The sequence below is a fragment of the Somniosus microcephalus genome, chromosome 5 (genome assembly GCF_052327205.1).
Source record: "Somniosus microcephalus isolate GS21.2 chromosome 5, FLI_Smic_1.0, whole genome shotgun sequence".
Classification (NCBI taxonomy): Eukaryota; Metazoa; Chordata; class Chondrichthyes; order Squaliformes; family Somniosidae; genus Somniosus; species Somniosus microcephalus.
Window position 1 is genome coordinate 275171396 of NC_140991.1, and position 72089 is coordinate 275243484.

The following is a 72089-nucleotide window of genomic DNA, read 5'->3' on the forward strand; positions in this document are numbered from 1 at the left end:
GGGTGGACATCCAGCGGGATACTTGCGTCCGTGGGTGTTGGTGGCCCCCCCCCTCAGATGGGTTGTGGGAGCCCGTAACACCCTCCCGCCATAGGACTAGGCACCCTAATGGCTGGTTCAAAGATGGTTACGGTCACGGAATGAGCGTTAATCACGGCCATAAATCCTTCCACCACTTCATACAGTTCCCCAAAGGGAACAGTGTGAGGATACGTACGATGATGACCTCTTGCGCAATGCACCTCCTTGGACCCTCAGTCGCAGATGCGAGGGGGCAAGTCGTGCAATTGTTAAATTTTTTATTTTATTGGCATGTAAAATGTTGGCCCAGTAATTCCCTTCCAAATGCGCTAGTACGGTTGGGGTACTTACGCATCTGGCCGGATGAAATGCCGGTTTTCAGCATGCACAGTGCATGTGGGGAAAACCGGCATTTCCTGTCCTCTGAACGAAGGGGTTCAGAGGCAGAACGCGTGCGACTGCACAGGCAGCGCGTGCGCAGTATAATTCGCCGCTTTCATTAATGCTTTCAGTGAGGTACAGTCATTACAACTTACACATGAAAAAAGCATGGATACAGTTGCTCCAGAGGCTGCGGAGGAAGATATTTCTTATCGTGGAGCTCCTGAAAGTATGTATGTCTGTATATATTCCTTTGCGTGTTATGTATATATTCCTTTACTTATGTGTATGAATGTATTATTTAATTATGACTTTCAGAGAAAGTAACTTATTGGAAAATCATAATTAAAAATATACATTCATACACATTAGTAAAGGAATATAAAACATACATACATATACGTAAAGGAATATATGTGGACATACATACATAACTCATTCTCACATTCCATTCACACAGCCACAATTGCTCCTTCTACCTACCGTTCTGAAAACCCGTTTAAAAAAAAAAAATTAAAGTTTAAAACTTACTTAAAATTTCTTAAAATAACTTCCCTCCCTTTCCCAAACCTAAATATTGCATTTCATAAGCTCCTCCATAAAATATATCTCCTTCCCCAGCCAATGAACAACTTTACACTTGCTTTTTTCAAGTGTAAGTTCTAGGGACTTACCCTCACTGAATCCATCAGTGAAATCTACAAAGTTCACTGCGCAAGCGCTGCCTGTGCAGTCGCACGCGCTGTGAATAGACCTCGGGTCTGGAAATGCCGGCGTTCCCCGCATGCGCTGTTCCTGCTGAACGCCGGCATTTCCAACGGCCAGATGCGTGAGTAACCCGACCGTACTCACGCTTCTGGCCTGGAATTTCTGGCCCAATATCTCATCCGAAGGACAGCACCTCAGGCAGTGCAGCACTCCCTCAGTACTGCACTGAAGTGTTAGCCTACATTTTGTGCTCAAGTCTCTGGATTAGGACCTGACCATACAAACTTCTAACTCAGTGGCAAAAGTCCTACCCACTGAGCCACTGCTGATGCACATACAAGTCTCATCTTAGCACAGTCAGATTCTTTCACTTAATGTTTGCATGCAGCATTTTTATTTTTAGCATGAACACATTGCAAGGCAGTGTTGTGTGCAATCTTGAGACACAGGTCCATAAAAGTGACGGTACAAGTTAATGATCGAAAACAGGCCCTGTGCATATCTATGCTTGAGTTTAAAGTATCGACCTGAAACAAGAGTATTCTGCCGGTTATCTTGATACTTGTGCAGTACAAGACATTAAACTTCTGCTGTATTCTGTAATCTGCAGTTCTTGTTTTTTTACAATGTAAAGTCTGAAAATTCACTCTTTAAAACTCTGCCGAATATGAAAGAATTTCCCTTCTCCAAGTCAGTCTGGGCAAGCAAAGCCCCTGGGTCAGTTTAAGAATTTCCTGTGTTGTATGCATTTTTACTTCGGGTCCGCAGTATGGAAGGGAGTGTGTTTACCCTGTGCAATGTGTGTTTGGATTCATTCCTTCTGAGATTTAAAGGAGAGCAGCCATCCCTGGGGCTGTCGTGTTGCCATGGCAACAGGTTGGGGCAGCGTGATATCGATAGCAGTACTGTTGGCATTTTCCGATAGTGAGGCAGGCTACAATTCTGCCATTTCTAATGCTGCTGTCTTTTGAAGCATTTTAAGTGACTGAATCTTCCAACAGGAAGGCCTGCAAATGCAACTGAAAAGGTAACAATATCCTCATGGATACTCGTCATCTTGGATATGGTTCAATAACGGCTTACATATAGCACAATCTTCTGGCAATAGTGGGGTGATGTGCGAAATGGAAATTGTTACATCGTACTTTAAATGGTACTTCACAGGGGGTGTGGCACCCCCTTGTTTACCTTTGTGCCATGCTTAATGGGCCCATACCAGGAAATGTGTAGGGGGTGGTGGTGTTGTGTCAGCTTCACCTCTGACTTCTGAGCGGTTCGAATCGCTCCCACTCCCTTGGTTCTAGACCTTGGACTTATTTGGGGGTTGTGACAAAAGTGCAGCAGACAACTGGTTTTGGTGCAAGAAAACTTTGATCTTTATTTGAGAAAGAAAATACAACACAATAATCTTAACACTCTAATAAAATGGGGAACACTTCGATACACACGAGGGAATTACAGTAGAAAAATACCTCACCCCTCCCAATCCCACCTTACTAGCTAAGTTGGACTCTAAAGGACCAGGGATAATGCTCACCAAACGAATCCGTGACAGTTGGGCTGGTTCGCGGTTTCGGGGTGCGCTGGATATGTTGGTTGGGGCCTGTCATACCCCAGACGCGGTAGAGGACTTCACCTGCATATCTGGTCAGTCTTCGCGAGTCCGCTGATGCGGTAGGATGCGTATTGGATTTATCAAGTGAGTACCCAATTTTCTTCTGTTAGAAATAGGGTTTAGAGTCTCTTTGAGTAAAATCTTACCCAGGGGTAAGTCAGGAATAGTTTGTAGAGTGGAAAAACTTGGGAATCTTCGGTTTTCTTCTGAGTTGGTTTTCTTTGGTCATGGTGGCCCAATATTACCCGGTTGGCTGATGGTAATGTTCGGTTGGTTGTTTCGTAAGGACCTTGTTGCCATGAGGTGTCCGATGGTCACTGAAACTGTTGCTCTGGTTTCTTCTTGTGTGTTACTTCTTCTTCTTCTTCTAGAGAGAACTGCTTCAAGATGCTTGAACTGCACTGAACTCGAACTTGGAACTCCTCTGTACTTCTTGAACTCCCACCTTGCTGCACTGTAACTGTTCGAACTGTCCTCTTGAGAAAACAGGCCTTCAATTATACTAATTGGGGCCTCCTAATCTGCGCGCCAAATCAGTCTAGGTTTATTGTTAGATTTTGGCGGGCTCGTTAATATTAAGTTGTTTAAAGCGGTTTCGGGATGGTTCCATGGGCTGTTGAAGTTTTAAGAATGTGTGAAGTGGTATTGGGATGGTTTCCTGAGCTGTTGAACCCTTACTTGATTGTAGTGAATTGTCCTCAAGCTTTGAGTTTCCTGTGGGGCCTGAGATTCTTTGTAGGTTGGCGAAGTGATTTGTTTTATGCATGTTTTTGGATGGGTCCTGTATTTTGGGTGTGGCTGTTCTTCCGTGGGTCTATTGTTAGAATGCAAATTGTCTGATAGGGGCTGAGTGACATTTAGATAGTTCCCCAGACAGCTTGATTAACTGATTAACTCCAATATCCAAACTGTCTTTACAGAGTTTGATCCCATTTCCTGTTACAGCCTTTTTCTTTCTTTACAAACCCAAACATGCCTTTAAAAATGTCAAATTTTGGTTTTCGACCTTGAATTTCCCTCTGTAGGCCCAATATTTTATCACCCTGAAGTAGTTAGAAAAGAGTCCAAAGTCCTTTTCTTTAGGGTTTTTCTCTGAGTTTTGGGGGACCCGTGAATTTTGAGAATCTTACAAATGTGCACAAAAGTGAGGAGCACACTTGCCATTGCCTTCCTGCTGATCCCAGCAAACTACATCCTCATTTCCAGCCAGGTACAAGGGATCTGAGTGGCTGCATTGACTCAGTTGGGGACCACCCAACATGCAGCTCATTGGACAGAGATCTTCAGGCCCACATAGGGTCACCTTTCTTTAGTGCACCTCTTGCACCAGTACCTCCACATATTGCACAGCATGGTGTCCACCTTGGCTCAGTGGATAGCACGCTTGCCTCTGCATCAGAAGGTTTGTGGGTTCAAGCCCCGCTTCAGAAACTTAAGCACATAATTTAGGCTGACGCTTCAGTGCAGTACTGAAGAAGTGCTGCACTGTCGGAGCTGCCATTTTATTGATAAGATATTAAATTGAGGCTCCATTTGCCCTCTCAGGTGGACGTAAATGATCCAATGACACTAAAAGAAGAGCAGGAGAGTTATCCATCAAACAGATGATCTGGTCATTATCTCATTGCTTTTTGTGGGAGCTTGCTGTGCACAAATTGGCTGCGGCGCTTCCTAGATTTACAACAGTGACTACACTTCAAAAGTACTTCATTCCACCCATTGATAACAGAGAAGTGCTTTATTTAGATCGGCAACGATGGACGTAAGTAGCTCTCTTTAAAGATCAATTGTTGCTGTGATTTGTATTTAAGATTGTCTGGGAGCGATTTCAGAAACCTGCTAACTCTGGTTTGGAGCCGTTCATCAAAAGCAGAACCTTTATTACTGGGCTGAAATCATCTCTGAAGTCTTGCCATTTGCCTGTGTGTTTTTGCAATCCCTAAAAGATAAGAGAAATCTCCCAGAAGGGTTTGCTGGTATGTACCAGTTGAGGAAGCTGCTACAGTTATCCTCGTGTAAAGGCTACAGAGTATGCTGCGAAGAAAATAGTCATCTGTTTTTCTGATGCTTTGCAGTGGTCCAAAGACATATCGATTGCATTTTATCAGTGCAGTACTATTTAACTAAACGGCATCATACAGGGCTAAAGAGAACCATTGAAGGTAAAAGCACAGAGGGAGACCATTTGGCCCGTCTTGTCTGTGCTGGCTTCTTGCTAGAGCAATCCAAACCTAATCCCACTCTCTCCCCTTAGCTCTGCTCCAAGCCTTTATGCACTATTCCCTGCATAGATTCATAGATTCTGCTCAATCACTCCCTGTGGCAAAGCATTTTGCGCTCCAACAACTCTCTGCATAAAGAAGCTTTTCCTAACTGGTGAAATGTCTGAGAGAAAAGAAAGTACCGGAGTTGCTATGGAGGAAAAATTCAGTCGCGCCCCCTTTAGGGCGCTAACTTCGCACTACTTTTATTGAGTGGTAGCGCCCCAAGCTACTGGAAGCGCTCCCCCTTTTGGGGCACTACCATTCAATATCGCGGCGCTACGTGCAACAGCGCCACATGCGGCGGCACATAGCACCGCGGTACTACAGGCCTCCCTCCCCTGATTAAAGGGGAGGGGCCTAGCCCTGCTGGACCACCAGGGAGCGGGGTACGGGGGAAAGAGCCCGGCACTCAAGAGGAGTGCCAGGCTGACCGATCGCGGTCGGCACCCCGCAGGAGGAGGCGAAAGGGGGTAGGTGCTGGCAGGCGGCCCCAAAAATATGGCCGCCTGGCACCTGCCCTTTAATTAGCGCCGCCGCGGCTGCAAAAACGCCAACCTGACCCTGTCGGACATATCGTCCGGTGGCAGGTCAGGGGGCGCGACTGAAGTTTGCGGCCGGGGCACGAGCAGGGCGCTGCGCATGGTGTTGACGCGGCGCCGCAGGGCGCTACCGGCTATCGCGCCACTAATCTCCCGCTGAATTTTGCGGGAGGCATTAGCGGCGCCGCACCCGAGCGCTAGGTGCTTTGCACCACATTAGCGCCCCCCCTGGGGCGCTGACGGGAAGCGCCAAGCAACCCAATTTTTCCCCCTACATCTTTCCTAGTGTCACCTGTGGCTCAGTGGTAGAACTCTCGTCCTCCTGAGTCAGAAGGTTGCGGGTTCATGTCCTCACTCCAGAGACTTCAGCACGAAATCTAGGCTGACACTCCAGTGTAGTGCTGAGGGAGTGCTGCACTGTCGGAGGTGTCGACTTTCGGATGAGACGTTAAACCAGGCCCTGTCTTCCCTGCCCTGAGGGATGTAAAAGATCCCATGACACTATTTCAAAGAAGAGCAGGAGAGTTCTCCCTGCTGTCCTTGACAATATTTATCCCTCAACAAACATTACTAAAAAACAGATGATCAGTATCACATTGCCGTTTGTGGGACCTTGCTGTGCGCAAATTAGCTGCTACATTACAACAGTGACTACACTTCAAAAGTACTTTATTGGTTGTAAAGCACTTTGGGATGTACAGAGGTTGTGAAAGGTGCTATATAAATACAAGGCTTTTTTTCCTCCAAGGTCACGCAATTGCATTAAATGAATAAGATTTAACGGGATCTGAAATAGTAAGAAAAACAGAATAGACAACTTTAAATAATCTGCCTCACTGATGGGAGAAAAACAGTGGAGCTCCTGCAAAACTTTGTTTTACCTAACCTTCCAACCTGCAAATTTCAGGATCTCCTACACGTCCTTTGATTTATTTGGCCGATTTTCCATGATTCATTTTTGAAATTTTGTTTCAATTATATATTGTTTTTTTCCTCTATTCCTGCTTCCCCTCCCTGTTAATCATCTGGATCTGTTCTATTCTCCATGGTAAACAGGATGGGATGGTCCAGCTAACCGATGTGTCCATGAGCATTGTGAATTTCTGTGACTGTTTTGCCTCACTTCCGCAATGCTTGAAGGGATTTTCCCTCCCTCGCTGACAACTAGGCTGCCAACTCCAGTTGAATGTATTCCTGGAGGTTTCATCACATGACCTCCAGCTGTCCTTCCCCCACCATTGGTCGCCCAACATATCCATCCTCAGGGTGCACCACCTTCCCACACCAATTGGAAAGCGGAAAAACACTTCATTACCCCATTAGATGATTCCTGACTGTCAGTAAAACAGCTTTTTCTTCCATCGCCAATATTTTAAGAATTAATAAACCGAGTGTTCAAAGAAAATGAAAAAATAACACCCCTTGGATTTTTCTCCCGGATTGCTCGCAGCAGTGTCCTGGAGATTAATCTTCAATTCCTGGAGCCTCCAGGACAATCCTGGAGGGCTGGCCACCCGACTGATACCCGGTAACATTTTCAGATGGCTCACCCATTACTGGCAAAATGTGAGAGGAGCCTGGCATTATCATTAGGAACACCCGATTGGAAGTCGAAGCTATGAGCGATAACTCAATCTGCCCCCTCATTATTTTTATATCTTTATCAAAAGGATACAATTATTGTAAAGGGATTGTTTAGGCTTTCTGAAGGCTGTCTAGGGAGAAGAGAAATGGCTGGTTGAAAATCAAGACAGGCTAAACAAACAAGGAATCAAGGGATATGGGGATAGGGCGGGAAAGTGGAGTTGAAGGTAGAAGATGTGCCATGATTTCACTGAATAACGGAGCAGGCTTGAGGGGCCGTATGGCCTACTCCTGCTCCTATTTCTTATGTTCTTATGGAGACAAGAATACCAACCGCTCCCCCACCCTCGTTTGATGACTGGTGAAGTGGAGTCGTTGTGCCAAGTAATGTTGCCCTGTTTAGCATTCCACAGGACAGCAGTGGAACATGCTTGGCAGAGGCTACTGGCAGGTTCAACTCTATACATGCTACCTGTACAACTTGGGAATATAGTTATATGAATATGGCACACTTGGAAGTTTCCAAGAGTAAGATTACCCAACAATAGTCCTCAGGCTATCAAAATTTGAAAAAAGAAAATTAGGAACTTTGACAGCTGTGGCTCAGTTGGTTGAACTCTCGCCTCTGAGTCAGAATGTCGTGAGTTTGAGACCCACCCCAAGGATTGAACACAAAATCCAGGCCGACATTCCCGGTGTAGTACCGAGGGAGCACTGCACTGTGGGAGGTGCCGTCCTTCAGATGAGACGTTAAATTGAGGCCCTGTCTGAAGTGGATGTAAAATATCCCATGGCACTATTTCGAAGAAGAGCAGAGTAGTTCTCCCTGGTGTCCTGGCCAATATTTATCTCTCAACCAATACCACTAAAAAAAAAAATTATTCGGTCATTTATCTCATTGCTGTTTGTGGGGCATTGCTGTGCGCAATTTGACTCCCGCGTTTCTTATATTACAACAGTGACTGCACTTCAAAAGTAGTTAATTGCCTGTAGAGCACTTTGAGACGTCCTGAGGTCATGAAAAGTGCTACATAAATACAAGTTTTTTCTTTTACTTTCATTGGGCCATATTTTGCAACCCCTATAGGTGCGTATGAGGTGTGTACACGCGCCCGTAGGGGCCGCGCAAGTTCTGGGTTTAGGCAGGCGAAGTGCATGCACTGAAACCTGGCACTTGCGATCTTTCTTGACAGATCCTCCACATCCCCGGGAGATGGGCCTCGGCGGGCGGAGAGTTGCGCTATTTGCACAACTTCCGTCCGCTGAAAGGTCGTGGAATTCTTACACCTGGCAAAAGCAGGCGTAAGGCCCGCTTTTATCAGCATAAGAGTTTAAAAAAATAGAAAAATAAAATTTCATCACTCATTTATACATTAAAAACCCTGTCCAATAAGGTAAGTTTATTGTTAGCCCTGTTAAAACGTATAAATGTTTTTTCAAAAAATTAAATTTTTGTTTAAAATATTTAATTAAATGCCATTTTAATTAATTTTATATATGTAATGTTTTTTAAAAATGTATTTCCTGTGTTTGTGTATTTTATAAGTCATCCCCATTCATACTTATGACAGTGACGTACTTACGGAACTCCCATAAGTATGAATGGGGATTCCCTTCTTTCATTGGTTGGACCGGCCCACATGATCCCAGGGGCGCTTGCGAACCACATGCTTGTGAACCACATGTGTCCCTGGGATACGTGGGCCTCTACGCATTTCTACCAGGAGAGGCCCAGGATCGCAAGCCTCCGTATCTCCCGGACCACCAGGTAAATGAGTAGATTTTTTGATGATCGGCAGCATCGGCCCCCGGGAAGCCTCCGATCGCAAATTCAGGCTCCAATGTGTTTTGCTTTTATAACATCAGGCCCAACCCAACCAGCAAATTATCTAAATCATGATACATAGTTTGAAGTGTGTATGAATGGTTAGTTATGTACAGACTGCCAAACCGATAACAATCATTGTCGGCCCATGCAAATAAAAAGTTTGATCGAATGCTCACAGGTGCAATATATCTTTTTACAGTTACATGACTTCACTCAGGCAGCTGTGCTTCTCCAAAAATATCAAGCAGGAAGTGTCTTTAACTTGGAAAAGACACCATAAGGACACCTGTGCAATCGCAATGTGTTTAGGGACATTAGGAATGTAGGAACAGAGGCCATTCAGCCCCTTGAGTCTGTTCCACCATTCAATTAGATCATGGCTGATCTGTATCTTAACTCCATTTCCACGCCTTGATTCCATATTCTTTAATACCATTGCCTAACAAAAAGCCATCTATTTAAATTTTCAATTGACCTAGCCTCAGCTTTTTAGGTGTCGAGAGTTCCAGATGTCCACTACCCTTTGTGTGAGGAAGTGCATCCTGACATCATCCCTGAATGGCCGAGCTCTAGTTTTAAGGATATGACCCTTTGTTCTGGACTCCCCCATCACATTGCTGTGATTAATATTCCCCAAAGCCATATTAATAATCCTGTAAAATAATGTTACCTAGACAGTTGTAACAAGATTAGTGTGGTGTTTAACACACCAGAGAATGCAGTGAGCTGTGAGGCCAGAGATCAGCACTCAAGATTTATTTTTTCTTTATCCGAATGGTGTGAATGTTCAAAATTCAGGTCTCATTGAAACGTAAAATGAAAATAGAGGCTACACTGCGAGGGATCGAACTCATACTGCATACTGCACACCATTCACTACGGACTACCAGTACACCTACATGAATGGGATAGATAATGGACGGGATATATCGTGGTTGTAATGACGGTGGAACTGTCAGCATTCGCCGTCATTACAACTGTGAATCTGACAGCAATTTCTGGCGTCCGCTCATGCGCAGTTAAATCCAGAAGTTGCTGTCAGTCATTCCCTGCTCCTCTACTGCTGTTGAACTCCCCGGAGCTGGCAATCAATTGAAATCACTGAACTGACGAAAACCTCAGCTTTTATGCTCTAATATCGCTGTTAAAAACTCTCGAAAAAGTTAAGCCTTGTTCAATGAAGTTTAACTGAGTTTTTAATCATCTACTGAGTCATAACTATTGCTGAACAACCATTCTGTTTCTGAAAAACTAGTTTTATATTTGTGGAATGTCAAATTTTTCAATTATGATAAAAATTCCATGGTACTTAATATAATAATTGTTTTTTAAAAAGGGTGTTTATGGTATTTCAGCTTTTATCTTAATCCCATGTGTATGTCCCAATCTTTATTTTGCTCCTTGTAAAATGATTAAAAAGTGAATGATAATCAGAGCATTTTACTTCCTGGTTTGCTGTCTGTGAGAATTCTTCAATGTGATTGGTTGCTTAGCCAGCTTGCTTACACCACTGTTGCTGGACACTGGAGATCTGCTAGACTTGGCACCAGAATGAAATTAACAAAGGGTAGATTTAGGACTGATGTCAGGAAATTCTTCAAACAAAAGTGAACAGATTTCCAGGAATAGTACTGGAGGCAATTGATTCTTAAAAGGTTATTGGGATTTTGCCTCCAGTACTCTTCCTGGAAATCTGTTCACTCTTTGTTTGAAGAATTTCCTGACATCAGTCCTAAATCTACCCTTTACTAGTTTAAACCTGTGTCCTCTTTTCCTACTCTCACAATTTAATATGAATCAATGTTCGGATTTCTCGTTTCCACTCCCATTACTGTCTTAAAGCTCTGAGTCAGAAGGTTGTGGGTTCAAGTCCCACTCCAGCGACTTGAGCACAAAATCTAGGCTGTCACTCCAGTGCAACACTGAGGGAGTGCTGCACTCTCGGATGTGCCACTTTTCGGATGAGACGTTAAACCAAAGCCCCATCTGCCCTCTCAGGTAGACATAAAAGATCCCACGGCACTATTTAGAAGAACTACGATGGTCTGAGGAGCGAGTTGGGTAGGATTGATTGGGGAATGGCACTCAAAGGGTTGACGGTGGATAGGCAATGGTAAACATTCAAAGACCGAATGGATGAGCTACAGAATTTGTTAATCCCAGTTTGGCATAAAAATAAAACAAAAAAGGTGACTCAACCGTGGCTAACAAGGGAAATTAGGGATAGCATAAGATCCAAGGAGACGACATATAAATTGGCCAGAAAAAGCAATAATCCTGAGGATTGGGAGCAGTTTAGGATTCAACAAAGGAGGACAAAGGGATTAATTAAGAAAGGGAAAATAGAATATGAGAGTAAGCTAGCAGGGAACATAAAAACTGACTGTAAAAGCTTTTATAGATATGTGAAGAGAAAAAGATTGGTGAAGTTAAGCGTAGGTCCCTTGCAGTCAGAATCAGGGGAATTTATAATGGGAAACAAAGAAATGGCAGACCAACTAAATTCATACTTTGGTTCTGTCTTCACAAAGGAGGACACAAATAACCTCCCAGAGATGCAGGGGAACATAGGGTCTGATGAAAGGGTGGAACTGAAAGGAATCAGTATTTGTAGGGAAATGGTGTTAGGAAAATTGATGGGACTGAAGGCCGATAAATCCCCAGGGCCTGATAATCTACATCCCAGGGTACTTAAGGAAGTGGCCCTAGAAATAGTAGATGTATTGCTGGTCATCTTCCAGAACTCGATAGACTCTGGAACAGTACCCATGGATTGGAGGGTAGCTAATGTTACCCCACTATTCAAAAAAGGTGGTAGAGAAAAAGGGGGGAATTATAGACCGGTAAGCCTGACATCGGTAGTGGGGAAAATGCTAGAATCTATTATAAAAGATGTAATAGCAGAGCACTTGGTAAGCAGTGACAGGATCGGACAAAGTCAACATGGATTTACAAAAGGTAAATCATGCTTGACTAATCTACTGGAATTTTTTGAGGATGTAACTGGTAAAATAGATAAGGGAGAACCAGTGGATGTGGTATATTTGGACTTTCAGAAGGCTTTCGATAAGGTCCCACATAAGAGATTAGCGTGCAAAATTAAGGCACATGGGATTGGGGGCAAGGTATTGACTTGGATAGAGAACTGGTTGGCGGACAGAAAGCAAAGAGTTAGAATAAACGGGTCGTTTTCCAAGTGGCAGGCAGTGACTAGTGGGGTACCGCAAGGATCGGTCCTAGGACCCCAGCTGTTCACAATATATATTAATGATCTGGACGAGGGAATTGGATGTAATATCTCCAAATTTGCAGATGACACAAAGCTGGGTGGGAGGGTAAGCTGTGAGGAGGATGTCATGAAACTCCAGTACGATTTGGACAGGTTGGGTGACTGGGCAGAAACATGGCAAATGCACTATAATGTGGATAAATGTGAGGTTATCCACTTTGGTGGCAAAAACAGGAAGGCAGATTATTATTTGAATGGCAATAGATTGGGAGAAGGGGAAGTGCAAAGAGACCTGGGTGTTCTTGTGCACCAGTTGCTGAAGGTACGCATGCAGGTGCAGCAGGCGGTTAAGAAGGCAAATGGTATGTTGGCCTTCGTAGCAAGAGGGTTTGAGTACAGGAACAAGGATGTCTTGCTACAGTTGTACAGGGCCTTGGTGAGACCGCACCTTGAGTATTGTGTGCAGTTTTGGTCGCCTTACCTGAGGAAGGACTTTCTTGCCATGGAAGGAGTGCAGCGAAGATTCACCAGGCTGATACCTGGGATGGCAGGAATGACGTATGAGGAGAGATTGTGTCGATTGGGCTTATACTCACTGGAGTTTAGAAGATTGAGAGGGGATCTCATCGAAACCTATAAAATTCTGTCAGGCCTGGACAGACTAGATGCAGGAAGGATGTTTCTGATGGCCGGGGAGTCCAGAACCAGGGGTCATAGTCTAAGGATAAGGGGTAAGCCATTTAGGACTGAAATGAGGAGGAATTTCTTCACCCAGAGAGTGGTGAACCTGTGGAATTCTCTGCCGCAGAGGGCGGTGGAGGCCAATTCATTAAATATATTCAAAAAAGAGTTGGATATATTTCTTAAGGCTAAAGGGATCAAGGGATATGGGGAGAAGGCAGGGACAGGGTACTGAATTTGGATGATCAGCCATGATCTCATTGAATGGCGGAGCAGGCTCGAAGGGCCGAATGGCCTATTCCTGCTCCTATCTTCTATGTTTCTATGTTTGTAAGAGCAGTTGTGTTCTCCCCGGTGTCCTGGAAAATATTTATCCTTCAATCAACATCACTATTGTAAAATATGTGGAAAGAACAAACAAAAGACAGAAACACGATGAGTTGCTAGTCCATGTGCTTGCTTTACTAGGCCAAAGCGAACTGAGCACGCTCATACCAAACCATGTGATAATACATTACGCTGCTTTCCCCTTTAAAAAAAAGTATGTATTTGATTTGTTTCCCCACTTGATACAACCTTGCTCACAAGACAATTCAGTACGATGGTTATGGAATGGTTTCAATTCTGTGTCCATACACTGATCAGTCCATCCATTCATGGTGTTTTCAAACACTCTTTTCAGTACTGAGTCCTTTTGAGTCTCATCTGCAATCTCAGTTGCATTCACGGGAAAGTCTTTGTCAACTGCACCTAGTGTGAAAATCTCACCTTCTCTCTCAACACACAAGTCCTCGTGGCAACCTGGACAAGGCATCTGTGATTGTGTTTTGCTTTGAAGTGCAATATTCAATCGTGTAGTCATATTGTGACAATAACACTGCCCAACGTTGAATTCTTGATGCGGCCATTGCAGGGATGGTAGATTTGGGCCCCAATATTGCTAGGGGCAGTTTGTGATCGGTTATCAGCGTAAACTTTCTGCCGATAAGGAACGGTTGGAATTTCTTGATTCCAAACACTATGGCGAATGCTTCCTTTTCAATTTGTGCGTAGTTTCTTTCATTCTTTGTGAGGGTTTGCGATGCGAACGCAATTGGTTTCTCTTGGCCATCATCCATTATGTGGCTTATGACAGCTCCCACACCATAGCTGGAAGATTCACACGCTAACTTAAGCTCACGCTCTGTAGTGCACAAGTAGAGCATCGCTAGAGAGACTTCTCTTACAAGTGTCATAAGCTTCCTGTTGCGCTTTCATCCACTTCCACTGGACATCCTTCTTGAGGAGCTCATGCAATGGAGCTAACATGGTGGCTAACTCAGGTAAGAAATGTACATAGTACTGGACCATTCCAAGGAAAGACCTTAACTCAGGCACGTTCTGTGGCTTTGGAGCATTGATGACACCATCAACCTTTTCCTTCACTGGTTGCAAGCCATTTGCATCCACTTTCAGACCAAGGTACACAACCTCGGGCTGCACAAAAGCACATTTGCTCCTTTTCAATTTGACATTATGGGAATTCAACCTTTGAAGCACTATCTTTAACACTTCTAGATTTTCTTCCTCGCTGCTTGTTGCGATCAGCACATCATCTTGTTTCCATAAGCAATTTGGAAATCCTTGCAAAATTTTATCCATCGTAGCCTGGAAGATTTTGGGGGAGGACTTTACACCATACGGCAGCTTGGTGTACGCGTACAGTCCCTTGTGTGTGTTGATAGTGAGATACTGTTGACTCTCTTTGTCAACATTCAGCTGAGCGTAAGCGTGCGACAGGTCAAGCTTGGAGAAAACCTTTGACCCAGAGAGTGCTGCATACAAATCTTGCGATGTAGGTAATGGGTACTGCTCATTGTCAACTGCTTGGTTGATAGTTACTTTGCAGTCACCGCACAAGTATATAGTTTTGTCTGCTTTGGGCACGACCACAATCGGGGTAGCCCATTTACTTTTGTCAGTTTTTACTAGCATTCCATTTTCGCTGAGCTTCACTAGCTCTTCCTCCACCTGACTTTTCAATGCATAGGGGACCGGCTTTGCCTTGCAATAGACAGGCTTCGCGTTGGACTTGATGCGGATATGCGCGTCATACCCAGTGATGCCCTCATAACTGTCTGTGAACATGCTTTCGTACTTGTTCAGCATTGTGTCGAGTCGCTTCTTTGAAGCATCTACACTGAAGATGTTTTTCCAGTTTAGTTTTAACTTTCTCAACCAGTCTTTGCCCATGAGGGTTGGCCTGTTGTTGTAGCTCGCTTCAATAATAGGCAGCTTTACTGACTGGCCATTGTGTTGAACGGTACATTCCATTTGTCCATATATCATTAGAATTTCTCCGGAGTAGGTTTTTAACTTTACGGTACTCTTTGTAAGTGGTATTTGATTAAACTTACTCTCATATGTGTCTTTAGTCATGATAGAGCAGTCTGCCACCATGTCGATACACATATCAATATATTGCTTGTTGATCAAAAGTTTTGACCTGAAGTCTTTCTCACGACTGCTAGCGTTGCCACTAGTGGCATAGATACTGTAGATGCCTAGTTCTGCAACATCAGGTGTGTTCACTTCAATATTGTGAACACCTCCCTTTTGTTGTCGCTGCTTTGCATTGCCACTGGAATGGTTCTTACTTCCTGCTTTAGATCTAGCTCTGCAAGCTGTTGAAATATGGCCTTGCTTCTGTCAGTGAAAACACTTTGCATTTTTGTAGTGACAGGACTGATGTCCATTGCAGCGATAACAATTCACTGAACTCCTCTCACCAATATGCTTTTGACTTGGTCTCACAGATTTAGGTTTGGCGGTGGCTTTGTGACTGTAGACCTCAGCTGCACTAATCACTTGAGTTGGACGGAGCTCCCTAGCATTCTTAGACGGCATCTCCACAGATAGGGCAATTTTGCATGTTGTGTCAAATGTTAGGTTCGGAGTGTTCAGTAATTTGAGCTGTGTGCACTCATCCACCAGTCCACACACAAACTTATCTCGCAACGCATGATCCAACAATGTGCCGAAGTTACAATGCAAAGACAGGTTACTAAGAGCTACTTTGTTTTTGGTTTCTGGTACCAAACTTATAGCTCTCTACTATATCTAATGTCTTTGGATCAAAATGGTCCTCAAGTTTCTCGACAATGCCTTCAAACGATGCATCCTTCGCTTTCCCTGACGTGAGTAGGTTTATCAGCGTTCTGTAGACATCTGGCCCAATCTTTGTTAGAAAAATTGCTTTTTCCGTTCATTAATCACTTTATTTTGAGCTTGAACATTCTCATCAGCACCTTCGGTCTCAATAATGTTATTTGCCCTAAAAAACATCTCCATCTGCTCAATGTAAGAACTGAATGGTTCGCGAGCTCGGTCATACATGCCGAGGCTTCTGATGAATCCTGTAGGCGTGGCCATGATTGTCCCGATCCCGTCGAACAGTGACTCAGCATGCTACCTGTGTACCTGTGAGAATCAACGCTGCTGTTCCTGTGTATACATTCACACGAAGGCGAAGCACAGATGATTTTGCAAGTGCATTAACAGTAAAACATCGCAAAAATTAAATTTAGTTGTCACAAATTCACCTTAAACTTGTCCAATCAAAGGTTGAACACTGTGTCCTTCCATGATCCTTAAAATGGCTTTGGGATCCTATCCTCATTGCCAAAGTGTAATATATAGAATCAATATGTGGGTAGAACAAATGACGGACAGAGACACGATGAGTTGCTAGTCCATATGCTTGCTTTATTAGGCCAGAGCGAACTGAGCAGGCTCATACCAAACCATGTGATAATACATTACAACTATAAAAACTGATTATCTGGTTATTAACACATTGCCTTTTGTGAGACTTGCTGTGCACAAATTGGCTGCCACATTTCTTACATTGCAACAGTGACTACACTTCAAAAGTAGTTAATTGACTGGAAAGCACTTTGGGACGTTCTAAGGTTGTGAAAGGTGCTATATAAATGCAAGTCTTTCTTTATCACCTTTTAGACACCTCGGGGGCGATTTTGTCAATGGTGGCGCGTTGGAGACAGGACTGCTGCTTGTCGGGTTTTAGTCCCGCCTCTTGTGGCCAACCCACGCTATTTTCCCTTGATTGACCTTGTTAAGCCCGCCCAGCGGGCTTAGCAGGCCAATTAAGGGGAATCTGGTTACAGAGAATGTCAGCGTATGACGTTTCATCTGTCAAAAATTTTGAAATTAGATGGATGTTGCATCGGAGAATGCAGCAACCATCTGTCATCTCTGCCGGTGAGATGAAAGACTCTCCGCATCCCCAGCTGTTGAAGCCTGCAGGAAGAAACAAAGGTAAGTAAACATTTTCTATCACTTTCCACTCACCTCACATACTCACCTCTCCACACTTGCACCCATCACTTACCCCCACAGCGCACTTTTGCACTCCTCCGACCCCCGCAGACCCACTGTTCGCCTCGTGACTCTGGCGGGGTTTCCCGACGTCGGGAAGTCCGCATCTCTGGTGGAAAAATGGGGATAATCCTCTTAACTGCCTGTTAAATACCTGTTAACAGGCAGTTAAGTGGCTGTAATCCCCTTCAGGAGACGAGACCCAGCGTGGGTCGGCTACTCGCCTCCTGGGAAGATGACACGGAGGCGGGTTGGGGGCGGGATGGGTACCCGCCCCCAGATTCTGCTATTTTCCCGGCAGTCCCGCCTCCAAATCCCCCTCCCTAGGTTTGGCAAGATCGCACCCCTCCTTTCCAGGCTGAAAAGCCCAAGTCTCTCCTGTCTTTTCTCCTAGCTCAGTCCTTTGACACAAGGGATCAGCCTCATGGCTCTGCTATGCACTATCTCTAGGGCTCAACGGTAACGATTGTGGCTCAGTGACAAGAACTGGAAGCTGCGCTCAATGCCTGGTTTGACCAGAGCACAGTTTGGTCATGGCTTCCTCTGACTTATTTTTTGACTGTTTTGGCTATGTTGGTAACTATTTTATTGAGTCTGTTGATTGCAGCTTTGCAATGGTTCAGCAATTTGAACATTGAGGGGTCGATTTTCATTGACCCGTGGAGTCGGGATTGGAGGCGAGCGGGGGGGTTAAAGTCCCGCATTTGGTGGTCCCGACACCATACCGCCCCCAACCCGCCTCCATGTAAGTTTCAAAGGAGGCGGGTACCCGCCCCGCACTGGGACCCGCCTCCCCGAGGCGGGAAGGGATTAGTGCCAATTAACTGCCTGTTAACAGGTAGTTAACAGGCAGTTTTTAGCCTAATCCCTATTTTAAAGCTTGAAGTGTGGGATTCCCGATGGCTCCAAACCACGCCAAGTTAGAGGAGTCGGGCCGTCGGTTTGAAGGACTTGGAGGGGTCGAGATGTCAGTGTTCAGGTGAGTGATGGGTGCATAAGTGCAAAGGTAAGTGTGTTTGGTGTGTCTAAAGTGTGTAAAGAAGTTTAAATTACCTGTACTTACCTTTTCAGCCTTCCTTCCTCTAGGTTCGGGGAGTCCATCATCTAACCGACACAGAAAGCAGAATGGCTGCGATCTGTCAAAAGTGACAGCCTGCAGCTTCCTGTGCTGTTGAGATTTCTAACTGAGTCTGTGTAGAAGGACTCAGGTTAGAAGTACTGTCAGTGTTTGACAGCTTCAAACAGCTGTGAAACACTGATATTTCATCTGTCAAAACGTCTTGACAGATGAAATTTCAGTCTGTGACGTCACCTGTTGCTGGGTGGCCCTTAATTGGCCTGGCGGGTTCAACAAGGTCAATCAAGTTAAAATCGCGTGGATTGGCCGCATCTCGGTGGAGGTGGGACTACAACCCCGAAAGTTGTAGTCCCGCCTCCTTCCCGACTTCTGAATGAAAATCACCCCCTGAGTTTATGAAGAGTTCGAGTTCTCTTTTGAAATACATAGAAGTTACCACACAAAGCCAGTCCATGTCAGTATTTACCCCCTCCCCCATGAGCAAATAGTTCTAATCATGTTTACCCACCCTGTTCCCATCTCCCTTCGACCCCTTTTCCTTCACCCACCCATCCAATCTAATCTTGAATATTGACACTGTTTCTGCCTCAAACATTAACCCTAGAAATGAATTCCACAGCCTGGCAACTGTGTGTGAAGAAGTTTCTCTTGTTCGCTGTTCTAAATCTCTTACATTTAATCTTCTATCTATGGCCCCTCATTCTTGACCCCTTAACTACCGGGAACAGTCTGATTCTTTCTACCCTATCCCAACCCATCATAATTTTAGAAACATCACCTGGTAATCAGCATTGTTTTAAGGAAAAAAAGACCCAACTTTTCAATTATTCTTTGTACAGTATTTGGATTTTGGCTTTGCCCTTGGCCATTTCGGCACCATTCCTGGGTCCATGTCTTGCCCATTTTTCCATCCTAAGTGCAATATTTTATACTCGCCTGTATTAAATTGTTCTGCCCACTTATCCATTTCATCCAACTCACTCTATAGTTTGAGCTGGTTCCTCCTAATCCTTTGCCCCTTAAAGCATGGCTATAGAACAAAGGCAGTATAGGTACAAACTGATACAATGATATTAAATATTAAAAAGGCAAGTCCCAAAGATATTGGGAAGTGCTCCTTCACACAAAGAGTGCTTAATAGCTGCAATCGTCTTCTGTGTGTGCTAGTGGAGGCAAAACCTCGGGAATCACAATGGAGGCAGTTGGATGCAGTGAATGCTTCAATGAAAGGATGAGTTAAATGAGCCAAATAGCCTCCCTCATCTGTACTTATTACATAGTAATACATAGTATTTATAGCACCGAACCAGGCCATTTGGCCTGTTGTGTCTGTGTATAATAAGACACAGACTGCAGGAGAAACGGTACAACAGGTGTTTACTCAACGTGGCTCACAGTGGAACTGCCTGTACAGATTACTACTCAGTGCTATATACAGGTGTGGTCACTGCCGGTACTACAGTATACATGAGCTGTAAAAAGTAGTTCCCCCCCCTTAAAGGTATATACATTACAATTCCCCTTTTAGATTAACAGTACCATAGCACTCATTTAACAATTAAATATCAATCTAATTACAATGAACACTTTTAACATGCAACATTAGCTGAAAATAGTCTATTTATATATTCAGTCTTTGGGGAGGCTTCCTGATCCTTTCTGGATAGTGTCTTTCCCGAGTGTCTCGCTCTTGGTGCGGAAGCGATTCTGGCCCCCTGTCGTCGGTTGGTTCATCAGCTTCCGATGCTACTGTTTCTGGGGTAGATGCGACCTGTATCTCGGGTTCATCACCAGGTATGAATGGGCGAGGCATGGGGTTGACTTGTTCCTGTGACTCTAGGATCTGGTCAGCATGGCGTGTCACGATGCTCTCCCCAACGTCCACTGTGTACATTAGTGGGCCCTGCCGTGTGCATATCGTTCCTGGCTGCCATTTTTCTGTTCGGTAGTCGTGGGCCAAGACTGGTTGCCCTACATTGAAGCTCCTTGTTGGCTTCTCATGGATGTGCTGGAATTGCTTACTCTCAACATCTCTTCGTACGTTTGGTCTGAGCAAATCCAGGTGAGATCTTAGCCTTCGGTTAAAGAACATCATGGCTGGGGCCTGGTTGGTGACTCCATGTGTCGCATTCTGGTAGGCAAAAAGGAAATTGTCCACCTTGTGCTTGAGCGGAATGTTGTCATTGTACATAGCCTTTATTGCCTTCTTAAAGGTTTGTACGAACCTCTCAGCCAATCCATTTGTTGCTGGATGATACGGGGCGGATGTGTAATGCCTTACCCCATTCTTTTTCAAGAACCTCCGGAACTCTTCGGACACAAACTGTGGTCCGTTGTCGGAGCAAATCTGTTCTGGCAAGCCATTCCTGGCAAAAATGGTCCGTAGGACTGCAATAGTTTTCTCCGTGGTGGTGGAGGACATTTTGATGACCTCAGGCCATTTCGAGTGCGCATCCACGGCTATTAAAAACATTGAGTCCATGAATGGACCAGCAAAATCAATATGCACCCGTTGCCATGGAGATGAGGGCCACTTCCATGGGTGTAGAGGGGCCTGTGGTGGTGCATTTTGGACTCTCTGGCATCCTGAGCAGTTCTTGGTCAGGTCCTCGATTTGTTTATCGATTCCCGGCCACCACACATAAGCCCTGGCTAGGCTTTTCATTTATACCCCTCCCAGATGACCCTCATGAAGCTCATTGAACACTCTATCCCTTAACTTGGGTGGAATTACCACTCGGGATCCACACATCAAGGTCCCCCGGCACACTGACAGCTGTTCTCTCCTTGTCGAGAATGCTGGCAACAGTGAGTCGCCATGTGCTGACCATCCCTTCACCGTCAAATCATATACCCGAGACAGTGTTGGGTCATTTCGGGTTTCCTTTTCGATACAAGCGTTAGTTACCGGTAGGTATTCAACTATAGTCGAATGGAATATTTCGACAGGATCCACTGCTGGTGCTTCCTCCGCAGTAGGCAGTGGCAGGCGTGATAGCCCATCAGCATTTCCATGCTGTTTCGTGCCCTTATATTCAATCTCATAGTCGTGCGCCCCTAGAAAAAGTGACCATCTTTGTAGTCGTTGCGCAGTCATCACCGGAACGCCCTTCTTCGGATTAAAAATGGAGACAAGAGGCTGGTGATCAGTCAGCAAGGTGAATTTCTGCCCGTGCAGATAGTGATTGAACGTTTTCACTCCCCACACTAGGTTGAGGGCCTCCCTGTCAATCTGGGCGTAGTTATGCTCGGCTGAGGTTAGTGATCGTGACGCAAAGGCTATTGGCCTCTCTGAGCCGTCCGAGAATTTGTGCGACAGCACCGCTCCAATGCCGTAGGGTGACGCATCACATGCCAACCGAATTGGTAATGCCGGGTTGTAATGGGCCAATACCTCTTTCGATGTGATTAGTGTTTTGCTCTTCTGGAAAGCTCGTCTACATTCGTCACTCCACTTCCATGGCACCCCAGTTTGCAGTAGGTTGTTCAGTGGGTGTAGTATTGTAGACAAATTTGGCAAGAACTTATGGTAGTAGTTTACCAGCCCGAGGAACGACCTCAGTTGTGACACATTTTCCGGTGCTGGAGCCTTGACTACTGCCTCAATCTTCTCTGGGGACTTATGTAACCCCTCTTTATCGATAACGTAGCCACAATACGAGATCTGTTTTCTAAAAAACTCGCATTTGGGGCGGTTAGCTCGGAGCCCATATTCCTGCAATCTAGTGAGCACCTGCTCCAGGTTGGCAAGGTGATCACTGTCATTTTCGCCCGTGACCAGGATGTCGTCCAAATAACACTGGGTCCCTGGGATCCCTTGCAGGACTTGTTCCATTGCCCTCTGCCAAATAGCCGGAGCTGATGCTACCCCGAATACCAGCCGGTTGTATTGGTAGAGACCTTTATGGGTGTTGATGGTGAGGTATTTTTTTGATGCTTCTTCTACCTCCATTTGCAGATACGCCTGGGCCAGATCAATCTTAGTGAAGCGCTTCCCTCCAGATAGCGAGGCGAAAATATCTTCAATCCGCAGAAGTGGATATTGTACGGTGTGAAGTCCCCACGGATGCGAACCTTCCTTGGTTCCCCAGGCGTGCTGCTCAACGACTTTTTCATCACAGGGACGATGGGTGTAGCCCACTCGCTCCAGTCTACCTTGGACAGTACACCTGAACATTCCAGACTCTCCAGCTCTGCTTCGACGGCTGGGCGGATCGCATAAGGTACCGGTCTGGCCTTAAAAAATTTGGGGCTTGCGTTTTCTTCAATTTTAATCATCGCTGTCATGCCTTTTAGTGTTCCGAGTCCTTGCTGGAACACTTCTTTCGCGTCAGTTAGGATCTTTGACAGTCGCCCAGGTGTGACGTCATCATCCTTTTTGTCAGCCACAGTCAGTGCCTGTATGGAATGCCAATCCAGTTGTATTTTCCAGATCCATTCACGTCCCAGTAATGGTGGTCCTCCATCTTGCAATACATACAGGTCTAGTTTTGGTGTTTCCTTACCATTATATATAACGGTCACCCTTATTTTTCCTTTGGGGTAGACTTTTTGCCCCGTGTACGTCTTCAAAATAATTTTTGTGTCTCTCAAGTGTCTGTGTGAGAATAGCCGCTCATAGTCCCGTCGGTTTATGACTGTTAGGGCTGATCCTGTGTCCAATTCCATCTTTACCTGGACTCCTGCTAACTTGAGAGTGACCCAAATGGTTCGGTGATCCTCCGTTGTGATCACATTATTTAGTTTCAGACAACTCAGTTCCCTGCTTTCGGAGTCGTTATCACTCTTTTGTTCGTCTGAACTATTCTCCGTCATCTTATGTACCTTCTTGTACTTTCCTTTGGTAGGTTTCTTATTGCTGGTTTTCTTTCCCGACCTGCAGACTCGTGCTATGTGTCCTACTTTTCCACACTGTCTGCACACTTTGTCTTTGAACCAGCAATCATTCTGGTCGTGTGTTGTTCTGCCGCAGCGATAGCACTTCTCTGTTCCATATGACATTTCGTTTGTGCCATATTCTTGTGGTCTCTGTTGTATCTCTGCAGCGCCCCGTGCTGCTGCTTCATATGATACCGCAATGCTGAAAGCCTTTTCCAGTGTAAGGTCCTTTTCAGATAAAAGCCATTTCTGGGTTCCTTCACTTTGAAGCCCACACACAAACTTGTCCCTTAAGGTATCTGCCAGTCCCGCTCCAAACTGGCAGTGTTTCGATAGTTTGCGCAGTTCTGTTAAATAATCAGCATTGCTTTCATCCTTATGCTGGTTCCGTTTGTGAAACTTGAATCTTTCTGCTATCAGCAGCGGTGTGGGGTTTAAATGTTCCTGTAGTATCGTTACTATGTCTTCAAAACTCTTTTCCATTGGCTTCGTTGGGGTTACTAGATTTTGTAATAAACCATATGTCTTTGCACCCATTAAATTTAACAATACCGACGCTTTCTTGTCATCTGACACCTCATTTGCCTTGCAGTACACCTCTATTCGTTCGACATATGTAGTCCAATCTTCGACTTCATTGTCAAATGCGGTGATACTGCCACTCTTCGGTATTTTGGGTGTGGTTTAAAATGGCGTCTCCCAATGGCTTAAAATGGCGCCTCCCGCGCTTTCCTTCCTCCCCCGCTGCTGCCAACGCCGCTCCCGGCGGCTCTCGTGGCAATGGCGGCGCATCACGGGTTTCTGCGCGTCTCTCTCTCCCTCTCTTTGACGCTGCTCAGCCCCTGAACACCGGCTGCACCCTGTGCGCTCTGCCCTCTCTCTCTCTCCCCCGTTGATGCTGCTTGGCCCTTTGCTATGCCGCTCGGTCGGGCTCTAGCCCGCCGCTGTCCGGGAAGGGTCTGCGCACTACCTGTTGCCAGCCCGTTTCGCTGGACCACCTTGACTGGAAAGCCAAGCCTGGCTCTCGACAGCCTCCCCCACAATTCTCGAGTCTCTGCTGGATGACTGGGCGGTTGCCCGTGGTCGACGCCTAAGTCTCTGGCCTTGACCTCCAATCCACTGATCTCCAGGAACGAATCCCCGGGAGGTGATGCAGAGTTGCAGGTAGGTTTGAACTTGCCTTGTCGCCAATGTTGTGTTGGTGTATAATAAGACACAGACTGCAGGAGAAACGGTACAACAGGTGTTTACTCAACGTGGCCCACAGTGGAACTGCCTGTACAGATTACTACTCAGTGCTAGATACAGGTGTGGTCACTGCCGGTACTACAGTATACATGAGCTGTAAAAAGTAGTTCCCCCCTTAAAGGTATATACATTACATGGCCCAACAGGCCTTTGCCAGTGTTTATGATCTACACAAGCCTCCCCCCATGTTACTTCATCTAACCCTATCAGCATATCCTTCTATTCCTTTCTCCCTCGTGTACTTATCTAGCCTCCCCTTAAATGCATCCATGCTATTTGCCTCAACTACTCCACGAGGTAGCGAGTTCCACATTATCTTTGTGATCTCTGTTAAGAAAGTACAATGAGCTGATTCATTCTCGGTGCCTTTTATCTTCTTATACAGAAGATTTGTTGCTGTGCCTGCAGATATTTGATAAGAAGCCAGAGATGCATATAATAATTACAAGGTATTTTATCTCTGTATTTTCTGAAAATCAAAGTGCATGTTATGCACCTTGCACAGTTACCACTGTGCCTGCAGATATTTGATAAGAAGCCAGAGATGCATATAATACGTACAAGGCATTTTATCTCTGTCTTTTCTGAAAATCAAAGTGCATGTTATGCACCTTGCATGGTTTCCACCTCCAGGATCAAATGATCATTGCTCCCTTGTCTATTAATCACACACACTACTCTGCATCACTTATGATCCTCTCATCTATGCAGGCATGTGGAACTCCACTGGAGACACCATTGACCTCTGCAATAGAAACAAGAGAATAAGGGGGATAAATTTGGAGGCGCCCCCCCTTGGAGCGCTAACTTCACTGGGGCACTACTTTTAGCGCCCAGACAAAGTTAGCGCCCCTCCACCAGGAGGCTACTGGAAGTGTCCCCCTCCTTCCTGGGGTGCTACCACTGAATATCATTGATTAAAGGGGAGGAGCCTAGCGCTGCGTGCATCAGCGCCCTGCTGGGCCACCGGGGAGTGGGGTGCTGGGAAAGCAGCCCGGCACTCAAGAGGAGAACCAGGCTGAGCAATCACAGCCGGCACTCCAAATGTAAGAGGGGAAGGGCACAGGAGCTGGCAGGCAGCCAGAAAGAAAATGGCCACCCGACACGTGCCCCTTTAAATACCGCCGCTGCGGCTGCACAATCGCCACCCTGACCCTGTTGGACATATCGTCCGGCGATAGGTCAGGGGGTGCAACCGAAGTTTGCGGTTGGGGTGTGAGCGGGGCGCTGCGCATGGTGATAACGTCATTACCGGAGGCGCAGCACCATGGGGCGCTATCGGCTACCGCCGCCGCTAACCTCCGGCTGAATTGCACGCCTTGCCCGGGCGCTAGGGCGCAAAGCAACCCAATTTTTCCCCCTAAGTTTCCTGTGCATTACTCCATAACATTTGTTACTCCACCTGTGCCCTCTGTTGACGGTAAGGAGATTATTAGTATTGGTGATTGGTTTGGAGTAGATCTTGACTTTGTGCGATAGCGTAAAACGGTTGTTGGCGAGTCAGCAGCCAGTTTTTCATCTCTCCTATTTTTTCTAAATATCCAAGCCCCTCTGACTACCATTTTAACAACTCACCCCGGTTAAAGTACGGGCTTTAATTTTGGCTGATGGGTCAACATTCCAAACTGCAACCTGATGTCCCTAACAAGTCATTTTTAATGATTCTGGTTTGTCCGTAAAGTGAAATAATCAACACCTCACTTTGGTTTGGATGTAATAATGATATTTATATAGTCCCTCATCATGTTGAAACATCTTCGAGTGCCTTACAGAGTGAGTTGGAGTGCAGTGATGGTTGTTACATAGGGAGACACAGCAGCCACACTCACTAGCAATGTTCCACAAGCAGCAAGGAGATGAATAACCAGCTCGTTTGATTTTTTGATTGAGTGAGAAACATTAGCCAGGATTTAGAGAACTGTGTTCAGTTCTGAGTGCTGCACCTCAGGAAGGATATTGGGCCAGAAATTTGAGTCGGAGGCTTCCCGCGGGCGCAAGCCCCCGACCTGCACTGACATAGCATGCCTGCCGTTATGCTGTGGGGCCGCATGGGATTCCGATCCTGGGCCTCCTACAGCTGCCGGTGCGCCGTGCTTGCGTATCCCAGCGGCGAAGTTAGTTTGCAACGTCCCCTGGGATCACGTGGGCCATGGGGAGCCAATCGAAGCAGGGAATCTCTATTCATAGATTTGATAGGAAGACCTGTCAAATCTATGAATAGAGATCGGCCCCAAAACCTAAGTAAAACTTCAAATAAATTTTTTAAAAATCACATTTAAAAAAAACTATAAATTACATAAATTAACTATTTTAAACAAAAATTTAAATTTTTGAAAAAATTAATTAAAGTTTTTAACGTTTCTTTAAAGCATTTTAAAATGATAAACCTGTGGAAAAAATATTTTAATTTTACTTAATTAACCTCTTACCTTGTTAAAAGCAGGCCTTGCGACTGCTTTTTTCATGCGCAGCTGCTAGGGACTTACCCGCACGGAGAAACCTGTAAAGAAATCGGAAGTTCCAGGCGTACGCACTGCCTCTCTGGTGCATGCGTTTGACCTCCGAACTCCTTCCTTCAAGGGAACGGAAGTTCCGGTTTCCAGCGCATGCACGAAACCGGCACTTTTGTTGGCCCTACACGTGAGTACACAGCGCGTACTCACCCGTGGGGACCCGAATTTCTGGCCCATTGTCTTTGGAGGGGGTGCAGCATAGATTCTCCAAAATGATACTGGGGCTAAAAGGGTTAAATTATGAGGACAGGTTGTATTGACTAGCATTGTATTCCCTTGAGTATGGAAGATTAAGGGGTGACTTAATTGAGGTATTTAAGATGATTAAAAGAATTTGATAGGGCGGATAAAGAGAAACTATTTCCTCTGGTGGGGAGTCCAGAACAAGGGGGCATAACCTTAAAATTAGAGCTAGGCCCTTCAGGGGTGATGTCAGGAAGCACTTCTTCACACAAAGGGTGGTGGAAATCTGGAACTCTCCCCCTGCAAAAAAAAAGCTGTAGAGGCTGGGGGTCAATTGAAAATTTCAAAACTGAGAATAATTGATTTTTCTTAGGCAAGGTTATTAAGGGTTACGGAATCTAGGCGAGTAGATGGAGTTAAGATACAAATCAGCCATGATCTAATTGAATGGAGGAACAGGCTCAAAGGGCTACTCCTGTTCTTATCTTCCCATGGATTCAAGGGAACTCCATCATACAAAACGAACATGTTAAAAGAAGTGCTAAGAGCTAAGATTGTCTCAAGTATTTACAAAGCTTAAAAAACATGAACAGGAACAGGAGAAATGTGCTGGAAACAGGGCAAGAAATCTTGACTCTGATTTATGCACCAATAGTCAGTAATTTACCAACAGCCATGAAAGGTTAAATGTTTCACACAAGAAAAACACAATACTCTTAACATTACTGTAAACCTTTCAGCTATTGCAGGAAGCATTAGAGGAGAATTGTCGTTGGTGCGATGGAGCAAGAAGAACCAGAAGAACTGTGGGCTAATTTTGTTGTGCAAAAGAACAAATTTTCAGAACCTCTCTGGCCACAGGGGAGGTGCCAGAGGACTGGAGGGCAGCTAACGTAGTACCATTATTCAAGAAGGGTAGTAGGGATAAACCAGGGAATTACAGGCCAGTGAGCCTAACATCAGTTGTAGGGAAATTATTGGAAAAAATTCTGAGGGACAGAATTAGTCTCCACTTGGAGAGGCAAGGATTAATCAAGGATAGTCAGCATGGCTTTGTCAGGGGGAGATCATGTCTGACCAATTAGATTGAATTTTTCGAGGGGGTGACTAGGTGTGTGGATGAGGGTAGTGCAGTTGATGTAGTCTACATGGACTTCAGTAAGGCTTTTGACAAAGTCCCGCATGGGAGACTGGTCAAGAAGGTAAGAGCCCGTGGGATCCAGGGCAATTTGGCACATTGGATCCAAAATTGGCTTAGTGGCAGGAAGCAAAGGGTGATGGTCGAAGGTTGTTTTTGTGACTGGAAGCCTGTGTCCAGTGGTGTACCGCAGGGATCGGTGCTGGGTCCTTTGCTGTTTGTAGTGTACATTAATGATTTAGATATGAATGTAGGAGGTATGATCAGTGAGTTCGCAGATGACATGAAAATTGGTGGAGTGGTAAATAGCGAGGAGGGAAGCCTCAGGCTACAGGACGATATAGACGGGTTGGTCAGATGGGCAGAACAGTGGCAAATGGAATTTAACCCTGAAAAGTGTGAGGTGATGCATTTTGGGAGGACAAACAAGGCAAGGGAATACACAATGAATGGTAGGATCCTAGGAAGGACAGAGCATCAGAGGGACCTTGGTGTGCATGTACATAGATCCCTGAAGGCAGCAGGACAGGTAGATAAGGTGATTAAAAAGACATATGGGATATTTGCCTTCATTAGCTGAGGCATAGAATATAAGAGCAGGGAGGTTATGATGGAGCTGTACAAAATGCTAGTTAGGCCACAGCTGGAATAGTGTGTGCAGTTCTGGTCGTCACACTATAGGAAGGATGTGATTCCATTGGAGAGGGTGCAGAGGAGATTCACCAGGATGTTACCTGGGCTGGAGCACTTCAGCTATGAAGAGAGACTGGACAGGCTGGAGTTGTTTTCCTTAGAGCAGAGAAGGCTGAGGGGGGACCTGATTGAGGTGTACAAAATAATGAGGAGCATAGATAGGGTAGATAGAAAGGAACTTTTCCCCTTAGTAGAGGGATCAATAACCAGGGGGCATAGTTTCAAGGTAAGGGGCAGGATGTTTAGAAGGGATTTGAGGAAAAACCTTTTCACCCAGAGGGTGGTTGGAATTTGGAACTCACTGTCTGAAAGGATGGTAGAGGCAGGAACCCTCACAACATTCAAGAAGCATTTAGATGAGCACTTGAAATGCCATAGCATACAAGGCTACGGACCAAGTGCTGGAAAATGGGATTAGAATAGACAGGACTTGATGGCTGGCGTGGACACAATGGGCCGAAGGGCCTCTTTCTGTGCTGTATAAATCTATGACTCTACTCTATAGACGTGTTTTTCTATCCCAAGAACACGCTTTGAGGCAATTTAAGTAACTGTATTTGGGCAAATGAAAAAAGGTCTGCCAAACAGTTTTTCATTGCAACTATGCCCCTTTAATTAGCCACTTGTTGAAGAATTGAAACTGCTTTTTTTTGCCATAGTGAAGCCTTGCTTCTCAGCACTACTTCCTGAAAACCAATTTCTGAGTTGTTATCACTTTCAACATTGTGACACGTTTGTTCTTATTGACAAAGTGATGACTAATTTGTTACTGGCCATAAACTGTGCATGAGATGGTGTGCAATCTGTTGTTGATTATGGAATGGTTCCAGCAGAATGGGACAGAACATATTAAGCAGTGTTGAGGGCAGAAAAATGATTATACTTTCTAAAAACTCGATGGACTTCTTAAAATTGTCCACGATTTCAGATCTTCCAGGATTAACTTTTGTAGGAGGTTAATGTAAGAGCTACCTACAATAATTCAGGCACCCTGAGGATTGAATCTTTGACCAAGTTACAATTTATGGTCCTTGCAAGACTCAATCCCAAAACCAATGCCAATTGTGCCAATCAACTCGTGCAGCCTTCTAGACTGAAGGGACTATGGTTGCATTCTTTCTTATATAACACTGTGGCCCCCAGCGCACTCCCTGGTCCATTGATTGGCTTGCTACCTCTGTTAGAGAAAACAGTCTCTACTACTGGAGTGTTTGGAATTAGTGTCTGTAGTATGGTTATACACATCTACCTTATGCTTTGCAATTAATCCAATCCATGGTTTATTGTACTTCCAGTCCATGCTTTGTGATAGATACAATCCACTAGGTGATTGATTAGTATAGGTAGACTATCCCTTATCCGCAATTCCGAAATTCGAAAACCTCTGAAAACCTCAAGTTTTTTCGTGGAGCGTAACTCGTGCGCACATGACCCGAGTGGCGCCAAACATGACCCGACGCAGCCGATGCTTGACCCACGCAGGTGTGAGGCGTCAGTTGTGTCTCAGTGCTGTCACACGTGCGTCTGCTGCTCTCTTTGATATTTTTGTTTTTTTGTGATTTGTGAAAATGTCAAAAAGAGCTGCAGATACCCCTATGGGTAACAGTGAGAAGCAGAGAAGGAAGCATCTCTCATTATCGATATCGCAGAAAGTGGAGTTATTGCAGAAGCTTGATCGTGGTGTGTCTGTGCGGTGTCTTACTGAAGAATATGGTGTGGGAACTACCACCGTATATGACTTAAAGAAACAGAAAGACAAGTTGTTGAAGTTTTACACTGACAGTGATGACCATAAACTAATGAAAAGTAGGAAAACATTGCATAGGGCAAAAAATGAAGATCTTGACCGTGTGCTGATTGAGTGGATTCGACAACGAAGAGGTGAACGTGTGCCACTGACTGGTTTGATGGTCAAGAAACAAGCTAGAATATACCATGAAGAACTGAACATTGAAGTTGAGTGTGAATGTTCAGAAGGTTGGCTGCATAAATTTAAGAAGCGTCATGGTATAAAATATCTGAAAATCTGTGGTGAAAAAGCTTCTGCTGATCATGAAGCAGCTGAAAATTACATTGACAAATTTGCCAAAATAATATCTGATGAAAACCTCGGTCCTGAACAAATTTACAATGTTGATGAAACAGCTCTGTACTGGCGCTACGTTCCTAGAAAAACATTAACAACTGCTGATGAGAGTGCACCAGCAGGTTTTAAGGACGCTAAGGACAGGTTGACTGTTCTTGGGTGTGCCAATGCTGCAGGCACACACAAGTTAAAGTTGGTAGTGATTGGAAAAAGCCAACATCCGAGATGTTTGAAAGGTGTATGCAATTTACCTGTGCATTATTATGCGAGCAAGAAAGCATGGGTAACCAGAGGAATATTTTCTGACTGGTTCAATAACCACTTTGTACCAGCAACACGAGCTCATTGCAGGCAAGTTGGACTGGAAGAAAACTGCAAAATGTTATTGTTCCTGGACAACTGCTCCGCACATCCCCCTCCTGAACTTCTTGTGAAAAGTAATGTTTTCGGCATTAACTTTCCCCCTAATGTGACATCTTTAATACAGCCTTGTGACCAAGGAATTTTACGCTCCATGAAGAGCAAGTATAAAGACATTTTTTTGAACTGTATGCTTGATGCAGTCAACAGAGGCATAGGAATCCAAAGCTTCCTGAAAGAGTTCAATGTTAAGGATGCCATTTACGCAGTTGCTAATGCTTGGAACGATTTTGATAAACCAACATTAACAAATGCTTGGCACAGACTTTGGCCTACAACAATGTTTGATGAAGATGGACCTGCAGATGAAGATTTTGAAGGGTTTCCTGTCAGTAAGGAGAAGATGATGATATCAAACCTCCTTACTTACGCCAAAGGTTTATCATCTGAAAGTGTAAATAAGTTAGAGGAAGCTGACATCGAAGAAGTGCTGAACATTGACAATGATGCACCTGTTGTGCATTCGTTGAGTGATGGGGAAATTGCTGAAATGGTGTTAAATAAAGACAAGCATGAGGACAGTAGTGATGATGATGATGACATTGTGAACACAGGTGAAAAAATCCCCATAGACGATATGGTGAAAATGTGTGATCAGTTAATTGCTGGCCTTGAACAACGTGCATTTATCAGTGAGCAAGAGATTATGGAAGTTTACTCAATTAAAGAGAGACTGCTTAGACAGAAACCAATGTTAATGAGACAGATGACACTGGAAGAAGTCTTTAAAAAGGCCGTCTGTCGTAGTGCTGCTTCATCACTTGAGAATCCTGTTCCTGGCCCATCTTCAGATGCCCAACTCCAACCTGATGACGACGATGACAACACTGATGTACCCTCTTCTCCAAGATCCTCAAGCCAGATATAATGTACCTTTACTGCATGTATATGTACAGGTATTTAGCTTAGTTTGTACCTGTATATGTTTGAAGTTTTACTGAATGTTTTCCTTACAAATAAACTACTAGAGTATTTATGGTCTATATTTATCCCACTATTTAATTTACCAAATTATTACTGTACAAATAAACTGTAATACTATTTATAGTCTTTATTTATCCCACTCAGTGTGAATATTCATAAGGTTCGCTGCAGAAATATTAATGTGTTTGCTTACGGGGTGCTGCCCAGACCCCCGCTAGGGTGTTATTCGTAATACCATTCTGAAATCCGAAAAATTCCGAATTCCGAAAAACATCTGGTCCCAAGGGTTTCGGATAAGGGATAGTGCACCTGTACAAGCATTTTTATAATTCATTCTTGGGATGTGGGTGTCGATGGGAAAGCCTGCATTTAGTTGCCCTGAGAAGGTGGCAGTGGCCTTTCTTCTTGAATCGCTGATAACAATTTGATATCCACTTTCTTTAAACAGAAAGGGGGAGAAATTCGTGCACGCCAACAGAACTGCCAGTGCCACCGGCAACCCAAGTTAACGGCCGCCAGAAATGGCCGCAGTGCTAACATTGAAAAATTGGCTCTGAGGTTGGCGACATGGAGCACAGTGCTAACCTACCGTCCAACGCCCTCCTCGTGGCGTTAATGGAGGTCTCTGACCCGAAGTTCCCGTCCACAGTCGGCGTTGCTGCTTCTTACAGTATCTGGGAGCGAGGCTGTGGAGTTCACAAGGTATTGTGGGCAATTAAAGGGGCTAAGAATTAAAGGGGCAATGCATTGCAACTAATAAAAATTAAAATCAAGTGAAAAATGCATTTTCAGCACTTACTGCCCTTCAAAATAAACATAAACATTAAAACATAATTCACAAATGGCAGTCTTCAGCTCTTAAAGCTGAATTGTCTTTCACACCTAAAAGATGGTAAAAGTGCTTCAGCATGAACACCAAAGGCTCAGCAAGCCAGGGAAGGGGCACCCAGGGTCTCGCACGCAGCACGCTAGCTTTGTGCAGGGGGTCAACACTGCAAGAGAGGTTCTCTACCCACAGGGGCCAGGAGGCCCTTCAGAAAGAACGATGTGGGACCAGATCACCGAGGCCGTCACTGCCAGCAATGTCACCCCCACCACCTGGCTCCAATGCCCAAAAAAGCTTCATGACCTCAGACCACTGGTCAAGGTCAGTGAATGCGTCTTCAAAAGCCGCTTCCTACTAACTGCACCACTAGACTCACACACTGCTCAATACACAATCCCTCCCATCCCCCCAATCACTCACCTACCAACAACCTGTACCAATCACGAGGCACATCTCCCATTCTTAGCCTCACCTCACCCGCTTGGAGGAGATGGTGCTGGCCATTCTTGTCAGGGGCAAGGCTGAGCCCTTGGCCAGCAGTAGGGCTGAAAGGATATAAAATGCTGGTACCCTCATACGTTATCCTCCTTCTTGCATGCACCTCTTGCTTTCCTGCACTCCCCTCACCACAACTGCACCCTTGTGCCTTCCTCATTTCACTCACCCAAACAATGTAGCCTGCCCAGCCATGGAAGAAGAACAAGAAGAAGAAGATGCTTGATTTGACACTCCCTGAAACCAGCTCCTCAAGGTCAACCAGCAAGGCCATTTGCAGTGTCCCCCACTGAAAGTCAGCAGCCTTTCACCAGCCATGCTGCAGCCACTGGGGTAGCACTGCGTGACATCAGTAGGACAGGCAAAGGCACACACAAGACAGTCACTAAGAGAGTGCATACGGGTGATGAGTTGATTTCTTGATGTCATATTGGATGGATAAAGTTGGATTGGAAAGTTTGCTTTGTGATGGTTTTTATTTCAGCATCATGGCCAAGAGGACGCTGTGATGATCAGTAACAGAGGGAAGGTAAGGTGTAGGACAAATGCTGAAAGGGGAATTGGGGTTGTGGTCACTGGAACCGCAGGCAGATGATTCCATCTCAGATATCCCGGCCACAAGGGGCTGTCTGGTGTGCATCCTCCTCTTCTTCCTCCTCTTCTGTTTCCTCCTCTTCGGCTTCCTCATCTTCTGTGTCTTCCTCTTCCCTCTGCGAGCAGATGCTGGAAAACTGAAATGTCAGCAGGAAATGCTGGAAATACTCAGCAACTCAGGCAGCATCTCGACCTGAGACGTGGGGCTGGATTTTCTCAGCCCTGAGAAGGCAGGTATGGAGGCAGGACTGCCGGTAAAGCAGCAGAAAGTGGGGGCAGATGGCAAACCCGCCCCCATCCCGCCTCTGTGCCCTTTTGCCAGGAGGCGGGAAGATGTGCTGCTTCGGGTCCCGTCTCCTAGAGGCGGGAAAGGGATTAAATCCTTTTAACTGCCTGTTAACAGGTAGTTAACATGCAGAAAAAAGGATTAGTGCCATTTTACCTTCTCAGGTGAAGGCTTCCCGACCTCGGAGAGCCCTGCCGGGTTGGAGGAGTCGAGCAGGAGGTTTGCGGGGGTCAGAGGGGCCTGAAAGTAAGATGTAGAGGTGAGTGATGGGTGCAAGTGTGGAGTGGTAAGTATGTAAGGTGAGTGTTAAGTGTTAAAAAATGTTCACTTACCTTGGTTTCTGCCTACAGCCTTCACCTGCCCTAGATCAGGAATCCCGACATCTTCCTTGTCGATTTCACAGACTGGCTGTTGGATCCTCCGACCCAACAGTCATCTGAAATCTACAATGTTGAAAGGTTTGATGAGTCCTGAACACATGGACTCATCAAACTACAGAGAATGTCAGTGTTTGACAGCTTTACAGAGCTGTCAAACGCTGACATTTCTTTCAAGAAGTCTTGACAGATAGTTGACATGCTCTATCAATGACTTCCCCCCTAATTGGCTTGCTGAGCCCGCAGTGTACGGATAACCGTAGCTGTCGTAAAGACAGCAGGGTTTGATTGACAGCTGGTTGATGGCTGATGTCATATCCGGGGGGGCGGGATCCGACGCCATGTTGGCCATGCTTCAGATACTGTACTAGAGACACAGAGTCAGGACTGAATAAATGGCACTCCTCTACAACTGCTTGTGAGACTCGTAATTACGTTTAAGATAACATTACATGGTACCAGGATTTATAGAACTCACGATAAGGACATACTACAACAATGGAAGGAATAAAACCTCCGGCTAGCCTGCAACTAGAAGGAAATGTGGATGAAAATTGGCGTGTCTTCAAGCAACGCTTTCTTCTCTACCTCACAGCGATTGATGCTTCGACTAGCTCTGGAACACGTATAGTAGCTTTGTTGCTAACAGTGGCTGGCTCGCAGGCAATCGAGCTGTTTAATACATTTACGTTTGCAGCCGAAGATGATAAAAATGATCTGGACAAGGTGATAGAACGGTTCGACGAATACTGCACTTCAAAAAAGAATGAAACATATGAGAGATTCATGTTTCGTTCCCGCGTGCAAAAGCAAGGAGAATCCTTTGATGTTTTTTTGATGGACTTGAAAATAAAAGCACAAACATGCAACTTTAGGGACCTGAAGGAATCGATGATACGTGATCAAGTCGTTTTTGGAATACTTGACAAGAAGGTGAGGGAGAGAATGCTTAGAGACAATGACCTAAATTTGGATGCAACAGTGAAAATATGTCATGCTAGTGAACTCTCAGCCATGCACACGAAAACTTTCGAAGGGAGCAGCACAGCAGAAGGGAGCGCCCTGGGGCTGAAAAACCTGCCGGTGGATGTGGTACACAAAAGGGACACAAGAGGGCCCACGGAGTTCAAGATGATGACGCCTTATGAATGCAGACGGTGCAGTAATAAACACGTAGCCAGACAGTGTCCTGCTAATGGGAAGAACTGTGCAAAATGTAAAGGCAGGAATCACTTTGCCAAGATGTGTTTTTTGGAAGAGAAAACTGAAGGTAAAAAGACAGTGCATGCTATTGAGACTGAAGAGACAGGAGCAGAGACTTTATTTGTTGGAATGGTGCAAAATGAGTCAAAACAGGGCAAAAATGCTGATGAAGTGCACTCTGTAGGACCAAAGACTGAAGTTTGGATAGCTCCCTTGCTGGTAAATGGTACCATTGTTACCTTTAAGCTAGATACAGGTGCTAAGGCAAACCTCATAAGTTGCAGTGATGCACGGAATCTCAAAGTGCGACCTAAAATACTGAACAAGACAATGTCTTTGAAGGCATAAAATGGACAAAGCATTGAAACAAAAGGAACATGTAGGCTGAATGTTAAGGTAAAAAATCACATTGACCCTTTGACCTTTGTTATAGTGCCTGAAGGACATGAGTCACTGTTGGGGGATAAGGCCTGTGTGGATTTGGGCTTGGTAAAACAAATCTATACTATCAATGAACAGAACTGTGTACAGAGTGCCCCCCAAGATAGTACAAATCTGACTCATGAGACTATAGTACACAAATATGCAGATGTCTTTCAGGGTTTTGGAGCACTGCCCTTTACATACTCCATCAAACTGAGAGAGGATGCACAACCTGTGATTCACGCACCCAGGAGAGTTCCAGTTAGTCTCCGTGAAAAACTGAGGAAAGAGCTAGACCGCATGGAGGGACTAGCTGTCATAAAGAAGATTGAGGAACCGACTGACTGGGTAAATTCCATGGTCTGCGTCAATTCAAAGAAAACTGATAAATTGCATGTCTGCATGGATCCCAAGGACCTTAACGCCAATATCAAAAGAGAGCACTACCAAATTCCAAAGAGAGAGGAAATAGTCAGCGAAATGACAGAAGTGAAAGTCTTCTCCAAGATGGACGCCTCGCATGGTTTCTGGCAGTTGAAACTTGATGAAGAAAGTGCTAAGCTGTGCACTTTTAACACCCCGTTTGGTCGATACTCCTACCAGCGTCTGCCCTTTGGTATTAGCTCCGCCCCAGAAATCTTTCACAGAGCAATGGAGCAAATCATCGAGGGCCTGGAGGGAGTGCGGGTGTATGTGGACGATCTGGTAGTATGGGGCTCCACTCAGGGGGAGCACGACACCAGACTGGAGAAAACACTTCAGAGAATACAGCAGTATGGACTCAAACTAAATAAAGACAAATGTCAGTTCGGTGTCAATGAAATCACATTCCTCGGAGACAAGATCTCTTCAGAGGGGATTCAGCCAGACAAGTCAAAGGTAAAGGCTATACATGACATGGAGAAACAAAAGGACAAGAAAGGGGGTCAGCAGGCCCTTGGCATGGTTAACTACCTAGGAAAATTCATTCCAAATCTAGCAGTGAAAACTGTTCATCTGAGAAAACTGCTGCACCAAGAGACAGAGTTCCAATGGGGGCATGAACATGAGAGAGAATGGAAGGGGCTGCTACACATTCTAGCAAGTGAACCCCTACTGAAGTTCTTCTGCCCTAAAAAGAGGACAAAAGTGTCCACAGATGCCTCTAAGAATGGATTAGGGGCTGTCCTTCTACAGGAAGATGAAGGAGAATGGCGACCAGTGGCGTATGCGTCATGCTCCATGACGGCTACAGAGTGCCGGTACGCGCAAATCGAGAAGGAGTGCCTTGGCTTGGCATTTGGGTGTGAAAAATTTCATACCTACATCTATGGTCTTTCTAAGGTTATCCTAGAAACGGACCATAAGCCACTGTTAGGGATCACAAAGAAGAATCTGTGTCCTAGAAATTCGGTATAGCCGCGTTTGGGGCGCTAGTCCTGGCGATGCGCAAAGTTTAGCGCCAGCGCAATTTAGCACCACTTAGCGCGATATTGGGTTGCAGCGCCCCTAAAGGTGATTGCGGCGCTAAATTAGGCGCTGCACGCTACTCTTAAGGCGCTAACCCGGCAGCGCAACCCAATTTCACGGCAGCGGGGCGCAGCGAAGGTGCTGTCAATAATCACTTTCCCTGAGACACACTGGCACCAGCCAGTTCTTAAAGGGGCAGGTCAATTGGCATCACCAGACACACTCACTGCCTTGTAGGCCTTCAAAGTGGTGGGAGCCTACCTGTGGCACACCAGCCTAGCAAGACATGGAAAGGGTGAGGCAGAGAGCGGAACGCCTCACTGATGGGGCATTGGATGCTTTGGTTGGCGCAGTGGAATCAAGGCCAAGGAAGATGGTCGGAATGTGATTTATGTTTTGGACAGTCTCCCGGGTGTGAGACGCAGTTATGTGTCAGTGTATTAGTTTTGCTTTCTGTTGCCATAGCTTTCTCATGTTTGAAGGAACCACATTTTGTGTAATGAAACACTTTCTTCATTTACAATGGCCATGCCTGCTATTTACATGCATCTTGCCCTTCACAGGCTTGGGGGTATCAGACCGGTTCCATTCCTCTTCTTGGAATGGCAGCAAGCATTCCGTGAGAGGGGCCTAGAAGCTACTTCTGATCAGCCTCTGACGCGCAGCCTGAGAAGAGCCGCTCGCATAGAAGTTCAGGCCAGCAGGCATCTTCTCAGCCACTGACAGAGATGTCCTGCACCTTATGTGAGGCTGCAGATCTGGCTGAAGCAGCTGGCACAGCTCAGTCACCACCTCCTTTCTAAATCGCAGCCTTCTGACACACTGCTCCTCCGGCATGTTCATGTAGGAAAACTGCTGTCGGAAATCCCTGCCAGTGTAAGGTCTGCTGTGGCGACGTCTGTTGGCCCTCCTCCGTCTGGCCATGCCCGCCCCCCTCTCCCAGAGTCTCAGTGCCCTTTCCAGATGATTCAGCAGCAGGATGTTCCCCTCCAATGCAGCCCCCATAATAAGTGCCCACAGGAAGGTTCCCCGTTGTCAAGGCTCACCAACAGCAAGGTGATGGTCAGAAGGCTGAAGATCGTCCGCCTGCGCTGGCTCAGTGGTCAAATGGCTCTCAGTGTGCAGCTCAGCAACTCTTTGTAGCTCTCGAGGAAGTGGTGCTCCAAAAATGGCTGCCGCTTTTAAAACACGCCAGTCCCCTTTAAATAACGCTCCTCCAGCCCAAGAGCGACTTGGTAAGGTCCAGGTAAGCTGTCACTATTAGCGCCAGGCGCTACGGAGGGGGGCGCCACTGAATTTCCGGTCTGGGGCGCCCAAAAGGCGCTGCACACTCAAATGACATCATAATCAGCCTGCGCCCATGAGCGGGCGCTAAGATTTAGCAACGGCGCTAAATGCATGCTCAATATGGGGCGAGGCGCTAGGCGCCTTGCGCCCACCCGGAAATTGGCTAGCGCCCCACTTCTCGGCCTCTTTAGGCGTTAATCGGTGGCGCTAACAACCGAATTTCTCCTCCTGTGTGACATGTCGCCACGGATACAACGCCTAATGATGAGACTTCAACGTTACGATTTTGAGCTAACATATGTGCCAGGGACACAAATGTTCATTGCAGACACACTATCCAGGGCTGCGCCTTACGCCACACAAAACAGTGAATCAGAAGAGGATGTGGCTCTTCATGTGGATACGGTCTATGCAGCATTGCCCGCCTCACAGGAACAACTATCAGTGATAGTCACAGAGACATCAAAGGACCCAGTCCTGAGTAAAGTAATGAGAAATCTTCAAGAGGGCTGGAAGAAAGGGTCATGTAAACAATATTATCACATTCAGTCTGAGCTCTCTGTGGTCAATGGACTACTGCTTAAGTGTGACAGGATAGTAGTGCCCACCTCTATGCGACGAGAAATGCTCAACAGGATACAAGAAGGGCACCTGGGTGCAGAAAAGTCAAAAAGGAGAGCACGTGAGGCACTCTACTGGCCAAACATGAACTCTGATATTGACCAGATGATCAGTGAGTGTGCTACATGTCAGGAGTATCACTACAAGCAAACAAAAGAGCCCCTCATTACCACAGAGCTCCCATCACAACCTTGGGAAAAGGTCGGAACTGATATATTTCACTATGAAGGAAAAGACTATTTGTTAGTTATTGATTATTATTCCAATTATCTGGAGATGGCTCGGGACAGCTATCCCAGAACGGGACAAATATCCTTGTGGGGAGGTTTGCTAGCACTGTTCGGGGGGGTTTAAACTAACTTGGCAGGGGAATGGGATACAGAGTGGAGCTATAATAGGGGGTGATGTACAGCCAAATATAGAGGAAAAAACAAGTCAGACTGGAAGGCAGAGCAAATATGTAACGGCAGAAGGGAGTAGGGCAAGGCTGAATTGCATTTATTTTAATGCAAGGAGTCTTGCGAATAAGGTGGATGAACTGAAGGTGTTGATGAACACATGGGAGTATGATATTGTTGCTATCATGGAGACATGGTTGAGGGAGGGGCAGGACTGGCAGCTCAATATTCCGGGGTATAGAATCTTCAGGCAAGACAGGGGGGGGGGGTGGTAAAAGAGGAGGGGGTGTCACAATATTAATTAAGGAGTCAATTACTGCTGTAAGGAGGGATGATATATTAACAGGTTCCTCTAATGAGGCCATATGGGTAGAACTTAAAAACAAAAAGGGGGCAAGCACTTTGCTGGGAGTGTACTATAGGCCCCCAAACAGTCAGGGGGAGATAGAGGAACAGATATGTAGGCAAATCTCAGAGAAGTGTGCAAATAATAGGGTAATAATAGTGGGGGATTTCAACTTCCCCAATATTAACTGGGATAGTCAGAGTGTAAAAGGCTTAGAGGGTGCAGAATTCTTAAAGTGCATCCAGGAGAGCTTTTTAAGCCAGCATGTAGAAAGTCCTACAAGAGAGTGGGCGGTACTGGACCTAATTTTAGGGAATGTGGCCGGGCAAGTGGTGGAAGTGTTAGTAGGTGAGCACTTTGGTGACAGTGACCATAATACGGTGAGATTTAAGGTAGTCATGGAAAAGGACAAGGATGGACCGGAAATAAAGGTTCTAAATTGGGGGAAGGCCGATTTTAATATGATAAGGCAGAATCTGGCCAATGTGGACTGCGATCAGCTACTTGAAGGAAAATCCACATCGGAGCAATGGGAGTCTTTCAGAAAGGAAATTGAGAGAGTACAATGGTAACATGTTCCCGTAAAGGTCAAGGGTGGGACCAACAAGCCCAGGGAACCTTGGATGTCAAGGGATATACGAGAATGGATTATGAAAAAAAGGGGGGCTTTTGGCAGATACAAAGGACTAAAGACAGAGGAAGCCCTAGAGGAGTATAAAAAGTGCAGGGGGATACTTAAAAAAGAAATTAGGAGAGCGAGGAGGGGCCATGAAATAACACTGGCGAGCAAAATAAAGGAAAATCCGAAGGTGTTTTATAAGTATATTAAGGGCAAGAGGATAACTAGGGACCCATTAGGGACCAAAGTTGCAAGCTGTGTGTAGAGCCAGAAGATGTAGGTGGGGTTTTAAATGAATTTTTTGCATCTGTGTTCACTATGGAGAAGGACGATGTGGACATAGAAATCGGGCAGGGGGACTGTGATATACTTGAATATATTAGCATCAAGAGGGAGGAGGTACTAGCAGTTTTAGCAGGCTTAAAAGTGAATAAATCCCCAGGCCCGGACGAGATGTATCCCAGGCTACTATGTGAGGCAAAGGAGGAGATTGCAGGGGCTCTGACACAAATTTTCAGAACCTCTCTGGCCACAGGGGATGTGCCAGTGGACTGGAGAACAGCTAACGTAGTACCATTATTCAAGAAGGGTAGTAGGGATAAACCAGGGAATTACAGGCCAGTGAGCCTAACATCAGTGGTAGGGAAATTATTGGAAAAAATTCTGAGGGACAAAATTATTCTCCACTTGGAGAGGCAAGGATTAATTAGGGATAGCCAGCATGGCTTTGTCAAGGGAAGATCATGTCTGACCAATTTGATTGAATTTTTCGAGGGGGTGACTAGGTGTGTGGATGAGGATAGTGCAGTGGATGTGGTTTACATGGATTTCAGCAAGGCTTTTGATAAAGTCCCGCATAGGAGACTGGTCAAGAAGGTAAGAGCCCATGGGATCCAGGGTACCTTGGCACATAGGATCCAAAACTGGCTTAGTGGCAGAAGGCAGAGGGTGATAGTGGAAGGTTGCTTTTGTGACTGGAAGCCTGTGTCCAGTGGGGTACCGTAGGGATCGGTGCTGGGTCCCTTGCTGTTTGTGGTCTACATTAATGATTTGGATGTGAATGTAAAAGGTATGATCAGTAAGTTCGCAGATGACACGAAAATTGGTGGGGTGGTAAATAGCGAGGAGGGAAGCCTCAGGCTACAGGATGATATAGATGGGTTGGTCAGATGGGCGGAACAGTGGCGAATGGAATTTAACCCTGAAAAGTGTGAGGTGATGCATTTTGGATGGACTAACAAGGCAAGGGAATACACAATGAATGGTAAGACCCTAGGAAAGACAGAGGATCAGAGGGACCTTGGTGTGCATGTACATAGATCCCTGAAGGCAGCAGAAGAGGTCGATAAGGTGGTTAAAAAGGCATATGGGATACTTGCCTTCATTAGCCGAGGCATAGAATATAAGAGCAGGGAGGTTATGATGGCGCTGTACAAAACGCTGGTAAGGCCACAGCTGGAGTACTGTGTGCAATTCTGGTCGCCAGAAGGATGTGATTGCTTTGGAGAGGGTGCAGAGGAGATTCACCAGCATGTTACCTGGGCTGGAGCGCTTCAGCTATGAAGAAAGACTGGACAGGCTGGGGTTGTTTTCCTTGGAGCAGAGAAGGCTGAGGGGGGACCTGATTGAGGTGTACAAAATTATGAGGGGCATAGATAGGGTAGATAGAAAGGAACTTTTCCCCTTAGTAGTGGGGTCAATAACAAGGGGGCATAGATTCAAGGTAAGGGGCAGGAGGTTTAGAGGGGATTTGAGGGAAAAAAATTTCACCCAGAGGGTGGTTGGAATCTGGAACTCACTGCCTGAAAGGGTGGTAGAGGGAGGAACCCTCACAACATTCAAGAAGCATTTGGATGAGCACTTGAAAGGCCATAGCATACAAGGCTACGGACCAAATGCTGGAAAATGGGATTAGATTAGACAGGGCTTGATGGCTGGCGCGGACGCGATGGGCCGAAGGGCCTCTTTCTGTGCTGTCTAACTCTATGACTCTATGGCCTAGAAATTCAGTAGCGTTCGCCAGCCGTTAACGCCTTAAGAGGGGTAGATTTCCAGCGCTAGGCACTTAGCGCCCGGGCGCAGTCCGAACTGCGCCTACTCCCAACTTCAGTTGACATTTAGCGCCGGCGCAAAGTGTTTGCGCCCGCTCAGCTGCGCGCGCAGCTTATGACGTCATTTCGTCGTGCAACGCTGTTTGTGCGCCCCAAACCGGAAATTCAGTGGCGCCCGCCCAATGTGGGCGTGGCGCTGTTAAGAACTGTGAACTGGAACGCAGCAGAGGCCCTGCGGGCCTCGGGGAGCGCTAATTAAAGGGCACTTAGACTGAACTATAAAGGCCAGCCATTTTGCTGCCATGACTTTAGTGCTTTGGATTTCTGGACAGAGACCAAGGAACAGACCTTACTGATTTGGGACAACATAGGAGAGGTATTTTTGGCTTCTGGCCAGAGCTTGGAAATTAGACTCATTGTGATTTCACTGTTTGCAAGTTTATTATGGGGGCTGCATGGGGTTCCAACCCTCAGTTCCAGCATTATGTGCGAAGGGCTCGCAGACGCTGTGTGAGAGGGCCAGCCATGCCTAGACGCAGAGGGGCCATCAGGCGTCGGCAACGTAGGCCTTACCCACTCAGGGAATACCGGCAGCAGGTATCCTATCTCACCATGACTGCCGCGCATTGTGTTAAGAGGCTGCACTTCAGAAGGGAGGTGGTTGCAGAGATCTGCCAGCTGCTTCACAGAGATCTGCGTCCACAGCTGATGTGCAGGACGTCTCTGTCAGTGGAAGTAAAGGTCACGGTGGCTCTGAACTTTTATGCAAGCGGCTCCTTCCAAGCCGCTGCTGGGGACATAGCGAACATCTCCCAGTTCGCCGTGCATCGCTGCATCCGGCAGGTCACCGATGCCCTTTTCGCAAGGAGACACCAATTCATCTCCTTCCCCATGACCCTAGAGAGGCAGGAGCAGCGTGCAGTCGGATTTGCCAGGATCGCCGACTTCCCCATGGTGCAGGGCGCCATTGACTGCACGCATGTGGCTATGCGGGCACCTATCGACAATGCCGAGGATTACCGCAACCGGAAGGGCTACCATTCCCTCAATGTACAGCTGGTGTGTGACCACAGGCAGCGCATCCTAGCTGTCAATGCCCGCTTTCCAGGAAGCAGCCACGATGCATTTATCCTGCGCCAGACTACTGTGGCTGACATGTTCCAGGCACAGCCTCCACCAAGGGGATGGCTTATTGGGGACAAGGGCTACCCTTTGTGTACATGGCTCATGACCCCGCTCTGCGCGCCCAGGACCCCTGCGGAGGAGGCATACAACGAAAGCCATCAAGCCACAAGGAACATCATAGAGCAAACGATTGGCGTCCTCAAGCAACGGTTCTGCTGCCTGGATCGTTCCGGCGGATCTCTACAGTATTCGCCGGATAGAGTCTCCCAGTTCGTCGTCGTTTGCTGCATGCTGCACAACCTGGCTATCCGCAGGACTCAGGCACTGCCACCTCGCATTGGACCACCACCTCAGGAGGACGAGCAGGAGGACCATGAGGAGGAGGAGGAGGAGGAGGAGTACCAGCCCAGGAGGGAGCCACAAGGTCCAAGGGCCGTCCGCCGGCGGCTTATTGAACGACACTTCTAGGCCCCCTGTCAGGGAATGGCTTGTGGCAATGAACGCACCTGAATGCAGCCGCTCCGCAAGCCCTCAGCCGGTTAACGCAACAACCACTTGAAACATGACACCTGGACAAGCTGAATAAATAAAAAGCTTTATTTAACAAACTCAGGGCCCTTCCCACATGAAACAGAAAAACAGACAAGACCCCCAAAAAACAGTCAAAAACATATCTCACTCCCACAACCTGGGGAGGAATAACAAAAATTGTCCTTCCAATTGGCCTTCATCCTCGGCCTTACCAAAATAAGCCCCCCCACTCCAGAACACAAACACCCCCATATAAAAAAACATTTGCCTTCATCTTCGGCCTTACCAAAATAAGCCCCCCACCTCCAGAACACAAACACCCCCATATAAAAAAACATTTGCCCTCATCTTCGGCCTTACCAAAATAAGCCCCCCCCCTCCAGAACACAAACACCCCCATATAAAAAAAACAGTTGGCAACACACTCTACTTGGTGTGCCGAGAGGGCGAGTCCTTGTGCCGGCTTCTCCGGCCCCTGCCCGACCTGTTGCTCCGCCTCAACCTGGGCCCTGTGGGTGTTGCAAGGCTGGGGGAAGGCTCCTGAGGGGCACAATGCGTGACGGCAGATGCCCTTGGGGGTCGGCCTAGACGAGGTCCGGCCCTGGAGGGGCCGGCTGCTGACTGCTGCAGCTGTGGCTGGCCAGCATCAGTCTCTCCAGCAGCTCGTCGCACCTTGGCTGGGGGAGTGGCAGTGGCAGCTGCAGCAATGCGGGCAAGCTGGCTGATGCCAGGCGCTCGCTGGTCGCCAGAGACACTGGCACTCGGCCGGCCTGGCACTGCAGCAAGCGCAGCAATCTGGTGAAGGCCAGACCGCTGTGCAGCAGCAGGGCGGCGGGTGCCCTGGCGATGCTTCTGTGACACAGCGAGTGTGGCAGAAGTGAGTGCGCGAACTGCCCTGGTCTGTGCCCGCATCAGATCAGCCAGTGTCTGGACGGCACCACTCATGAACTCGTGACTCGCGTCCTGTGCTGCCGCGAGTTGGTCGACACCCCTGGCCTGTGCTGCCGCGAGTTGCTCGACACCCCTGGCCTGTGCTGCCGCGAGTTGCTCGACACCCCTGGTCTGTGAGTCCCCGAAATTGGCCACACTATGAGCCAGGGACTCAATGGCCTGAGGCAACTGTCCCACAACCCCCATGAACTCGTTGTGGCGCCGCTCTGAGGCCGCGGACATTTCATCAAGGAGGCGCACCTCCTGGGCGAGGACCGTCTCCGGACTGGAGGGCGGACTCTCCCTCTGGGGAGAAGGCCGCCGAGCTGCCCGACCCTTCCCGCGTGCCTGGACGCCACTGGGCCCAGCAACTGCCCTCCCCTGCAACACTTCCCCCCTCTGGGGAGAAGGCAGCCGTGCTGCCCGACCCTTCCCGCGTGCCTGGACGCCACTGGGCCCAGGAGCTACACCCCCCTGCAACACGTCCCCCTGGCTCTCCTCCAGGCAAGACGTGTCCCCTCCATTGCCATCCCCTGGCGCGGATGAGGGTTCCCCCGATGTGCCGCCTTCCTCTTGGTCCTCGTCGTCCTCCTCTTCCGAGGGACTGGCACTCTCAGCTTCAGGGACCTCCTCCTCACCAGCTGAAAGCAGGAAGGCACAAGAGTAGCTTTAGAGTGAGGACAGGGCGTCAGCGAGGGAGGCATGAGTAGTGCCATTATGCGCATTGGTGGGACAGTGGCAAAGGATGTAGATCTGAAGATCTGAAGCGCAAGGGGAACCAGAGAGGTCCAAACGGTCATGTCCTTACCATTGGGTCCCAGCACAGGGTCGGCATCTCCAATAGCAACGGGGCCAGTCACCCGGCCACGCACGAGTCGAGCCACGCTCTCCTCCAGCTGACTGAGCTGCTGGAACTGGGGACGGCCTCCCCCGGTGACAGTCTGGCTCTTCAAATTCCACGCCAGCTTGGCCTGCAAGAGAAAGGACGGCCTCTAAGTACAGTGTGGTGCCCTGTTGTTGTGTGCACTGCCTCCCATAGTCGAATAGCTTGGCCAGTGTGTTAAGTGCAGAGAGTGCTATTGATGATCATGCCAGTGCCATAGCTGCGGGAGGAGGGCTGGCCATTAGGCCTTTGAGGTCCCTTTGCCCATAATGTGAGGTGCACATGCAAGGATGAGGAGGACACTGGAAAGGGTACTCACCCTGACCAACCGACTGAGGTCGTTGAACTTCTTGCGGCATTGGTCAGCAGTCCTGGGGACATCGCTGTTGGCTGACACCCTCAGGGCGATTTCCCTCCAGGCTCTCCTGTACTGCCTCCTGGGAGCCTTCTTGCCACTGTCCGGGCACAAGATCTCTCTGTTCTTTTCCAACCCCCTAAGCAGCACCCTCAAAGCATGCTCTGAGAAGCGCTGCGCTCGTTCACGGGCCTTCTGCATGGCTTCAGGCGCTATTTGGGTCCACCAGCAGTGTTCAGGCCTAGCTGCAGGGCTCCACTATCCAGGGCGTGGCTGCAGACAAAGTCGACCCTTCCCCCTTTAAGAGCTGGCCGGCGTCAGGGTGTCTGCTGTCAATCAAAACATGACCGCACCTGCGCTGCGCCCGGCCTCGGCGTTATCAGTCCGCACCGCCGGCTTAGCGCCTAAAGATAGGAGTGCAACGCCAGTTTCAGCGCTCGCCCAAACTCCTTGGCCAAAGCTACTGAATTTCGGCGAAGTGGCCTCCACTTTAGCGCCCGCCCGACTTTACCGCCCCAAAAGTGGCTATACTGAATTTCTAGGCCTATGACTCTATGGCCTAGATTTTCAGTATAGACAGTTTTGGGGCGCTAACCTTAGCGCCCGCCCGAAGTTAGCGCCCGCCCCAAAGTAGCGCCCCGTTGCCGGAAATTCAGTGGCTTCGCCCTAAGAGGTTGGTGGAGCGCTAAAAGAGGCGTTCCACTACTATCTTTAGGCGCTAAGCCGGCGGTGCAGAGCGCAACACCCGAGCTCGGTCGCAGCGCACGGCAGACACTCTGGTGCCAGTGAGCTCTTAAAGGGGAAGGGTGCATGTGTTTTTTTCAAAGGCAGAGTCTGGGGGCGAAAAGACGAGGAGGAGGAGGAGGAGGAGGAGGAGGAGGAGGAGGAGGAGGTGGTGGTGGCCGGAAACATTAATACACCGTTCACAACAACACACTGGATCCTTCCACACAACACATGCAGACTGCCTTCTATAGAGCAGGAGCAGGGCCCTTTAATTTGCGCTCCCCAGGGTGTGTTGCGTTCCATTTTATAAACGCTCTGGACGCCAGCCGCACAATGGGGCGATCCAACTGAAGTTTGGATTCGGGGCGGCCAAAAGGCGTTGCACGAGGATGTGACGTCATTTTCTGCGCGCGCATCCGGGCGGCCGCTAAACTTTGCGCCGGCGCTAACGGGCAACTTAATTTGGGGCGGGGCGCAAACTGCGCTGCGCCCGGCCGCTACACGCATAGCGCCCGAAAATCACTTCTCTTAAGGCGCTAACTGCTGGCGCAAGCAACTGAAAATCTAGCCCCTTGACTCTCTTGTCCAGTACCACATTAAGAGCTGTGATAACTCACCTGAAGTCAATCTTTGCCAGGCAGGGCATCCCTCTAACCCTGGCCTCTGATAATGGCCCTCCGTATGCCAGTCATCAGTTTCAGTCATTTGCTTCAGAGTATGGCCTAGAAATTCAGTTGTTTGCGCCAGCCGCTAGCGCCTTAGGAGGAGGAGATGTGGGGCGCTAGGCAGCTAGCGGCCGGGCGCTGCGCGATCTGCGCCTCTCCCCAACTTCAGTAAAGATTTAGCGGCGGCGCAAAGCCTTTGTGCGCGCTCAGCTGCGCGCGCAGATCCTGACGTCATTTCATCGTGCAACGCCCTTTGTGCGCCCCAAACCGGAAATTCAGTGGCGCCAGCCTATTGCGCGCCTGGCGCCCCTAGTGACTGGTAGAGGGGAACGGTTCCCAGTCGCTGCGGGGCGCGGGGGGCGCTAATTAAAGGGCACTCCTCCTGCAGTAGAAATGGCAGCCATTTTGCAACACTCCTTCTTTGTGAGAGACGGATCTTTGCAGAGAGACAAAGGTAGAGAGCTTTCTGGTTTGGCTCAACACTCACACAGGTACTTGTGGCTTCAGGCCACAGCTTTGCACTTGTCTTTAACTTCAGAGCCATAGCATTGATTGGAAACATATAATGGGGGCTGCAATGGGTGCAAACGTTGGCCTTCTCCATTGCATTCAAAGGGCTCAGAGACGCCGTGAGAGAGTGGCAGTCATGGCCAGAGGGAGAAGGGGCAACAGGTGTCGGCTAAGGAGGCCTTACCCACCAGGGTATACCGCCAGCAGTTCTCATATCTGAACATGTCTGACGAGCAGTGTGTTCGGAGGCTGCGATTCTGAAGGGCGGTGGTCACTGAGATCTGCCACCTGCTTCGCGGAGATCTGCAGCCACAGCTGAGGAGCAGGACGTCTCTGTCGGTGGCAGTGAAGGTGACGGTGTCTCTCAATTTCTATGCCACCGGCTCCTTCCAATCCGCTGCTGGGGACATTTCCAACATCTCCCAGTTTGCCGTACATTGCTGCATCCGCCAGGTGACCAATGCCCTTTTCAGAAGGAGACGTCAGTTCATCTCCTTCTCCATGGCCCTTGTCAAGCAGCAACAGCGTGCAATGGGCTTTGCAGCATTAGCGGGCTTCCCCATGGTGCAGGGCGCCATTGACTGCACGCATGTGGCTTTGCGGGCACCTCTAGAGCATGCCGAGGATTACCGCAACCGGAAGGGCTACCATTCGCTCAACGTGCAGTTGGTGTGTGACCACAGGCAGATCATCCTAGCTGTCAATGCCCGCTTTCCAGGCAGCAGCCACGATGCCTTCATCCTGCGCCAGACTTCTGTGGCAGACATGTTCCAGGCCCAGCCTCACCCACGAGGATGGCTTCTCGGGGACAAAGGCTATCCTTTGTGCACCTGGCTGATGACCCCGCTCCGTGCGCCCAGCACCCCTGCTGAAGAGGGATACAATGAGAGCCATCAAGCAACCAGGAACATCATTGAGCAAACAATCGGCGTCCTGAAGCAACGGTTCCGCTGTCTGGATCATTCCGGAGGAGCCCTACAGTACTCCGAGTCTCCCATTTCGTGGTCGTGTGCTGCATGCTGCACAACCTGGCTATCCGCAGGACTCAGCCACTGCCACCAGACATTGGAGGACCACCAGAGGAGGAGGAGGAGGAGGAGGAGGACCAGCACAGGAGGGAGGCAGAAAGCGCAAGGGCCGCCCGTCGGCGGCTTATTGAACGTCGGTTCTAGGCCCCCTCTCAGGGAATGGCTTGAATGTAGCCGCTCCACAAGCCCTCAGCCGAGCAGGGCAACCAGGACTTGCAAAAGAAAGCATGGACAGTGCGATTTAAGAACATTTCTTACTTTGATACCTCTGTGCCCTTCCCACATAACAAACTAATGGAGAGAAGCCCCCCACAAAAACACAAATCGAGCAGTCTCGGCCTTTCAAAAAACACAAATACACCAGTCTCAGCCTTTCAAAAAAACAAATCCACCCTCCCCCTTTAAGAGCTCACCGGCGCCAGAGTGTCTGCCGTCAATCAGCAGCTCGCCGCACCTGCGCTGCGCCCGCCCTCGGGGGTTTCGCCCCGGGCCTCCGGCTTAGCGCCTAATGATAGTCGTGCATCGCCTGTTTTAGCGCAGCAGCAACCTCTTGGGGCGATGCCACTGAATATCGGCGAAGGTGGCGCGAAGTTGCGCCGGGCGCAAACTTTAGCGGCCGTCCGGCTGTAGCGCCCCAAACGTGGCTATACTGAATTTCTAGGCCTATGAGTTTAATCATGTAACCTCCAGTCCACTCTATCCTCAGGCTAATGGAAAACGGAGAAGGGGGTACAGATTGTGAAAAGACTATTAAAGAAAGCAGCACACAGCAACACTGACCCATATCTGGCCCTGATGTCATACAGGGCGGGCCCGCTAGCAAGTGGCAAGTCTCCAGCTGAGCTCTTACTGGGTCGGAAAATCCGTACACAACTTCCCAGTTATGTCACACCTGACCACAGAGATGAGGTGTGGGCAGACAAGGCTCGGAAACTACAACAGAAACAAAAAACACTTCATGACCGCACAGCCACTACACTAGTGCCTCTACAGGAGAAGGATATAGTTCGCATTGAAGGGCCTGAGTCATGGCCTACAAGAGCCACCGTTCTACAACAGGTCGCCCCCCAGGTCATACAGTGTCATGACAGAGAACGGCAATGTGTTTCGCAGAAACAGGAGGCACCTACTGAAAACCACAGAGATCTTTCAGCCTCAGGAGGACAGAGAGGATGACGAGATGAGGGAAAAGCCACAAAAAGATGAGATGAGGGAAAAGCCACAAAGTGACGAAGGACACAATAGTGATAATGTGACAAGGGACCTGTGTGGTACAGACATGAACTTAAGGGATACAACTGGGGTGGTTCAGCAAACACCCGTTCAGCCACGCAGGTCACAGCGCACCAGAAAGCCTATAGTTAAACTTGACCTATAGACAGGGATTGATAAGACTGTAAACAGTTAATGGACTCCTGGGTGTGGGTAAGGTTTATACCTACCTGCAATTAGTTCAATGGTGTAGTTACACTGGTTCTATATGATGTTAACAAGTGTTCTATGTATTATGTTATGTTATGTTGTTATTGTGTTATGTCTTCATTGAAGGGGAAAGATGTACGGATAACCGTAGCTGTCGTAAAGACAGCAGGGTTTGATTGACAGCTGGTTGACGGCTGATGTCATATCCGGGGGACGGGATCTGACGCCATCTTGGCCATGCTTCAGATACTGTACTAGAGATACAGAGTCAGGACTGAATAAATGGCACTCCTCTACAACTGCTTGTGAGACTCGTAATTACGTTATTAAGATAACATTACACGCAGAGTGGGCTTAACAAGGTCAATCAGGGGAACATCCCACTGGTTGGCCAGAAGATGATGGAGGTGGGACATAGACCTGACAAATAACAGTCTCCATTGAGAAAATCCAGCCCGTGAACTCTGTTTCTCTTGCCATGGATGTTGCCTGACTTGTTGAGTATTTGCAGCATTTTCTGTCTTCTCAGAGGCCTTCCTTTACCATCCGAGGCCTTGCAAGCATCCAGCAGCAGTCCCTAAACATCTATTGCAGCAAGCCACTACTTCAATAAAATTTTAAAAAACAGTCCAAAAGCTTAAATCCAAACTTACCTGAATGATGTGTGTGTCTCTTTAAGAGGTGCAGACATCGCCACTGTCAACCTGCTTGCACGCCAGGTTAATGTTAAGTCAGCATTGCACGCCGATTGATGTCACCAGGCTGCCATTTTTTTCTCCAGGGCGCTGCCAGTTACCGGCAGCACAAAGGGAAGGACAAAAATGGCAGCTGCCGCGGGACCCACCACCAGCTAGTGAAAGAGTGTCGGCTGACATTTTGGCGCTAACGTGGCACTGAGGAGGCGAATTTCTAGCCCAAAAATTTTATTTACAACAGGTTTCCTCCATCATTGCCCAGAAAATGGGCATCATACTCACTGACAGACTGTCACAGCACATGAACTCAACATTAGTCCATCAAGTATCTGATGTCCCTCCTCCCACATGAAACATAAGGTAATTAATCCCACAGAAATTATGGGCACTAACTTGTGGGCTGCAAGCAACCTTACTACTGCTGAATAGAAAGCAATAATGTAGATAGTATTATGGTATCAGTATTACCTCAGTCTACATTTTCCTATATTGGTTTAACTCTTCTTCTTAGGCAGTCCCTTGGAACTGAGGATGACTTGCTTCCACACTAAAAATAAGTTCTCAGGTGACTGATGAGTCCCATGCGGGACCTACAGTCTCTGTCACAGGTGGGTCAGACGGTGGTTGAAGGGGCGGGTGGATGGGGTGTTTGGGTTGACGTGCGCTCCTTCCGCTGTTTGCGCTTGGCTTCCACTTGCTCCCGGCGAAGAGACTCGAGGTGTTTGGCACCTTCCCGGATGCTTCTCCTCCACTTTGTGCGGTCTTGGACCAGGGATTCCCAGGTGTTGGTGGGGATGTTGCACTTTTTCAAGGAGGCTTTGAGGATGTCCTTGAAGCATTTCCTCTGCCCACCTGGGGCTCTCTTGCCGTGTCAGAGCTCCGAGTACAGCGCTTGTTTTGGGAGCCTCGTATCGGGCATGCGGACGATGTGGCCCGTCCATCAGAGCTGATCGAGCATGGTCAAAGCTTCGATGCTGGGGAGGTTGGCCTGAGCGAGAACACTGACGTTGGTGCGCCTATCCTGCCAATGGATTTGCAGGATCTTGCGGAGACAGCATTGGTGGTACCTCTCCAGTGCTTTGTGGTGCCTGCTGTACATGATCCATGTCTTTGAAGCATACAGGAGGGCGGGTATCACTACTGCTCTGTAGACCATGAGCTTGGTGCTGGGTTTGAGGTCCTGGTCTTCAAACACCCTCTTCCTCGGGCGATCGAAGGCTGCACTGGCACACTGTACGCGGTGTTGGACTTCGTCATCGACGTCTGCCCTTGTTGACAGTAGGCTCCTGAGGTATGGAAAGTGGTTTAACACAATGGTAAATACTCTCCTCTAAATAAAAGCAACAGTTTCACTAATCGCAGTGGATGGGACGGTGAAGTAAGTTTGTTTGTCTGCTGATTTACCCACCCCCCCATATTTTAAACTCATTACACCACCAGCACTGTCAATAACAAACTATCTGCCTGTTGTAGCAGTAGCCTCAAATCTCCCTGCAAACCATCTGACTGAAGGCTGTGAGTCAAATCCACCAGCTAGCACAGGATCCAGCTCCCTCTGTCTCTAATAACAACAGAAAATGCTGGAAAAACTCAGCAAGCCAGGCAACATCCGTGGAGAGAAATTAGAGTCGATATTTCGGGTCTAACCCTTTTTCAAAACTGGAAAGGAAATGAAATAGATCGAAAGGCAGGGCTGGGGAGGGAACAAAAGAAGTGAAGAGACATTAAGAGGTATTCAAAACGAGACGAGATGGTGATAGGACTAGTGGAGACAAAAGACGGCTCAGATTAGGTGTGAAATGTTCTGGCAGAATGAGAGACAGCTGCCATGTGGGAGGGAGAAAAAAAAGGAAAGGGGGGGAAGGGAAAAAACAAAACAAAGGGGTGGATAAAAAATAAGTAAAAATGTAATAGGGACCGAGGTTATGATCTGAAATTGTTGAACTCGATATTGAGTCTGGAAGGCTGTAAAGTGCCTAATTGGAAGATGAGGTGCTGTTCCTCGAGTTTACGTTGAGCTTCTGTGGAACAATGCAAGAGGCCAAGGACGGTGAGGTCCGAGTGGGAATGGAGCGGTGAATTAAAATGACAGGCGACCGGAAGCTCGGGGTCACCCTTACGGACTGAACGGAGGTGTTCCGCAAAGCGGTCACCCAATCTGCGTTTGGTCTCCCTAATGTAGAGGAGACCGCATCGTGAGCAGCGAATACAGTATACTAGATTGCAAGAAGTACAAATAAATCGCCGTTTCACCTGGAAGGGGTGTTTGGGGCCCTGGACAGTGGGAAGGGGGGAGGTATAGGGGCAGGTGTTACATCTCCTGCGCTTGCACGGGAAGGTGCCAGGCGAAGGGGAAGGGGTGCTGGGGGTGATAGAGGAGTGGACTAGGGTGTCTCGGAGGGAGCGGTCCCTATGGAATGCTGAAAGGAGAGGGGAGGGGAAGATGCGTTTGGTGGTGGGATCACTTTGGAGGTAGCGGAAATGGCGGAGGATGATCCGTTGAATGTGGAGGCTGGTGGGGTGAAAGGTGAGGACAAGGGGAACCCTATTGTGGTTCTGGGAGGGAGGGGCAGGGGTGAGGGCAGAAGTGCGGGAGATAGAATGGACACGGTCGAGGGCTGTGTCAACCACGGTAGAGGGGAATCCTCGGTTGAGGAAAAAGGAAGACATGTCGGAAGCACTGGTGTGGAAGGTGGCATCGTCGGAGCAGATGTGGCGGAGACGGAGAAACTGGAAGAATGGAATAGAGTCCTTACAGGAGGCGGGGGGGGGAAGAAGTGTAGTCCAGGTAGTTGTGGGAATCAGTGGGCTTGTAGTGAATATTGGTCAATAACCTATCCCCAGAGATGGAGATGGAGAAGTCGAGGAAGGGAAGGGAAGAGTCAGGGATGGACCATGTGAAGGTAAGGGAAGGGTGGAAATTGGAGGCAAAGTGAATGAAATTGTCTAGTTCAGGGCGAGAGCAGAAAACGGCACCGATACAGTCATCAATGTATCGGAAAAAGAGGTGGGGGAGGGGACCTGAGTAGGACTGGAACAAAGAGCGTTCCACATAGCCCACGAAAAGACTGGCATAGCTAGGACCCATGTGGGTACCCATAGCAACACCTTTGATTTGGAGGAAATGAGTGGAGTTAAAGGAGAAGTTGTTCAATGTGAGAACAAGTTCAGCCAGGCGGAGGAGGGTAGTGGTGGATCGGGACTGCTCGGGCCTCTGTTCAAGGAAGAAGCGGAGCGCCCTCAGGCCATCCTGGTGGGGGATGGAGGTGTAGAGGGATTGTACGTCCATGGTGAAAAGGAAGCGGTTGGGGCCAGGAAACTGGAAACTGTTAAAATGGCGGAGGGAGTCCAAAGAGTCGCGGATGTAGGTGGGAAGAGACTAAACAAGAGGAGAAAAGATAGAGTTGAGATAGGAAGAGATAAGTTCCGTGGGGCAAGAACAGGCTGAAACGATGGGTCTACCAGGGCAGTCCTGTTTGTGGATCTTGGGAAGGAGGTAGAAGCGGCCTCTGTCTCTAGTTGTTTACATGTGCCTTAAGATTTATTTTAAAAGATTGCAGTGTGTAACCATTTTCATTCCCAGGGCAAAAGAAAAATGTCAATGGGCTAGAAATTACTGTTAGAAATATTGGGCCGTATTTTCCGATCAGAGGCTTCCTGTGTGAAGGAATAGCCATATTCAGAAAAATACACCATCCTGTGAAAGAAAAAGCCTTATTAAAACATGACAAAATCGGCTTGAAAATCTGGAAGCCTTAACAATCTAAAGCTGTAAACAGCATAATGGATATTGAGATAAGATAAATTGTTGACACTGAGACAATAGCCCTATTGAAGTAGAAGGTTGGAGGTTCCTAAAAGTCTGAAGCCTTGGAAAGAACACAACAGCCATACCCAGTTTAGGTGTTATAAACCAACACTTCGGAAACAAACACAGAACATTAAAGAAACATGTGCCTTTTTAAAAATGACATCAAATGAAACGCGGAGACATGAGTCTGTGGTACAACCAGCTGAGGTGATTAAGAATTGCATAGATCATCCTAAGTAAGGTGTTCTAAATTCAAAAGACATAAACAGAAGACTTTGATAAGAATGACATCAAATAGATGCACCTGTTACAACCGTTTTTTATGATAAGCTTGAGACACCTACACAGCAGACATAATTCTGCTTGCTACAGCTGAACTGACTGTAAGAATAGAAGAAGTCAGCAGAAAAATGACTAGAGATAATTAGCTTACATCAGCAGAAAACTTCAAAGGATATACCACTGAGAAAGAGTATAAAAATTGGACTTTCAAATGGGAAGATAGATTCGCTGAAAGGCGTAAAGCGATTCTCAGGCTTCAGAGGTAGGCTCTGTAAGTTTTTAACTCTTTGAGTCTCGGGTATCAAAGGTATTTGATTTTGGTGGATATCTTAGAATAAACTAAGAACTGTAAAAAATGTAACGAAGTTAAGATTTGAGAATAAGGATCTCTGATAATAAGAATTGTAAGCTTTTGTATTTGGAACTGTTAATGTTGCGATGGAATCACCAACTGTAATTACATGTCGGTTCTTTAATAAATCTATATATTTTTTTAGAATTGTCTCACATAGTACTTCTGTATCAAACTCACGAACTCAATCTCTGTACACTCTTTGGTGAGGACTGCAGAATTCTGGGGGAGTTTTCCGGCCCCTCATAATATCTGGAAGTTTACAGTCTAGCTAAACTTATTAAAAGTACTATCTGGAGGACGGTAACATCTTCAGGTCATTCCTTTCCTTTAGGGAGAGATAGTCTGGACCTTTAGACCCAATTAAACGTCTATAGGATTCGGCTACCTCTAACTTTAGTTGAAGGTGAACGTCTGGGGAATACGCCTGATCCAGGGTAGCCCTAAAGGGGCTAGGACTAGTAATAATCCCTTTCACCCGTGTGTGATGGCCTCCGATCTGGAAAAAACCTACGCACTTACCTGAGGGCTCCCGAGGTGCATATAGTTCCGATCCTGGGCCTCTCCAACACCAAGTGCGCAGGGCCCACATATCCCAGGGGCGCATGTGGTTCACAAGTGTCCCTGGGATCACGTGGGCCATGGGGAGATATCAAAGAAGAGAATCTCCCTTCATACACTTGACAGACAAACCTGTCAAATATATGAATGGCGATCACCCCAAAAACATAGTAAAACTTTAAATAATTTTTTTTTTAAATCACCTTTTTAAAATTAGTTGAAATTACAATAAATTAAATATTTTAAACAAAAATTTAATTATTTGAAAAAAATAATTAAAGTTTTTTACAGGGCTAAAAATAAACTTACCTTTTTTAAAAGTATTTTTAAATGATAAATGAGTGAATTTTTAAAAAACTTTTTTCAACTCTTATCCTGGTAAAAGCAGGCCTTACACCTGCATTTACCAGGCATAAGAATTCTAAGGGTTTTCTGCGGGCGGAGGGTCTCCAGAAAACGGAACTCCCCCCCCCCCCCGCAGAGGCCCTTCTCCAGGGCAGGCATCCAATCTGTCAAGAGCATTCTTGACAGATCGGAAATGCCGGATTTCAGTGCATACGCTGTGTATGCCTGAAACCGGCATTTCCGATGTCCCAACGGGTGCATACACAGCCCGCACACACCCGTAAGGATTGGAATATCCAGCCCAATAGCTTTTGGGTCTATTGTTGACTAATTGCTAGAGACTGATCGCCATGATTAGTCAACAACTCCATTATCATTGTATCATGCGACGACCAGGATGGTAAAGGCCAATTAGATGGACCTTGGTCTTTTTTCGTCTTGCAATTCCTATGTTCCTAGCAGCTTACGTAATGTCAAGGTCACGTCCCATGGCATGTTCAGTCTAACTTCTTGGGCAGGATTTTCATTCAGGAGTCGGGTTGGAGGCAGGACTACAACTTTCGGGCTCAGCAGGCCAATTAAGGGCCACCCGGCAACAGGTGACGTCACAGACTGAAATTTCATCTGTCAAGAGGTTTTGACAGATGAAATATCAGCGTTTCACAGCTGTTTGAAGCTGTCAAACACTGACAGTCTTACTTCTAACCTGAGTCCTTCTCCACAGACTCAGTTAGAAATCTCTCCTGCACAGTAAGCTGAAGGCTGTCACTTTTGACAGTTCGCAGCCATTCTGCTTTCTGTGCCGGTGAGATGAGGGACTCCCGGGACCTAAAGGAAGGAAGGCTGAAAAGGTTAGAAAAGGTCATTTAAACTTCTTTAATCACTTTAGACACACCAAACACGCTTACCTTTGCACTCATGCACACATCACTCACCTGGACACCGACATCTCGACCCCTCCAAGTCCTTCAACCCGACAGCCCGCCTCCTCTAACTTGGCGTGGTTTGGAGCCGTCGGGAATCCCACACTTCAACCTTAAAAATAGGGATTACGCTAAAAACTACCTGTTAACGACCTGTTAACAGGCAGTTAATTGGCACTAATCCCTTCCTGCCTTGGGTAGGTGGGTCGTAGTGCGGGGCGGGTACCCGCCTCCTTTGAAACTGGCATGGAGGTGGGTTTGGGTGCGGGATGGGGTCGGGACCCTTGATTTCGGGATTTTAACCCCCTGCACGCCTCCAATCCAGACTCCACGGTCCAATGAAAATCCTGCCCCTTGACTTCACTTGTCATCAGACCTGTACTCAGGGCTGGTTTTAGAGTTCTCGGCTCTTTTGGGGTGTGTCAGCTTTTATGACTTTGAGGTCTGCAGGTATGCTTATGCCAAATAGTGCCTCCAGTTTTGGATACTGTTTCAGTGAGTTCAACTTCTTTAGCCGTGACTGTTCAGAAAGTCACGACGCAAACTACACACTAACTGCTTCCACCAATCTGCATTTACACAGAACAACAGGTAAGATTATAATCAGGTCCCAGCCAACAGCACCAACAACGGATTAACTGGTCATTCTTCTGATGGCCGTGTTATTATTCTACTTGCGAGTGTGATTTGCCGCTGCATTAGATCGATCTCGGAATACGGCTCAAATGTGACTTCACACCAAGACTGCCATTTTCTGGCTGGAGGGAAATCGCCTCCCAACACATAGAATTCAGATGTAAGCTCAGAAATATAAAGAGAAATATACGAGCACCACGAAAGGGCACCAAAATCTAGCCTTTTGGTATCTTAACAGGATGGTTGTGGGTAGCAGTCTCACATTCCATGAGTTTAGCTACACACTAGAGGCTCTGCAGCTGTACCCTAAGCTGTTAGTCACTCACACAGAAAGCACTAAAGTATTTGCGATGTATCTGAGTAACTTGCACCAGGCGCCAGCACTCAATGCAAAAGACGGATGTGTCTTTCGTCAAGACCCCGCTCAACAACTGCACAGTGGCCGATGATCCTGGAGATAGGGAAGGTTGTTCCTTGCCCCCAAGTCCCTGTAAATACTGACAGACTCCTGGGGACTCCCTGTAAATAATGACAGACTCCTGGGGGCTCCCTGTAAATACTGAAACACTCCTGGGGGCTCCCTGTAAATACTGACACACTCCTGGGGACTCCCTGTAAATACTGACACACGCCTGGGGACTCACTGTAAATACTGACACACTCCTGGGGACTCGCTGTAAATACTGACACATTCCTGGGGACTCCCTGTAAATACTGACACACTCCTGGGGACTCCCTGTAAATACGGACACACTCCTGGGGACTCCCTGTAAATACTGACACACTCCTGGGGACTCCCTGTAAATACTGACACACTCCTGGGGACTCCCTATAAATACTGACACACTCCTGGGGACACCCTGTAAATACGGACACACTCCTGGGGACTCCTTGTAAATACGGACACACTCCTGGGGACTCCCTATAAATACTAACACACTCCTGGGGACTCCCTGAAATACTGACAGACTCCTGGGGACTCCCTGTAAATACTGAAAAACTCCTGGTGACTCCCTGTAAATAATGACACACTCCTGGGGACTCCCTGTAAATACTGACACACTCCTGGGGACTCCCTGTAAATACTGACACACTCCTGGGGACTCCCTGTAAATACTGACACACTCCTGGGGACTCCCTGTAAATACTGACAGACTCCTGGGGATTCAGTGTAAATACAGACATACTCTTGGGCACTCCCTGTAAATACTCACACACTCCTTGGGACTCCCTGTAAATACTGACACACTCCCGGGGACTCACTGTAAATACGGACACACTCCCGGGGACTCCCTGTAAATACTGACACGCTCCTGGGGACTCCCTGCAAATACTCAGACATTCCTGGGGACTCCCTGTAAATACTGACAGATCCCTGGGGACTCCCAGTAAATACTGACACACTCCTGGGGACTCCCTGTAAATACTGACACACACCCACGGACTCCCTGTAAACACTGACACACTCCTGGGGACTCCCTGTAAATACTGACACATTCCTGGGGACTCCCTGTAAATACTGACACACTCCTGGGGACTCCCTGTAAATACTGACACACTCCTGGGGACTTCCTGTAAATACTGACACACTCCTGAGGACTCCCTGTAAATTCTGACACACTCCTGGGGACTCCCTGTAAATACTGACAGACTCCTGGGGACTCCCTGTAAATACTGACACACTCCTGGGGACTCCCTGTAAATACTGACAGACTCCCGGGGACTCCCTGTAAATACTAACACACTCCTGGAGCCTCCCTGTAAATACTGACACACTCCCGGGGACTCCCTGTAAATACTGACACACTCCTGGGGACTCCCTGCAAATACTGACACACTCCTGGGGACTCCCTGTAAATACTGACACACTCCTGGGGACTCCCTGTAAATACTGACAGACTCCTGGAGACTCCCTGTAAATACTGACAGACTCCTGGGGACTCCCTGTAAATACTGACACACTCCTGGGGACTCCCTGTAAGTAATGACACACTCCTGGGGACACCCTGTAAATACTGACACACACCTGGGGACTCCTTGTAAATACTGACACACTCCTGGGGACTCCCTGTAAATACTGACACACTCCTGGGCACACCCTGTAAATACTGACAGACTGCTACGGACTCCCTGTAAATACTGACACACTCCTGGGGACTTCCTGTAAATACTGACACATTCCTGGGGACTTCCTGTAAATACTGACACACTCCTGTGGACTCCCTGTAAATACAAACACACTCCTGGGGACTCCCTCTAAATACTGACACACTGCTGGGGACTCCATGTAAATACTGACACACTCCTGGGGACTCCCTGTAAATACTGACACACTCCTGGGGACTCCCTGTAAATAATGGCACACTCCTGGGGACTCCCTGTAAATACTGACACACTCCTGGGGACTCCCTGTAAATACTGACACACTCCTGGGGATTCCCTGTAAATACTGACGCACTCCTGGGGACTCCCTGTAAATACTGACACACTCCTGGGGACTCCCTGTAAATACTGACACAGTCCTGGGGACACCCTGTAAATACTGACAGACTCCTGGGGACTCCCTGTAAATACTGACAGACTCCTGGAGCTCCCTGTAAAGACTGACACACTCCTGGGGACTCCCTGTAAATACTGACAAACTCCTGGGGACATCCTGTAAATACTGACACACTCCTGGGGACTCCGTGTAAATACTGACACACCCCTGGGGACACCCTGTAAATACTGACACACTCCTGGGGACTCCCTGTAAATACTGACACACTCCTGGGGACTCCCTGTAAGTACTGACATACTCCTGGGGACTCCCTGTAAATACTGACACATTCCTGGGGACTCCCTGTAAATACTGACACACTCCTGGGGACTCCCTGTAAATACTAACACACTCCTGGGCACGCCCTGTAAATACTGACACACTCCTGGGGACTCCCTGTAAATACTGACACACTCCTGGGGACACCGTGTAAATACTGACATACTCCTGGGGACACCCTGTAAATGCTGACACACTCCTGGGGACTCCCTGTAAATACTGACACACTCCTGGGGACTCCGTGTAAGTACTGACATACTCCTGGGGAATCCCTGTAAATACTGACACATTCCTGGGGACTCCATGTAAATACTGACACACTCCTGGGGACTCCCTGTAAATACTGACACATTCCTGGGGACTCCCTGTAAATACTGACACACTCCTGGGACTCCTTGTAAATACTGACACACTCCTGGGGACTCCCTGTAAATACTGACACAATCCTGGGGACTCCCTGTAAATACTGACACACTCCTGGGGACTCCCTGTAAATACTGACACACTCCTGGGGACTCACTGTAAATACTGACACACTCCTGGGGACTCCCTGTAAATACTGACACACTCCTGGGGGACTCCCTGTAAATACTGACACACTCCTGGGGACACCCTGTAAATACTGACAGACTCCTGGTGACTCCCTGTAAATACTGACACACTCCTGGGGACTTCCTGTAAATACTGACACACTCCTGGGGACTCCCTGTAAATACTGACACACTCCTGGGGACTTCCTGTAAATACTGACACACTCCTGGGGGCTCCCTGTAAATACTAACACACTCCTGGGGACTCCCTGTAAATACTGACACACTGCTGGGGACTCCCTGTAAATACTGACACACTCTCGGGGACTCCCTGTAAATACTGACAGACTCCCGGGTCTCCCTGTAAATGCTGACACACTCCTGGGGACTCCCTGTAAATACTGACACACTCCTGGGGATTCCCTGTAAATACTGACAAACTCCTGGGGACTCCCTGTAAATACAGACACACTCCTGGGGACACCCTGTAAATACTGACACACTCCTGGGGACTCCCTGTAAATACTGACACACTTCTAGGGACTCCCTGTAAATACTGACACACTCCTGGAGACTCACTGTAAATACTGACACACTCCTGGGGACTCCCTGTAAATACTGACACACTCCTGGGGACACCCTGTAAATACTGACACACTCCTGGGGACACCGTGTAAATACTGACACACTCCTGGGGACACCCTGTAAATACTGACACACTCCTGGGGACTCCCTGTAAATACTGACACACTCCAGGGGACTCCGTGTAAGTACTGACATACTCCTGGGGAATCCCTGTAAATACTGACACATTCCTGGGGACTCCATGTAAATACTGACACACTCCTGGGGACTCCCTGTAAATACTGACACACTCCCGGGGACTCCCTGTAAATACTGACACACTCCTGGGGACTCCCTGTAAGTACTGACATACTCCTGGGGACTCCCTGTAAATACTGACACATTCCTGGGGACTCCCTGTAAATACTGACACACTCCTGGGGACTCCCTGTAAATACTGACACATTCCTGGGGACGCCCTGTAAATACTGACACACTCCTGGGGACTCCCTGTAAATACTGACACACTCCTGGGGACTCCCTGTAAATACTGACACACTCCTGGGGACTCCCTGTAAATACTGACAGACTCCTGGGGATTCAGTGTAAATACAGACATACTCTTGGGCACTCCCTGTAAATACTCACACACTCCTTGGGACTCCCTGTAAATACTGACACACTCCCGGGGACTCACTGTAAATACGGACACACTCCCGGGGACTCCCTGTAAATACTGACACGCTCCTGGGGACTCCCTGCAAATACTCAGACATTCCTGGGGACTCCCTGTAAATACTGACAGATCCCTGGGGACTCCCAGTAAATACTGACACACTCCTGGGGACTCCCTGTAAATACTGACACACACCCACGGACTCCCTGTAAACACTGACACACTCCTGGGGACTCCCTGTAAATACTGACACATTCCTGGGGACTCCCTGTAAATACTGACACACTCCTGGGGACTCCCTGTAAATACTGACACACTCCTGGGGACTTCCTGTAAATACTGACACACTCCTGAGGACTCCCTGTAAATTCTGACACACTCCTGGGGACTCCCTGTAAATACTGACAGACTCCTGGGGACTCCCTGTAAATACTGACACACTCCTGGGGACTCCCTGTAAATACTGACAGACTCCCGGGGACTCCCTGTAAATACTAACACACTCCTGGAGCCTCCCTGTAAATACTGACACACTCCCGGGGACTCCCTGTAAATACTGACACACTCCTGGGGACTCCCTGCAAATACTGACACACTCCTGGGGACTCCCTGTAAATACTGACACACTCCTGGGGACTCCCTGTAAATACTGACAGACTCCTGGAGACTCCCTGTAAATACTGACAGACTCCTGGGGACTCCCTGTAAATACTGACACACTCCTGGGGACTCCCTGTAAGTAATGACACACTCCTGGGGACACCCTGTAAATACTGACACACACCTGGGGACTCCTTGTAAATACTGACACACTCCTGGGGACTCCCTGTAAATACTGACACACTCCTGGGCACACCCTGTAAATACTGACAGACTGCTACGGACTCCCTGTAAATACTGACACACTCCTGGGGACTTCCTGTAAATACTGACACATTCCTGGGGACTTCCTGTAAATACTGACACACTCCTGTGGACTCCCTGTAAATACAAACACACTCCTGGGGACTCCCTCTAAATACTGACACACTGCTGGGGACTCCATGTAAATACTGACACACTCCTGGGGACTCCCTGTAAATACTGACACACTCCTGGGGACTCCCTGTAAATAATGGCACACTCCTGGGGACTCCCTGTAAATACTGACACACTCCTGGGGACTCCCTGTAAATACTGACACACTCCTGGGGATTCCCTGTAAATACTGACGCACTCCTGGGGACTCCCTGTAAATACTGACACACTCCTGGGGACTCCCTGTAAATACTGACACAGTCCTGGGGACACCCTGTAAATACTGACAGACTCCTGGGGACTCCCTGTAAATACTGACAGACTCCTGGAGCTCCCTGTAAAGACTGACACACTCCTGGGGACTCCCTGTAAATACTGACAAACTCCTGGGGACATCCTGTAAATACTGACACACTCCTGGGGACTCCGTGTAAATACTGACACACCCCTGGGGACACCCTGTAAATACTGACACACTCCTGGGGACTCCCTGTAAATACTGACACACTCCTGGGGACTCCCTGTAAGTACTGACATACTCCTGGGGACTCCCTGTAAATACTGACACATTCCTGGGGACTCCCTGTAAATACTGACACACTCCTGGGGACTCCCTGTAAATACTAACACACTCCTGGGCACGCCCTGTAAATACTGACACACTCCTGGGGACTCCCTGTAAATACTGACACACTCCTGGGGACACCGTGTAAATACTGACATACTCCTGGGGACACCCTGTAAATGCTGACACACTCCTGGGGACTCCCTGTAAATACTGACACACTCCTGGGGACTCCGTGTAAGTACTGACATACTCCTGGGGAATCCCTGTAAATACTGACACATTCCTGGGGACTCCATGTAAATACTGACACACTCCTGGGGACTCCCTGTAAATACTGACACATTCCTGGGGACTCCCTGTAAATACTGACACACTCCTGGGACTCCTTGTAAATACTGACACACTCCTGGGGACTCCCTGTAAATACTGACACAATCCTGGGGACTCCCTGTAAATACTGACACACTCCTGGGGACTCCCTGTAAATACTGACACACTCCTGGGGACTCACTGTAAATACTGACACACTCCTGGGGACTCCCTGTAAATACTGACACACTCCTGGGGGACTCCCTGTAAATACTGACACACTCCTGGGGACACCCTGTAAATACTGACAGACTCCTGGTGACTCCCTGTAAATACTGACACACTCCTGGGGACTTCCTGTAAATACTGACACACTCCTGGGGACTCCCTGTAAATACTGACACACTCCTGGGGACTTCCTGTAAATACTGACACACTCCTGGGGGCTCCCTGTAAATACTAACACACTCCTGGGGACTCCCTGTAAATACTGACACACTGCTGGGGACTCCCTGTAAATACTGACACACTCTCGGGGACTCCCTGTAAATACTGACAGACTCCCGGGTCTCCCTGTAAATGCTGACACACTCCTGGGGACTCCCTGTAAATACTGACACACTCCTGGGGATTCCCTGTAAATACTGACAAACTCCTGGGGACTCCCTGTAAATACAGACACACTCCTGGGGACACCCTGTAAATACTGACACACTCCTGGGGACTCCCTGTAAATACTGACACACTTCTAGGGACTCCCTGTAAATACTGACACACTCCTGGAGACTCACTGTAAATACTGACACACTCCTGGGGACTCCCTGTAAATACTGACACACTCCTGGGGACACCCTGTAAATACTGACACACTCCTGGGGACACCGTGTAAATACTGACACACTCCTGGGGACACCCTGTAAATACTGACACACTCCTGGGGACTCCCTGTAAATACTGACACACTCCAGGGGACTCCGTGTAAGTACTGACATACTCCTGGGGAATCCCTGTAAATACTGACACATTCCTGGGGACTCCATGTAAATACTGACACACTCCTGGGGACTCCCTGTAAATACTGACACATTCCTGGGGACTCCCTGTAAATACTGACACACTCCTGGGACTCCTTGCAAATACTGACACACTCCTGGGGACTCCCTGTAAATACTGACACAATCCTGGGGACTCCCTGTAAATACTGACACACTCCTGGGGACTCCCTGTAAATACTGACACACTCCTGGGGACTCACTGTAAATACTGACACACTCCTGGGGACTCCCTGTAAATACTGACACACTCCTGGGGGACTCCCTGTAAATACTGACACACTCCTGGGGACACCCTGTAAATACTGACAGACTCCTGGTGACTCCCTGTAAATACTGACACACTCCTGGGGACACCCTGTAAATACTGACACACTCCTGGGGACTCCCTGTAAATACTGACACACTCCTGGGGACTCCGTGTAAATACTGACACACCCCTGGGGACACCCTGTAAATACTGACACACTCCTGGGGACTCCCTGTAAATACTGACACACTCCTGGGGACTCCCTGTAAGTACTGACATACTCCTGGGGACTCCCTGTAAATACTGACACATTCCTGGGGACTCCCTGTAAATACTGACACACTCCTGGGGACTCCCTGTAAATACTAACACACTCCTGGGCACTCCCTGTAAATACTGACACACTCCTGGGGACTCCCTGTAAATACTGACACACTCCTGGGGACACCGTGTAAATACTGACACACTCCTGGGGACACCCTGTAAATACTGACACACTCCTGGGGACTCCCTGTAAATACTGACACACTCCTGGGGACTCCGTGTAAGTACTGACATACTCCTGGGGAATCCCTGTAAATACTGACACATTCCTGGGGACTCCATGTAAATACTGACACACTCCTGGGGACTCCCTGTAAATACTGACACATTCCTGGGGACTCCCTGTAAATACTGACACACTCCTGGGACTCCTTGTAAATACTGACACACTCCTGGGGACTCCCTGTAAATACTGACACAATCCTGGGGACTCCCTGTAAATACTGACACACTCCTGGGGACTCCCTGTAAATACTGACACACTCCTGGGGACTCACTGTAAATACTGACACACTCCTGGGGACTCCCTGTAAATACTGACATACTCCTGGGGGACTCCCTGTAAATACTGACACACTCCTGGGGACACCCTGTAAATACTGACAGACTCCTGGTGACTCCCTGTAAATACTGACACACTCCTGGGGACACCCTGTAAATACTGACACACTCCTGGGGACTCCCTGTAAATACTGACACACTCCTGGGGACACCCTGTAAATACTGACACACTCCTGGGGACACCCTGTAAATACTGACACACTCCTGGGGACTCCCTGTAAATACTGACACACTCCTGGGGACTTCCTGTAAATACTGACACACTCCTGGGGGCTCCCTGTAAATACTAACACACTCCTGGGGACTCCCTGTAAATACTGACACACTGCTGGGGACTCCCTGTAAATACTGACACACTCTCGGGGACTCCCTGTAAATACTGACAGACTCCCGGGTCTCCCTGTAAATGCTGACACACTCCTGGGGACTCCCTGTAAATACTGACACACTCCTGGGGATTCCCTGTAAATACTGACAAACTCCTGGGGACTCCCTGTAAATACAGACACACTCCTGGGGACACCCTGTAAATACTGACACACTCCTGGGGACTCCCTGTAAATACTGACACACTCCTGGGGACACCCTGTAAATACTGACACACTTCTAGGGACTCCCTGTAAATACTGACACACTCCTGGAGACTCACTGTAAATACTGACACACTCCTGGGGACTCCCTGTAAATACTGACACACTCCTGGGGACACCCTGTAAATACTGACACACTCCTGGGGACACCGTGTAAATACTGACACACTCCTGGGGACACCCTGTAAATACTGACACACTCCTGGGGACTCCCTGTAAATACTGACACACTCCAGGGGACTCCGTGTAAGTACTGACATACTCCTGGGGAATCCCTGTAACTACTGACACATTCCTGGGGACTCCATGTAAATACTGACACACTCCTGGGGACTCCCTGTAAATACTGACACATTCCTGGGGACTCCCTGTAAATACTGACACACTCCTGGGACTCCTTGTAAATACTGACACACTCCTGGGGACTCCGTGTAAATACTGACACAATCCTGGGGACTCCCTGTAAATACTGACACACTCCTGGGGACTCCCTGTAAATACTGACACACTCCTGGGGACTCACTGTAAATACTGACACACTCCTGGGGGCTCCCTGTAAATACTGACACACTCCTGGGGGACTCCCTGTAAATACTGACACACTCCTGGGGACACCCTGTAAATACTGACAGACTCCTGGTGACTCCCTGTAAATACTGACACACTCCTGGGGACACCCTGTAAATACTGACACACTCCTGGGGACTCCCTGTAAATACTGACACACTCCTGGGGACACCCTGTAAATACTGACACACTCCTGGGGACACCCTGTAAATACTGACACACTCCTGGGGACTCCCTGTAAATACTGACACACTCCTGGGGACTTCCTGTAAATACTGACACACTCCTGGCGGCTCCCTGTAAATACTAACACACTCCTGGGGACTCCCTGTAAATACTGACACACTGCTGGGGACTCCCTGTAAATACTGACACACTCTCGGGGACTCCCTCTAAATACTGACAGACTTCCGGGTCTCCCTGTAAATGCTGACACACTCCTGGGGACTCCCTGTAAATACTGACACACTCCTGGGGATTCCCTGTAAATACTGACAAACTCCTGGGGACTCCCTGTAAATACAGACACACTCCTGGGGACTCCCTGTAATACTGACACACTCCTGGGGACTCCCTGTAAATACTGACACACTCCTGGGGACACCCTGTAAATACTGACACACTTCTAGGGACTCCCTGTAAATACTGACACACTCCTGGAGACTCACTGTAAATACTGACACACTCCTGGGGACTCCCTGTAAATACTGACACACTCCTGGGGACTCCCTGTAAATACTGACACACTGCTGTGGACTCCCTGTAAATACTGACACACTCCCGGGGACTCCCTGTAAATACTGACACACTCCTGGGGACTCCCTGTAAGTACTGACATACTCCTGGGGACTCCCTGTAAATACTGACACATTCCTGGGGACTCCCTGTAAATACTGACACACTCCTGGGGACTCCCTGTAAATACTGACACATTCCTGGGGACACTCTGTAAATACTGACACACTCCTGGGCACTCCCTGTAAATACTGACACACTCCTGGGGACTCCCTGTAAATACTGACACACTCCAGGGGACTCCCTGCAAATACTGACACACTCCTGGGGACACCCTGTAAATACTGACAGATTCCTGGGGACTCCTTGTAAATACTGACAGACTCCTGGGGACACCCTGTAAATACTGACACACTCCTGGGGACTCCCTGTAAATACTGACACACTCCAGGGGACTCCCTGTAAATACTGACACACGCCTGGGGACACCCTGTAAATACTGACAGATTCCTGGGGACTCCCTGTAAATACTGACACACTCCTGGGGACACCCTGTAAATACTGACACACTCCTGGGGACTCCGTGTAAATACAGACACACTCCTGGGGACACCCTGTAAATACTGACACACTCCTGGGGAGTCCCTGTAAATACTGACACACTCCTGGGGACTCCCTGTAAGTACTGACATACTCCTGGGGTATCCCTGTAAATACTGACACATTCCTGGGGATTCCATGTAAATACTGATACACTCCTGGGGACTCCCTGTAAATACTGACACATTCCTGGGGACTCCCTGTAAATACTGACACACTCCTGGGACTCCTTGTAAATATTGACACACTCCTGGGGACTCCCTGTAAATACTGACACAATCCTGGGGACTCCCTTTAAATACTGACACACTCCTGGGGACTCCCTGTAAATACTGACACACTCCTGGGGACTCACTGTAAATACTGACACACTCCTGGGGACTCCCTGTAAATACTGACACACTCCTGGGGACTCCCTGTAAATACTGACACACTCCTGGGGACACCCTGTAAATACTGACAGACTCCTGGGGACTCCCTGTAAATACTGACACACTCCTGGGGACACCCTGTAAATACTGACACACTCCTGGGGACACCCTGTAAATACTGACACACTCCTGGGGACTCCCTGTAAATACTGACACACTCCTGGGGACTCCCTGTAAATACTGACACACTCCTGGGGACACCCTGTAAATACTGACACACTCCTGGGCACTCCCTGTAAATACTGACACACTCCTGCGGACACCCTGTAAATACTGACACACTCCTGGGGACTCCCTGTAAATACTGACACACTCCTGGGGACACCCTGTAAATACTGACACACTCCTGGGGACACCCTGTAAATACTGACACACTCCTGGGGACACCGTGTAAATACTGACACACTCCTGGGGACACCCTGTAAATACTGACACACTCCTGGGGACTCCCTGTAAATACTGACACACTCCAGGGGACTCCGTGTAAGTACTGACATACTCCTGGGGAATCCCTGTAACTACTGACACATTCCTGGGGACTCCATGTAAATACTGACACACTCCTGGGGACTCCCTGTAAATACTGACACATTCCTGGGGACTCCCTGTAAATACTGACACACTCCTGGGACTCCTTGTAAATACTGACACACTCCTGGGGACTCCGTGTAAATACTGACACAATCCTGGGGACTCCCTGTAAATACTGACACACTCCTGGGGACTCCCTGTAAATACTGACACACTCCTGGGGACTCACTGTAAATACTGACACACTCCTGGGGGCTCCCTGTAAATACTGACACACTCCTGGGGGACTCCCTGTAAATACTGACACACTCCTGGGGACACCCTGTAAATACTGACAGACTCCTGGTGACTCCCTGTAAATACTGACACACTCCTGGGGACACCCTGTAAATACTGACACACTCCTGGGGACTCCCTGTAAATACTGACACACTCCTGGGGACACCCTGTAAATACTGACACACTCCTGGGGACACCCTGTAAATACTGACACACTCCTGGGGACTCCCTGTAAATACTGACACACTCCTGGGGACTTCCTGTAAATACTGACACACTCCTGGCGGCTCCCTGTAAATACTAACACACTCCTGGGGACTCCCTGTAAATACTGACACACTGCTGGGGACTCCCTGTAAATACTGACACACTCTCGGGGACTCCCTCTAAATACTGACAGACTTCCGGGTCTCCCTGTAAATGCTGACACACTCCTGGGGACTCCCTGTAAATACTGACACACTCCTGGGGATTCCCTGTAAATACTGACAAACTCCTGGGGACTCCCTGTAAATACAGACACACTCCTGGGGACTCCCTGTAA